General features: G+C 35.6%; 1 protein-coding gene across 2 annotated transcripts; it reads right to left on the reverse strand.

The window, feature by feature from the left end:
• Window positions 1–1,946: 1,946 nt before the first annotated feature.
• LOC115919752 (tensin-1-like) lies at window positions 1,947–45,472 on the reverse strand. 2 transcript variants are annotated; one of them, XM_030973871.1, is made up of 10 exons: window positions 43,487–45,472; window positions 24,907–24,984; window positions 23,919–24,044; window positions 14,303–14,476; window positions 13,442–13,471; window positions 9,204–9,278; window positions 8,111–8,279; window positions 7,495–7,563; window positions 6,884–6,922; window positions 1,947–5,678 (listed from the first exon to the last, which is right to left on the reverse strand). In XM_030973871.1, the coding sequence occupies exons 1-10, from the start codon at window positions 43,959–43,961 to the stop codon at window positions 5,519–5,521; spliced, it is 1,395 nt and encodes a 464-aa protein (XP_030829731.1). In that variant the 5' UTR covers window positions 43,962–45,472; the 3' UTR covers window positions 1,947–5,518. The 2 variants fall into 2 exon arrangements, with proteins under 2 accessions (XP_030829731.1, XP_030829732.1); XM_030973872.1 differs by lacking the exon at window positions 13,442–13,471.
• Window positions 45,473–64,186: the final 18,714 nt, after the last annotated feature.

Consider the following 64,186-nt stretch of genomic DNA (forward strand, 5'->3'; position numbering starts at 1 on the left):
TTTTGGGGGGCAAGGGGAGGGGGCCCGGGCTCCCCCTCGATCCGCCACTGCCCCCAACCAATCATAAGAGAGAAATGATCGTTTTAAATATGAGATCACTAAATCTTTGCCAAACCAGTAGCTGCGCGATCAGATGGAACTCATGTGCACGGTGGCTGCACGGAGCGTATTTCACTTGTCGCCCTCTGTTGTTCAATTTTCCAAATGCCAGTAAAGCCTTCTTCCATCATGCATGCATGCATGTTCCATGCTTTATTTGATGTAAATAGTAACAATTCATTAGTATTATTTAGATGTGAATGTAAAATCATATTCTATATAATAATATTAACATGCAGATTATTTTATGTATTGATTTTGTTATTGTTATTTTTGTTATTGTTTGTGAAAAGCAATGGAGAAAATAAAATATCATTGAAAAAAAAAAAAAAATTAGTTTAGTGGTGGTTATTTTACCAGACTGCTAAGAAAGCATAAGTAAGCAACCAGAGGACCGACGGCTTTAAGTCTTCTCCAAGTGACCTGGTAATGAGGAATACTATCTTACTGGAAGGGAATACTTGTATGATTTAGATAGTAAATATTTACCAGACTTATTTGGCTGCAGTCGCATCCAAAGCGTATTCTATTCGCACTTTAATTGATGCGCAAATTAATTTTGCCATATCGACCTGACAGAAAACAGTGGCAGGTCGGGGAAACTTAGGAGGGGTGATCATTTATTATCATTGTTATTATCTTTTGTTAGTGTTTCTATTATATTATTATTATCATTATTGAATATTTTGTTTGCTCTTTGCGGTTTTACAGCATATTTACAGTCCAGTTATCAGAAGTAGAACCATGCAGTGCTCATCTAAATTAATCCTTAGTCGTGATGTAATACCCAAAGTCAAACATAATTTCATGCCCTTTCTGAGACTGATAAGAAATTTAATGATAGCCTTGCCATAATACTCTTTGATTGGAATACTGGATGATAAATTCTATCAAGGAATGATATGGGACTGGTTTCTTTTTTTTATCACGAGTTTCTATAATTTAACAGAATCTGCAGTATTTATTGATAGACATTTATGGCAAGGGAAATTTATGGATAGAGAACGACACACTATATCACCACGATTACTACCACTACCACAATCATCGTCACTATTATCATCCCCATCATAATCGAGCATCTCCATCACCATCATCATCAGCAGTATAACAATCATCTTTTTCAAGTTATACCACTTATGTATTTGTTAAGGTTGTCTTTGTCATCATCAAGAACATAATCACCAGGATAATTATCAGCAAAGATATGATAGAGAGCATCAGAGTTTTTAATCAAACATCACCACCACCACCACCACCATCACCAGAACTACCACAACCCGACATGTTATCATTATGTACCATCATAATCACCATCATAATTACCGACGTCATCATCATCATCATCATAATAATCATCTTCATCTTGAGATCATCATCACCATCATCCCTGTACCTATCAACATCATTATTGTTATGAATTCACCATCAATATCACCACCACCACCATCATCACCATCGACCAAAATCATCACCATCATAATCATAATCAAAATAATAACCATCACCATCATCATCACTGTACCTACCAACATCAATCTTGATATGATTTCACTTTCAATATCACCACCACCATCATCACCATCAACCTAAATCATCATCATCAACCAAAATCATCATCATCATCACCACCATAAACCTAAATCATCATCATCATCACCATCAACCTAAAATTATCATCATCACCATCAACCAAAACCATCACAATCAACCTAAATCATCATCATCAACCTAATCATCATCATCATCACCATCAACCTAAATCATCATCATCTTAAATGTGATTACTTTCAGAATTATGAAGATCAAGAGAAGTGACACAAAAAAAATCGTAGACACGATTGAACTAAAGTTGAACAACTTTTATTACATTCTTGTACTGTGTGTATAACAAGACTGTCATATTTCCATTCAGACATGCAAAACATGTGATACCTTACATTTCATCAGATGCATACTAATAATTCTCCATGGCAATAGCTATAATGCATTTTATTTGAATGTTATTTAAATATATAAGATTGAGCAGAATAATTTTCCATTCTCAGATTTTGCACAGTAATGCAATATTAAAGTTAACATCATACCAACATTCTTTTGAAGTTATAATTCCAGGTTCTCGTACAGGCCTGTGACAGCTTAGGCCATTATGGTGAAATACCAAATGAAGGTTCATTCATAATAATTGAGAATCATTTATTGCGTACTGTCAAAGTTTATTTTAATTCAATATCGAGTTGGCTAAATTTGGCAATTGATGAATCATAAAAAAAAATTGAGTTTTCAAACAATTGTTTTTCTTCAAATTCGTGTTGTATTTCTCTTTAGTATAGGAGGCATACCTGTAATGCAATTAGCATGGTCTAATCTAAGACTTAATGTCATGAGAATTAGAATAATTACATTTCAAGATCAATTTTCAATATTGTCTGAATTCTGTTTTGTAAGAGTCATGGCATGGTGGGACCTATTATATGCAATGGAAAAAAACAATGATCATGATTCCAAGTTTACAAAGACTCTGACAAGTTCTTCGTACTGTACATCCAAACACACATATATTACAAAATACAAGAATGTACAGACATATATATACCACTACAATACTCATGCAGAAGCAAATAACATATTGAAAAATATTCATATTTATATATAATATATATATACTGTCTCTGTCTCTATATTTATTAACTAAGAAATTGTGTCCTACTCCCATTGTGTATAGTTTAATTGTTTTATTATGAACAATTTGGAGCTCAAAAGGAATTTAATAATTGCAGTTTTGTTCTAGTTATTATGTCGGACAGAATGGCGGCATCTGGCCACTTGAGAACAAGAATTTCATTTATTCTTCCATTTTGTTAAGAACCTGTACTTTCTGAAAGAGATACAATCACTTTAAAAAGCATACTTGTTTTAAGTTTTAAATAGTACAGATTTTGTACATATATCAAGCTCAACCATGACAGCTGATATCACTGATGTCAGACTTTAATATTGCATAACTAGATAAATAGAGAAATATGGCAAAATCCTAATTGATTTCTCTGTGGGTAGCCAACTGCATTGAATTGAGAGAAATCTGCCAATTTGAATTTTAAAAATGATTTAAAAAGCTTTTCACCATTTAAACACCAGTTGAATAATTTAGTAATTTCAATATTACCGTAATGAATACTTCAAAGGTTTTCTGTCAGAGTTAATAATAAGGAACTGTATACCAAAGCATGGCTGAATAGTTTTGTTTGATAATGGAAAATTATGGTAAGAGACAAGTAGGGAGTTTTGTAGCAGTAAAAATATAAATGACATAGACAAATGCATAATGCACTACCATGAATACATATGCAGCTAAAAACTTTGTATTTTTGTACATAAAGTTTTTAATAAATATAAGATATAAGAAGAGAGATAGAGAGAACACGCAGATAAATTATTCACAAATAAATTGCTCAAAAAACTTGGCACTTGGGAGCTCATAAATACAACATACAAAAGAAACATTGATTTTTCCTTCATTTCATTCATAAACCATACAATGAGTTGTAAATATTACATGTTTATACTTGAAGGAAAAAACAAAGCACATAATATAAAATCTATCAATTAATATAAAATTGATAACCAGTAATTTACCTAAAAATATGTGATGCAAACAAATTGCAATTTAATTTTTTTGGTTTTTTGAAAAATAGTTTTTGTTTTATAATTTTCTTGAAAATGCAAAACTAACTGACTAAAAATGAATACACAAACAAAATATTCAGACTTGTGTTTTTGGTATCATTTTGAAATCAATTTTGTTTAGTTTCAAACAATCCATGCATGAAGGTGTTTTAATCAGTGTTGTTTTGTTAAAGTTCATTGACCCCATCTGTGAACTCCCAAATTAGTCTTGCTATGATACTCTTCTATGAATACAAACCATTTCAATGAATCTGATTGTATGACAGTGTTTTCAAGTACATATGAAACATATATATAGTCAAATCATTTTTGTTATGTTTTCTTCAGATATAAGAACAAAATCAAAACAATGCCATGCATATTTTTTTTTAAAGTACAGCAAGAAAACATCCTATAGAAGAACAATCTCATATAAAATTACATTGATATAGAATCATGCAATATTTTTTTTGTGGAGGGGGTTATACTTACAGGTCAAAATTTCTATATGTTTTATGAAATGAAAAAGAAAATCCACTCCTAAAAAACCCACTAGAATATACATAGCCTCTTTAACTGCCTCATACCACTGTAAATCACAGTTGGTTTGCTTGCTTTCTTGGTATTTGTTACTCTTGTTTCAAAATGTTCAACATTTATAGAAAAAGTTGACATGCAAAAACATACAACAGAGTCTATATTAAGCCTGGCTCCACAATCAGGTTTCCCCTGCTAGAGTTGTCGAGATCATACAATTTATGCATCAACAGGGACAATCAAACCTGCTCTAGTGACCACCTGTATAGAAAGACCACATTTTCTGTTTCCCTTGAAAAGAGTTTCTCATTGAAATGTGTACTAAAGGAACTACAAGGTAGTATATAGAGACCACGTTCCTATGAAGACTGCTTTTCTTGTCTCCCTTGAGCGGTCTTTATAGACAGGTTTCACTATACCTGTCTTAAAAAGAGTAAATTCATACTATATGTACTCAAAGGGGCTGTACACTGCAGAGAGAGAGAGATATTGCATGAATCTGTGGGATCAGGCTCTGTAGTTTGTCCAATCTGAGTTTCATACTGTTCAAACACGATTCATTGTCGAAAGGCTAGATAACAACGGCTAACATGAACATCGACAAGTCTATCCACACAAGACATCATCAACATAAGACATATTCCTCTTAAAATTCATCACTCATTTTAATACACAAAAATAATGAAAATTCTCTTCAATTATCCTAGAAAATACCTGCAAATACTATCAATAAATACTAAGATGAATTTTCATCGATTGTAAATTTCATAAAAACTGTACAGATTTGAGAGCATTAAAAAATGTGCTTCAAAATTTATTTCATTTACAGAATCAAGGCAATTGAATTCATTCCATATCACATCTCAAATTCATTAAAATTCATTAAAATTTATTCACTTGGTTGTGCTCCTTTAAAAAGTGCCAAATATTTAAAAAAGCATGATAAAACATCCTTTGCTCATGATGTTGCATGATTATTTCAAAATTTAAACTGCTGAACTTTTTGATCGACTTATTAACTTTTCATTTCATGAAATCGATTGTATAGCTTTTTAAAAATAAAATGATATACAGCATGCTATGAGACCCAATTCATGCATGCATTGCATTGACTGGCTCCCTCTATAGTCCATTATTACAGAAGCAGAGTTTATCAGCACCAATCTCCATGCAGGAAGTCTTCCTCTTTGCGCCGGCCCCTCTCCTCCTCGTCTGCTCAGGGCGTCTTGACCGATGTTTTGGAGGAGGAGCCTAGCATCACCTTGGTAACGAAGCTGACGATGGCAGAGGCGGGTTGTTCGACCTCCCAATCAGCGAAGAGATGGCACTGGTTGTCTGTCAGGCTGCCTGGTTTGCGGGCAACGAATCCAAAGATTCTGAAGAACAAACACAAAGAGAAGGGGGTGGTGATTAAAAACTTGAATACCTCAGACAACTTTTGGGATAAAAATATTCTACAAAAGAACTTCTTCAGAGGAGCATAATAATAAAAAGCAAGCATTAATTCCTACACAACTATAATCTCAAATCATAATTGAGGGTAAAATATTGAGTTCTGGTAATCCTTGGTATAAAGGAAAGTCAATTCTCACAGAACAAAAAAAAAGAGAAAAGAAAAATAAGAGAAGAGAGCTATTTGTCTTGTAGGAGTTGTGGTCTTCAATTACCAGTAAATGTGATTTCCATCACATTTCAATAACTTTAGTTACAATTTAAGTTTATCATTTGCAGAAAACACTGTAATGCCTGGATTACATTTGGCCTGCGATTAGTCTACGTAGCCCGTATCCTGCTCGTATCCCCTTTTCCGTGCGGCCTCTGTGCGGAGGCAGGAGGCGGCCGTGAGATTTTCGTATGGATTCACGGGCTCCGCAGCCTTTACGATTTTGTTTCGCGAGAAGTTAAACAAATTTGAAAAAATCGTAAGCCCGTAGCCCGTATACATGTCGTAGGTGGCATTGCACAATCCCCGCACGGGCATCGCCCAGAGGCCTCGCACTGATTGTGCAGCAAACGTACGATTTTTCGGTGAACATGGGGGCAAAAAAAAATCATACAGAGATTGTAGACTCATGGGGCATTCGCACAGCAATTGCACAGCTATCGCAAGGTTGCTGTACGGTCACCGCGCCTTCTCCGCGCAACCTTTGCACGGAAGCTGCACGGGCTCCTTACGATTTCCGTGCGGAGACTGCACGGCTACTGCATGCTAATTGCACGATTTCCATACAATCTCTGAGCAGTCTCTGTACGGATTTGCCCCGGCCTGCCCCCAAGGGCCAATACAATAAATTGCACGATGCTCGTAGATAATGTAAACACAAACATCGTAGCCCGTAGCCTCCTACGATGTCTACAAAAAAAAATCGTAGATCAATTTATCCTACGGCGCCCGGGGCAAATGTAATCCAGGCATAAGTTAGGTCAGGTTCTCTCAAAAATTTAATTTAATTTCCCAAAATTGGCTCTAAAAGATATACGCTAGGTAGATGTATACAAAGGAAGGCTCTCTGATAACAATTTGTACAAGCACAATGCTAACGAAAATATTGATTTAACATTTTTAATTAAAAAAGCTTACTTTGCTTCAGCAACTTCTTGCCCTTCTCTCCTCGGGTATCTACAAAAAAAACAAAGAATAATTGGAGACGTTAAAATAACTCACAGTAGAAATGACTAAATTGAAAATAATTGGTATTTTACAATAAACAAGCTGGGTGAAAAAAATACAACTGAATTAAAAAAATCAATTGTTAATGCTATTGATAAATGCAAATATAACAATAACAAGACAAGAACAACATGACAAGCCATCGCGACTTAAACCACAAAGTAAGGTGGCAAAAATGTACCACCAAAGATGTAGATGACTGTTAGTGCATACCATCATGAGCAGCACACAATCTACACATTGATAAAGAGAATTCTATCTAGGCAGTTTCCAAATTAAGATACACCTTTAAGAACGCCAGTCTCTCTACAAGTAATGCCATGGAGAATCATTCTGCAGCAGAATTTATCAAGAATTACCTGCAGTAGCATCATAAAAGATGATTCAATAGACAAGCAGTCTATTTCAAAGGAATTACAATTTGGCAAACTGTTTAATTTAAAAACATGAGGGAGAGTGAAATCATTGAGTTTCTAGACCCATTATGTAAATGAAAATTTCAAGAGTTTTGAATGACTTACTTTCTTGCGAGTGGGTCCATTCCACAGAACAGGATAGACTTGACAGGGTAGTGCTTTCTGAAGAATAACCTGGACAACAGAAAAGAAGACAACAAGTTCATTAAAAAACATTCATAGATAAATCGTATTCTCTGTCATTTGTATATTTCCTTTCCTTGCAGAGGTGAATCATGCATTAGGATGACTGGAAGATATATAGAGAATTGAAATAGCGTTAAAATCCCATCTCCATTTATCCATTCAATGTATGTTGACAGCAAAGTAGTATGGGTTTTCTAACCTTTTTAAAAAATAGCAATGCCAAGACATGTTTTTGATACTGTTCAAATATTTTATAAACTAATTGACATAAGTACTGTCTATTTTTCTTGGTGACCTGCAATTTGCTCAAGTAGCTACTGCTCCAAACTTTACTTCATCACAGTTATAGGGTTCGGGTTGCAATTTGGTTTAAAGTTAGATAATTTAGGCTCAGAGTTAGGGTTAAAGTTGGATAATAATAATGTGTTTATCCAGGAATTTGGTTAGTGCAGGATATTGACAGACACTGGAAAAGGTATCGTAGAACTACTTTGTCTATCCTGCAAAGACAAGATAAGATGATCAGAAGACTTACTTTCTCTGCGTATCTGTGAGTGTGATGCCCTTTGAGGACACCTTGAAGTGCACGACGACGGGCTCAGGTTTCTTCTTGGCACTCAACGTCTTAGTCAAGCCTTCCCGTACAGATTCTGATCCAGTCAACGATTCCATGTCCACACTGTCTATGTACAACACTTTGCATGCTGGGAAGGGAAAGGCAAACAATGAATGTGAATATATTGAAGTTTTATGAAGACAGACAAAAGTGTTGATCCAAAGACAAAAGCTGCCTTTGCTGAATTGCAAGGGGTACTTTCATTACTATAGGGGCTCTTTTTTATCCGGGGGGGGGGGGGGGGGGGGGCTCCTGAACCCCACCTTCCTCCTGTTCTACCGTTGGCCAGCATTCCTCTATCTTTTCCATCATCGATCTTTATTAGTTACCCTTATTTTCATCTTTTAACACCCTTTAGGGTCTTATATCATTAATATAGACATTTCAATATCCTATGACCTCAACCGATTGATTAATTTTGTCACCACCATTTCAACGTTTGCTGTTGACGAACCACAAATTCAGCTTCCCGGTACTTAACAAGTTGGCTTAGAATTCCATTAAAGACAGGGAAATCTGCCCAGCTGAAACTTAATTGATTTTCCCCCACATGCTGCATTCTTGATATGCAATAAATCAATAGAGGTCGTAAAGATTGACCTGCTAATGGTTATTTTGTTAAACCTGTATGAAAATTTGTTGATTGTATTATTCTTTGTATTCAGTGGTTGATTCCTTTCAGTTTTAAATGAAAAGTGCAGGGAAAATGAATACGTGTCAATTTCCGGAAAGTTTGACCTCTATATAAAAAAAATACTTCACTACATAAATATAAAACAACAATTAATCAACACAAACTATGCATAGATGTGACAAGACGAATAACATGATCATTGTCAGGTTGCAAAAGTATTATGCTTCAAAGCATTTTGAGCACACATTGCAACCTACTTTTCTTTTCAGTGACTTCAATTAAAAGCAGTATTTTTAACCTGACCAAATATTGATAACAGCAAGTGTTGGCAAGAGTTCAATAAACTTTAGATGTTAGTGAATGTTCCATTTATCATACCTGCTCCCTGATGTAATAACGATGCTGCTGACTTGGGATCCAGAGTGGAGTCAGTGGCATCAGCGCCTGTTGAATCTGTATTCAGAGGGAGTGAGATAAAGAGAAAGAATAGCTTGAATTATATTACTCTGAATAAAGTATTTTTATCTGCTAGTTCCAATCCTAAAGGAAAAACATGTCATGCTTGTGTCTTTGTGTTGGCTCTATTTAATAAATGTAGACTAGCTGAAATATATTGTTTCTTGAAAACTTTGGTTATAAATAAAATGAATAAATGCATGAAAAAAATATTGTAAGGTATATACAAATATACAAAAATATATGTGGCAAGAATTGAAATGATGGATTGTTATATTTAGCGCCAATGAAAGCTCTGCTCCCCCTATAGGTCCGGTGTTTTCATTTGACTTGAATTGCATTAATTGGGTATTGTAGGTTTGCATCATTTTGCATCATAAATAGTCATAAAATATTTCTGTCAATAACAATGCAAAAACAGAGCTTCATCTGCAGAAAATTGATGAGTTTAAATAATTGTTGTGCATGCCCAAAGCACCCAATGTTAATCTTCAAGAATCTTCCTGTATGAAAGAATTAGATTCCCAATCACGTTCCCAATCTTTAGCCTGGTTAATAGGTTTGTTTATGAGAAAGGAATATATCGAAGGAAGGATAAACAAATTAGGAATGATACTGACAGCTAAAAGTTAAAAAACCACCTAACTTTCTAAATTTATACCATGAAAATTCAGCTACCCTCCTAAGGGAAGTTTGCTTATCGGTTACCTAATCTTAATCATAGTTAAACACTTTGAGCAATCTTGGCTTTGGAACAGGTAGAGAAATTGAACGTGAGAGGAAGTATAAGACATCGAGGGACACTTTTGAGGGGGAAGTGCATGAACTTTGCTTATTTTATCAACACAGCTCATAAACTTTATGACGTTATTAAAAAATGTATGGATGAATGCCAAAAAACAATGCAACTTTGACGTGTGAGGGGTATATACTGGTGATGCTACATACATTTTTTTTATAAATATATGGACAACTTGAGTTGAAAAAGATGTACAATTTTGAAATTGACATGGAAAAAAAAGATAAATATTCTTGAATATTTTGCGCTTGTGATAGGCATGTGAATTACATATCCATTTAAAACTTGTAGATGATGATGATTTCAAATAATGCCACTGATCAGATAAACCCCAACATTTATTTGTTATTCCCAGATACCATACCACTTGTTCCTATCAATCCGTATGTATTAACTGATACATCACATGCTGCTGTTAGCTACGTGGCTCATTCTTGGCAGGTTGATGGCAAATTTCAGCTACAAAATTTGTGCAAGTCACGTACATTTTAACGTAATTTTGTTGTACATGTGATTCATCATGTGCTTTGTTGTTCACCAACATAGCAACACTTAAGAGTTGAAATACATCTATATTTAACAATTTTAACAAGATTTGTCTCTATTTTCTTAACAACATTTAACATCTAACAAGTTACATTTTAGTCAAGATACATGTAGTTTAGTACGTGGACAGTTTACACACAGAGTACACCAAGAATAGATCTTAGATACAGGTTTATCAATGCATCTCCACATCAAATGGAAAGATTCACAGCAGCAAAATAAAAAGATTAAAAAGTATTATATACTATTTTTTAAAGGAAGTTTTAAAATTAATCACAATAAAATACTAAATATTGGCTCGGAATGGTGTAAAATTTCCCACGGTTTTGAAAGAGAAATGGTAAATAATTTTGTTTGTCGGATAACAGCACTTGTACAGATAGTCATGCCTGATTTCTTTTTCTAAATATGACTGTTATAAACCAAGTAAACACCACTAAACACTACCAGAAACAAAAGGATGATTTTGACCGCACAGATAGCTACTAGCTCTTTGAAACATTTACGGAACAATTATCATTTATTGGTTATCTATGGCAGGTTGAATCTCTTTGACACACAAGTCTGGAATGTTTGCGTGACTGAAAATTGACAAATATATCACTTTTTAGAGGATTAATCCAATAAGTTCTGCACGATCGCTCATCTTTTCTTTACGATAGGACGAGATCCATTGAGGGCTTTTGAGGCACATCCCCCAAAACATGATCTCAATCAGCCATACTGTTGTATTTGACTGGTGTTATTTCTCAACATTGAATCCATGGTTAAGACCGTAGAAAAACACTGCTTAATGCATGCATAATCAGAATTCACAGTTAATATCACACAAGGGGGGAATATCAAACTTTATTTTCAGCGAAAAACCAGGCACAACTAAGTGCCCTTTGTAGAAAGAAAGTTAAAAAGAGATTAAAGTAAAAACCTACAACATTCCTTACTAATTCCTTACCTCTTGATTTATTTAGATAAAGAGCATAGATGTTATGATTATTTATATTTGACCACTATCTATCTTATTTTGTAGACTTTATTTGCTCAAATCTTGATTTGAAAAAAAAAGAAAACTACAAAATGGCTTTTTTTTGCATCCCCATTGCCCAAAACTAATTTTCATGAGCATGCAGTTTTCATTAGCATCTTACTAAAACCACATTTGACCTTACAAAGTTTTTTCAATTTGACCACTAAATCATTCATTTCCCCTATGAATATAATATTGCTCAGCTTTTAGAAACAGTTCAAACTGTCAAAAAATTATTCCAAGCCAAGTTTGAGCTTAAAAATTATGTTTCCCAAATGAAAAACTGCATGTCAGCACTAGAATATCGAGTTAGTCTCCTCTGTAAAACCAGGATGAACTATGGCAAATTCACCATTCCATTAAAAGCCAATAATCTCTGGCGCCTCAATGTACGATTTACAACTTCATCGTTCACCCTACAAAAATCCTAGGATTATTGCAAAATTGTGATTTATTTCTCATCTGACAGCCAAGCTAAGGGATTGTACAAGATTGAGAGGATTATAATGCACAATGACAATCAAAATATGGAACAATGGAGACAAATATCTGCGGACTTGGGACACGCGAGCTGGAACTAGGCAAATAAAAAGAATTGATGAGAACGGGAAATGTGGTTTTGATAACGTCATGTTCAAGTCAAGTCCTGTTATTCAAGGATTTTCATCATGATATTTCTAAATAATTAGTGAGAAAAAAATTCTTAACAAAAAATACTGTGTTGTTAAACATTGGTGTATCTTGATCTAACATGTCTTTCTTTATAAGAAGGTTATTTTTTTTCTTCCAAAAATAATTAACTGGACAATTAAAGCTTTAATCTGTTCAGCAAATTAGCATCATTTAAAACACTGTTCTCATTCTCTAACTGCACTTAGTATGAAAACAATGCAGTTAAACTAAGATTTCAATAAGTTTTTGCCAATTAGCATCTCAAAGATTTTCAAATATTTACTACCTACTACGACTCTGCAAGTGAAAAAAACACCATTGAACCAGGCCAGTACAGTTTTTATTTGTTTGTTGTAAAGCAGCCAACTTTATGAACTGACATTTCAAATATAACAATGTAAACAGCTTGTGATATGCAGCATGTATAATAATGTTCATGGAAGTTGGAAACCAATGAATGCTTCTGCTACCTCTGATGTATCTTAAAGCATGAATATTGGAAGGATGGATGGTTTTTAATGTTTGAAACAGATAAATGGCGACACACAAGTGCTGTGGATCATCACCATCATGACCACACAAAAAATATCCTGGTTGAAATCAAGGTTTTTTATTCTCCAAAAAAAGTATCAATCGCTACAGTCCATGGTTGAATGCTAAGTCAACTATATAAGTTGGCAGAACAATTCTATAGTTGCTTTCACTTTGCTTATAGTTAATTTCACAATATTTGTTTTAGAACTGCACAATTATTACTCATCCAATAATGGATCCTTTTCAATGCTTGTAGTTCTTGCCACTTATATATATATATATGATATTTTTGCTTGCTCTTCTTAGGTAATATGACTCTTAAATGTAGCTATTTGATGATTTGTTTGTTTTGTTTTCAAATTGCATGTTAGTTTATCCTGCTCACCATAAATAGTTAATGATTATAATAAAAGTTAACAGATGGAGAGTTTCTCATATCAAATGGACTCCACAGGTTAGAGTTACATCACCATCACCACTGTTATCCACAGTTGCGTCAGATCCAAAACAAGAAACCCAGAAAGAAGGATATATATATATGATTGCCAACATTTGAATTTAGTTGATATATAGTCAATTACTTACAATCAAGAGATGCCGAAGAGTTTTTATCACCTAGAATGTAGCAATAGGCAAATAATATGTCAAATTGATTATGATCACTGGTAGTGAAAGAATCATCTATGTTTTTCCATAAATTTCTCTTAAATAACAAATTTTGATATAAGATATTTCCAAGTAAAACAACTTAAAGAGAAAAGGTAGAATTAAATTGTTTAAATGGTGAAATGGGGGTTAAAGTAATCTCATTCTAAATTAATAATAAATTGTCTCTTTTCCATAATGGCAACTCAGAATGATGCAAAGGTCAATCAGAACTCTTGTGTTCACTTAAAGTTTAAAAAAAGTTAATGTTACTATTAAATTATGGCTGGGATATGAACCCTGCCTATTTGAGCCCTGTTTGAGCCATAGTCTCGGGCTTCGTCTGTTGCCATTGATTCAATATTGATCTCAACTTGCTAGCACTCCAGATCAATAGGCCATTTTCTTAATGTAACCAAATTTATTGCATACTTCTTTGTAAAGTGCCTCTCATACAAATTATTTAATTCACCTGTTGCATATATACATCGGTTGTTGCTTGATAGGACAAACATTATGGCTTGCCCTACCTAGCACCAACTAATGTATGTAATTTGCATTCTGACTTTTGAGATACAATTCTTAATAACAGGTGAATGAAATCATTTATATCACACTTCAGTTGGCATATTACAAAAAAGACTATTGCAACTGTTTATAAGAAGTGCCCTGGTGTACGTCTAAAGAAGTTGCTGCTTATCCACAAGACCATGTCGTCTCTACACCAGACTTAAGTGTGTGTGTGGGTGTGGAGGGGGAGGGGGTGTGGGAGGGGGGTTGAGAGAAGAAGAAACAACTTACCCATATCTGGTAGGACGAGCTTGATGGGTAAGGCCAACTGAGTCAGGGTGTGCTGGTAGATGAGTGCCGATAAGCTACTGAAGACGGGCTCATTGACGCACCCCTTCAGCCGCACCCCTCTGGCGTTGGGCTCGATCAAGAAATGCCTCACCAATTCACTCTGTGGGTCACCACCTATGGAAACAGAGAGAGAAATGGAGGAGGAAATAAAAGAAATTATTAATAATCATCAGATATGATTATACATTCTCTTCATGTACAGACAATGGAGTATTACCCGCAGCTCGTATCTACCGTAGATGCAGTTCATAGGTGTAACTAAAAATAGAGACAACTAGATGGAACTTCGACTGCGCGCAGTCGAAAATGATGCCTCCATCATAGAGCAATTTTACAAACCAAAACAGAAGAAATTTTTCAAATTCAAGTTCAATTGTAATCCATTAAGAGGTTCTCAGAATATCGTGATTACAAGCAATTTCTCATATACATATATGACCCTTTGATCTTTGACCTGATGACCCTAAAATCTACTCAGTTCATTGGCTCTGCAAGATGTCCTGAGTTAAATAGTAATCCATCTGTCAGTTCTAATGAGAATGCGTTCACAAGTTATTTTTGGATACATAATGAGCCCATGACCTTTGACCTCATGACCCATGAATCTACTCAGTTCATTGGCTCTGCAAGATACATACATGATCGAAATTTGGCAGGAATCCATCAATCTGTTCTAATGAGAATGCGATCACAAGCTATTTTTGCATACATAATGAGCCCTGTGACCTTTGACCTTTGACCTTGTGACCCCAAAATCTATTCAGTTCATCGGCTCTGCAAGATACATGCAAGACCAAAGTTTGGCAGGAATCCATCAATCGGTTCTTCAGATAACACGATCACGAGCTGTTTTTGCATACATAATGAGCCCTGTGACCTTTGACCTTTGACCTCGTGACCCCAAAATCTAATCAGTTCATCGGCTCTGCAAGTAACATACATGACCAAAGTTTGGCAGGAATCCATCAATCGGTTCTTCAGATAACGCGATCACGAGAACGGGACGTACGGACGGACGGACGGACGTACGGACGTTCGGACGTACGGACGGACGGACGGACGGACAACCCGAAAACATAATGCCTCCGGCTACTTCGTAACGGAGGCATAAAAATAAAGTCATAAGACCACCATGCTTGTCAGCTGCAATCCAGAAAAGCATCAATTCTGATCCTTCAAAATAGAGCTAACCCTTTTAAAACTAAGCCTAGGATAACTTGGGCTAGGCTCTATGAAAAATGTGTGTAAGATGGAGAAGCAGAAAAACACACACATAACAAAGTGTATCTAATAGGTTATTATCCTTCTGGCTTTTGGCAAAAAAAGATGTTTATTCTTCAACAAACAAACAATAATCAATTTAGAATTTAAAAAAACATAAGATGAGTAACTGCTGTAAGACATTAAGCAAGAAAGAACAATGAAAAAAGGAAAGAAATAGAAAGAGAGAGAAAGAGAGAGACCGAGAGAGAGAGAGAGAGAGAGAGAGAGAGAGAGAGAGAGAGAGAATGAACACTCGATCTTCCTATATCACAATCAAGCCTCCCAGCTAGCATCCCAGGGACTGATGGAGAGTGCAGAATCAACATCATGTTGAGGTTTACCAGGATGGCGCAAAAACTAACTCCTAGGTGCGAGCTGGACCAATTTCCTGTCTGAATGTTGGAGGGTGTATGTGAGCATGGTAATGGTTAACCACACCAATATGAGCTAGGGGAGCAGGTGGTAGAGGGCTTGTTCATACATGTAGGTCGTGCTGGTGCGATCTAGACCGATCAATTTCGGGCTGATACGTTCTGCGAAACGATACTGACTGATATAACCATACCGTAGGGTACTATGAAGAATGGATCTGGATTAAACAAGAGATCTTATTCATGGGCAAAAGAGGAAAAAAAGAATCAAAGAAATATGCAGAGAAAGATGACAAGAAGGACACTTCAAAAAAGGGGAATACACAACTCGAAACGCCCTACATAAGCGTGTCTTTTTTTCCTTTATTCAGCCAGCAATAATGCCACAACAATCCCCAAGCAGCACGACTGTTACAGAATCTAGAATACATATCATAAAGCCAAATGGCCATGTGAATGTTCTCCATAGTTGGGGAATTCATCCAAAAATAATTATTACAAAAAAAAAGAAAAAAAAAAAAGAAAAAAAAGGGGGGGGGGGGGAGGGTTGGTGGGAGGGTTGGTGGGAGAACAGGAGTGCAATCACCTGCCATACATGACAAAACTGATTGGAAAGGGATTATAGAACTAAGCTCAAATCTGCCAATTTATGATCCAATTCATATGGGATCAGCGATGGATGAGAACATGCACAAATATTTTAATGAAATTTGATATTACATTGTCTGGAATTGATTATCCATGCACCAAGTGGCATATTTAGGGAGAAGATCCTGCCCATGCACCCCCTTTGGAAACTTAAATGGCATACTTAAAGTTCACAACTCTAAGGATGTGCCACCCCACCCTTCTGAGATGATGACCTTTCTATTTTGCTTGTCAGAAAATTTTAGAAATATTGTGCCCCCTCTTTTATACAAAATCCTCAATTCTCCCCTTTACACCTAATACATAATTGGGTTTGAAAGCAAGCCAATATAACAGGTAAAGCTCATATTAAGCTGGCTTCCTCTGTGAAATAATGGGAAATGGACATATTTCCTTTATTACATAATCTAATATCTTGTTCATGCATGCAGACGTACATGTATATATTATCCTTCTAATATCAAATTAGGCCTACGACCTTTAAACATATCCCGCTACGCTGTGGAGCAAGCAACAATATCCAAATTGAATTTTGCTCATAATGAAAGGCTCGATCAATTAAGGTCTATAACTGATGCAGTAATGAATGGGGAATGCTCATTAATGTAACAGCAAGGCTGAAGTCAACGCATCTTCAATCATACACTTGGGGAATGTCCTGGACAACCTTAACCCTTTCCTTGCCATGGGCAGCGTATTTTGCATGAGGACACGACTGTTGAATTATGTGTAGGGACTGCCTAGGGTAGCTTATCCAGGGCCCATGAGTACCTAACAAAAGAGGGTCAATTTTTAACTTCATTAGTACCCAAGTTTTAAAGTATAAAAATTACATTCCTTCATTATTTACTATTAGGAATTCAGCCAATTATTATCGGAAAGTTGTCTTTGTGTGGTCCCATTAATGTCTGCTCATGTTGTCTGTTGAGAAACCCAGGTGTTACAATATGGCATGTGCCAAGCTAGGGCATAACATTAATGAGAAAAACACCCAAAAGTGCATTAAACTATGACTCTGATGACACCATCATTATCAAGGGTGCAGAGTCCATGTATCATCTGTTCTTTGTAATAGTCAGAAGGGAGTTAACTCTGTGTGAGAGTATATGAGTTAATGCCCTTCTGGCACTCAACGGATGATAAATCCTTACAGATCGAGAAGGAATTAATGTCCTTTCCCCTAATACACACAATATAAGCCTACAATGAATTGAAAGAATTGCAAACTTTATGCATAATTTAAAATTTGCGATTCAATACCTTTAGCTACCAAAAAAAAATTACTCATAATCTTTTTGAGCATTTGATCCCATAAGCTATCAAAGAATTAGAATAGAATTAAACCCATCCATTGTACATTTATGATAAAATCTACTATTGAATCAGGCAAAATAAGAGAAATTAGTTGTTAATTGGTAAATCTTAAAGAAAGTCAACCAAAAACCTGTGAATCCTAGAAAATACAGGCACTCCCGGGGAAAGTTATCCAAAGATTAGGAAATAGAGTGAAAGTATTTTTTGACCCCTTCTAGTTTTACAACACTAGGTAACAGATTAAGTCAAATCATTGAGTCACCAAGTCCGCTCAGACAGTCACGTTACTCGACCTATTGTGCAAACATGCCACTTTTTTTTTTACAAAAAGTCATCTACAATGGGTCTCGTCCAATTAATTTAGCTGACACTTTGTGAAAACCATACAGCAAATCTACAAAAAGTTGTGTCCTTGCGTCATACGACCTCCCCCCAACCGGACGATGCAAAGACCTGATGATTCGAGGTAAGCCCTATATATGCAACACCCTTAACAAGGCATCATGTCTGATGACAACACAATTCAACCTTTAACATGTTGACAGCTGTCTGTCTGAATAGCATCTCACAGTCAGAGTTTAAAGGTACAGTCCCAAGTTTCCTTAATTATTTCCAATATTTGGAATGCAGCATGGTGTGATAGACCTCTATAACTTGTAAATCAATTGCTTTGCATTCGATACAAAACTGTACAGGAGACAAAGGCAGAATTTGTTCATTTTTGGGAAAAACACCTGTTTTCCTATTAAAATGCAAGGTTTTGGTTTAAAGAAAGGTGTTTAGAAGGACAATTCAGAGATGAATTTCACTGAAGAACGGACAGGGTGGGGCTAAACTATGAAACAGTATGTAGAGTGACTAAACTTTTTCTCCAGCAACATTTTTCCCAGTGTTTATTTCTTTAAAGATGCAGGTTAGGGTTAGGTGTACTGTTGAAGGAAGGATTTTGGCTGGAGTAGGATATTGATGACAGAGCAACTGTTGCTGGAGTACGTGTTGTAGAACCATGCAGAGAAATGGGTTCAACAAAATTAGACATCGAGTCTCCCTTTTTTTTCTTCCTAAGAGAGGTTTAAAAAAAATTAAAACACCATTCCGTCAACTGCCGGAAGTAAGAAAGCTATTAAAAGAACTTTTCAAGCTTACGGAGGCTTAATCCCTTTTTTTAGACCTGCAGTAGGGGGACAGACCAGGAAGGATGTATAGTTTAATGTTCTTTATCGATGAGAATGCATTATGTATGTTTAATATTATGTCTCTTATAGAGGAAGAGAGGGGGAAGAAAAAAACAAAAGATAGATAGAAAGAGGGAACGAGAGAGAGAGGATGATTAAAAATAAATATATGAATGATAATAAAAAACATAGTCTCATTGTCTCTTTAATCATCTACACCGTTTTTTTCTGAAGGTGCTGAATGTAGTTGAGTCAGATGAAGTCATTTGCGGAACAGACAAGCCTGGGATAACGGATCTCTTTCTGATTTTTAATGACAGTTTGCACACGGTTTCCTCTCTGTCTCATCACTGATCTGCTCTAGATTCTACCAAGGTTATCTATCATTCACCCTCCCCTCTATAGCTGCACTCCGGTGTTTCGTCGGAACTTGCTAAGCAGGTACCCATAAACATGACAAACAACCAAAATTAAAAAAAACCCACCTATGAAGTAAAAAATGTAACATGTAATACACATGTATCTGAACATTTGGAACATTAGCTTTCAAATGGAGAGTTGAAGACAGCTAACAATGCCCTAGCAATTATCAGCCAATTAGCATACACAGAACTCGTACAAATGCTGATGAAAATATGACCAGGCAACTTATCAGGACAAAATAATTTCAGGTCACTCTTCCCTACCACAATGATGTCATTTAGCATGTATTGAGAGCACCTGCTTACAAATTCTATTCTACTAAAGTAAGCCTGCGAAAAGTTAGGACTCAGAATATATCATCCTGATATCAATTAAACGTTACATGTCACCCTTGATTAAACAGTATTCCATGACATTTCATATATTTCAAAACAAAACATCTGCACATGCTTGTTTCAATTATGGTTAATTTGAAGCTACCCGTATTGCTTGAGAATATACACAACACGGACCAATTAATTGGCTCATATTACCAAATTTTGCCTCATTTTGTGACCAATTTGGCAATTTGGTGCGATTAATCCCCAACCATCTACTCGATTAGTTTGGCTTTTGATCCTCCGGTCTGTTGACATTTCAAATATTTTCTGCTCCAATTCAGGCTTACCAGAAACATGTTCCTGAAATGTTTTCACAAACATGATTCATGTTGCATATCATTAGTTGGCTTGACTGACTGGGATCCATATAAGCTCTTTAATTATCATTTCTGTAACAAAAGTCTCTTTCAGGGATTGCTCTTATGCTATTATTGCTTCCAAAATGATTTCATACTCAATGTGATTCAATACAATCCTCGATGGAATGTATATGTTTGCTCTTAACTTTGAAAATGTTTACTTAAGTACTTAAGCAATTGACCTTGCTAAATGCAGAGCAGTGGACATATTAATTAGATTGCTTGAGTATGACTGTATAACTTTTGACATTGATCAATAATTAGTTTGATAAACACTGCATTAACGTCCCTGATGCCACTACAAAGGCTGCTTGTGGCTGCTTACATGCATAGTGGGGGAAGGGGGAGGGGGCACAACTGGTCATATCTCCATTAAAAAAACAACCTAATCAGACATACCTCATGTACACGAGAAACAACGTGCCCCTCATTATAATCTAGTGCCCCCTTCAAATTTTAAACTCAAAGGGCACCTACAAATTTGAAAAACATTCTTTTTGTTGTTGGTTTGTCAAATACTTTTAAAAGTGCTTTAGCCTCAAAATGTAATAACCCTTTTTAATTGCTTGACAGATATTGTGCTCGTAATTGTGCTATACTAACAATATAAAATGTTATGCTACCCTCCCCTTTATAAAATTCCAGATCCGCTCATGGCTTACATGATCGTTATATGACATTTAAGAAGAAGAAACAGTATTACAGTGTAAATTTTATAACAACATTCATAAGAAAAAACTCAGAACTACATCAACATTCAACAATACCCCGTAACAGGATGGTTCTCACTTCACAAATTGATGTGATTTTAAAATAGTCATATCCTTTCGTTATGATAAGGATTTCTTTGCCAAAAATGTATGACTAAACTTTGCATAACTAATCCATAACTTATGGATAAATGCTTGTTTCCTTTATGAACTTAAAAATAATCATAATCAGGTTTATATACAGGATAAAGCCTGGAGAACAGACAGATAACATACACGCCAACAGCCGGGGGAAACATAACACATGGGGCTTAGCAAAGGGAAACATTAGATGTTTAGCTTTTGAATTTTCATTTTCATACACTGAGAGGATATATATGTCAGTTTGATTTAGGTGAAGCTTTAGAACTGTAAGTTAATTTCTTTTACATGTAATGGGTGTGATTACGTATGTTTGGGAAGGGAAGAAAACGGGCATATAAAGTCTGTTGTCACAGGATGCATTTCATCACGGTGCAATAAATCAGATTGGAGATGATTTTTTTTTTGCGGAGGAGTCGTTTGAAATGAAATTTTTGAAAGGTTTTCGGTCGGAGGCTGCATCTCGCGGAAAGGGTTGGATAAGAGGGAAAGAATGTAGTAATCTCTTTGAGACAGACGAATACATTAGTACAACAAACCTACAGTGAAAGATGGAGGTGACAGAGAAAATAAAACATACATGAACAGAGAATGAGTGAAAATGTGGAGAGAGCGCAAGAGGGGAAAAGAGCAAGACGGAGAAAGAGAAAGAGAAAGAGAAAGAGAAAGAAAAAGAAAGAAAGAGAGAGAGAGAGAGAGAGAGAGAGAGAGATTGAGGGAGACAGACAGAGAGGGCAAAGTGAGAGGGGTGTGGTGAAAAACGATGGAGAAAGAGGGAGACAAAGAGAAAGGGAGAGAGAGAGAGAGAGAGAGAGAGAGCAAGGGTTATGGATAGAAAAAAGCAAGGAAAAGAGGGGAAATGAGAAATATTGAAAGTGAGAGAAAGAGAAAGATAAATACAGAGAGTGAAAGAGAGAAGGAGGGAAAGGAAAGAGAGAAAGAGAGAGAGAGAGAGAGAGAGAGAGAGAGAGAGAGAATGAGAAAGGGAAGAGAGCCTGATAGAGAAGAACGGCACTGCCTGCAACACATCCAAAGATAAGAAAGAGGAAAATGTGATAAAATATTTTATGAAAGGATAACTTGAGGTCTCAAATCAAGATTAAGATCAAGTCAGGAAGGGGATATGATGCAATGCCATCAGATAGACATACATCTCAGATGCACTCCAGATGTTTTCAAAGGAAGATCTACTCTGGTTAATGACAAGTGTTTGAGTTGTGATCGTATGATAATATTTAGAGGCGTACTCAATTACTCATGATGTCATGATGGGACATTAAACTATCAAGATGCAACTGAATACAGTTCAAAATCCTGGCTTGAAACCGTAGATCTGCATACATTTTGTGTGCAGAACACCATTGCTGCCCTTCCATCAAATAATATTCAATCCCTTAATACACTGCCTGGTTAATGAAACAATTGAGTCATTAAACGATTCAGGTCAAGCAATTTAATATCTGTCCAAGATGCCAAATTTTGTAATGAAGCCTCAATAACCAGCCCATTTTTCTACCTAGGTCAACATTTGAAGCTATGAAAATTGATTGTATCTAAATTCTATAATTATTGCATACAACTGATTTGATTCAACAATCATTTATAGATGTATAAATCAAAAGGACATAGTATTCCTTCAGAAGACGGCATATATGCAAATGTTGATGGCATTACCAGAGCCTAAAGCACTAGGCCAAGATTTGAACACACAACTTTCATTCTGTGAGCCAGGAGGCCAAGCAACTGTGCCCCTCGATGTAAGCCTGATTAGTAACTCTATGGTAACAAATCCTTACAAATGCAATAGCAAACTATCAAATGGTCCTGACTTGGCTTCATGCAGCCCAAGTACTTAACGAAAAGTTGAGCAAAGCTAGGGATGATCTAACTAAAGTTATGCAACTTCTTCTTTTCTTTCCTTTCCTTTCCTTAAAGTAAATACTTAGTAGAGGATAAGGATTAACAAACATTTGTCTTACTATTTACATAGTGTGGTAAATGAGAGTAGAAGTTGGACTTTCAAAAAGATCAGAGTGAACTTAATGAAAGTGATGAAGAAAAGGTCAATCATTGTGATGTTTGAAACATATCCACGTTGTTAGACTCTTGGAAGAGAATCTGAGATATTATAACAAATCTGCTTAGCTTCCCAATTGATTGAACGATTGCTTGATCGATCGCAGGATCGATAGATTTTACATCATGATCAATTGGAATTGCAAAAAAGCAATTAATTGATAACTTACCTTTAAGTTACGGGGCCAAGGTCATAAATTGCTTTAAGCCTTGAAGCTTTTAATCAGTATAAATCTTCAGATCTTTCTGTCTACCTTAATTATCACTTCATCAGTGTACTTATTCTTATGGCCTAGACATGTCATATTCAATATCCTAATCAAAAAGTAAAGCCAACTACATATAGCATTATTAGACTATAAAAAGTATCATCATGAAGTACATGTATGAATGACTCGTTTGTAATTTCGAATTTCTATTATCTTTAGTCTATTAAGTACTACCGGTTTTGCAATTTAACACATCACACAGGACCAAAACAGTTAACTTTGAACAGAACCTCAAAGTCTGTATGGCACATAAATTCAAGTAAGGACCCTCTCGCTGCTCTTAGTTATCACATTAAGCTCATATATAGTTTGTAACTTCAAATTAATTAAAGTGTTGTAACCACGAGTTTTTTCGCACGGTCCCCAATTACAACATAACTTTGAAAGTTACAACTACGACAACTGAACTACAAAGTTGTTTTCTTACCTTTTCTTGGTGTCGTGTTCGCTGGTACCTGTGCTACTTTCAGTGCTAAACCAAACGCCCCTGGGAAGGAATTGCTGTCTCTTACGATAAACGTTCCAGGAGGTCTGTCCTTCAAAATATTGATTGCTAAAATAAAGAGAAGGTGAGGGAGAAAGTAGAAATTAAAGTCATAAAATCAGAATGTATTAATTATTGGCCAAATTTGTTATCATTTTGACGACTTCAGAACCATGCAGTACCCACCAATACTGATATGCTATATGATCAACCTTTTTTGATCCATTCCACACTGTTTCTTTCACAATGTTTCTTTCACAATGCAATCGCATGACCAGAATTCAACTTTATCTTTAACCCTAGGCTGTGAACATTTTATATACCTCTAACCCATAGATACCCTCCAACAATTCCTTCCCTTATTCCCTAATCAATTTCCATCCTCTCTACATCCTTTCCTCTTCCTTCTTGCATCACTTCTGTCTCCAGAGAGGGCTGCAGCTTGTCTCTCTTTAGTACCCCCGTTCTTGTCTATCTTCTATCCCCATCTCTTCTCCTCTCTGAACCTTCTCTTCCTTTACATCCCCATCTCCCCATCTTTCTCTCTCAACCCCCCCCCCCCAACATTGGTTTCTTGTATTCTTGTATTCTATACTCTCTATCTCTTACCCTCTCTCCTGATGCTCTTGCTTCGCTCTCGCTCATTCTCTCTCTGTCTATCTATCCATCTCTATCCCATCACTTTCTGCCTTTCCCTCTCTAACCATTCTCTCTATCCTTCTTCCTATCCTCCTGTCTGTCTCCCTTTCCCCACCACCCCCCCCCTCTCTCTCTCTCTCTCTCTCTCTCACCCTTCCTCATATTTTCCTTCATTCCCCTTCTTTCCTTTTCTCTCCCTCTCTCTTTCAAAAGCTGTACCTCTCCCAATCACTATCTTTCTTTCTTTCTCCCTCCCTCTTTCATTCTTCCTCCCTACGGGAGAGTATCTTACCATCGTCCCTTGTTATGCTAGGCTTGTACCACCAGGCTGACAGATCCTTGACAAAGCGAACATGTTCTACGCTGGGATCTGAAAGAGTAACATGAAAGAATAGTTAGAAACAATCATTGTAAATAAATGTATCTTAATAAATTGTTCATTTTTATAATTTATTACAGGTTTTTTTTGCTGAAAAAAGAGACTAGTTGTGATAATCAACTTGACTAAAAGAATTTTGATTATAATATAGTTAATTAAGTCGGAAGACATCTATTGAGCTTTATAGAATATTTTAAGATTAAGATTTGAAAAAATAACCCCAAAAATATATATATTGAAACCAAGATTTTCCTCCACCTTATGTGTGGATGAAATCTGAAGATTTGCGATGAGTGTCATCACCATCCTCATCATGAGGATGACCAACACAATTGACCATTAAAATGTCATCGTTCTCTTCTCTTCATCAGTCATCATCATAATCACTATAATCCTCATCATCATCATCACCATCATCACCACCATCACCAATTTATCTTATGCCTTTTACATGTAACTGTGGAGCTATCATTTATGAGTAGTTTTTATGAAAAAACATAGCAGTTTTTTTTTTAATACTGGGATTTAATGACTTCATAGGAATTATTTGTTGGCCCGCCCTGTGAATGTTGGAGCTCAGATAAAAATCATCCAAGCATGTATAATAATCATCCATACCCAGACAGCCTACCACCTACGCTATCACCCAAAATAATTCCATTACTCCTATTACTTCCGTGTTAACAACTCCGGAATCGATGGCAGTTTACGGAGCGCCTCACTCTTTAAAAGAATTCACCCCGGAAAGGAAGAGCAGAGATCGCCAATGAATGTCTTGGCGTGTAATATTGGACTCAATAAATCTTGCCCGTTTTGGGTTCGATGATCGTAAACCGACAGAGAGAACCAATAACGAGAAGGGGCTGCATAGGGTGCTGTTATTACTTATCAATCAAACTGTTTATTCGTAGCTAGGAAGGGCAAAAATGCTCTACATTTTAGGGGTTTGTTTTGAAAAGAAGGTTGATACCCGGTAGTTATTCTTCATGTTAATTTTGAGCTGCAGTTGATGAAGAAATATATAATATCTTTTGATTCAGCTGCTTGAAAACAATTTTCATGACTTGAGTTTTATGCTGTCTTCACATAAAAATGTACAACTACTCCCTGCATATTGATTTAGTGGGAAGCTTTAATAGGTTGAACGGGGCATCAAATGTGTTTTAGGAGAATTCATTAATGTCATGGACTCCTACATGCATGATGTCAAGCTCTAACAAACACCAATCTAATAACTCAAACCTCCTTCACACTTAATTTGTTATCTGACAAAAACCTTCTTTACTACAAGAAATATGAGTTTTAATACAAAGAGATAAACTTAAGTGATTTTAACTGTTTGATACAGACCTACTTTGTATTTCTGAACACTACACATTGCTATATTCTTGTCATGTTAAATATCATAGTTATTATGATTCTGATGACGGTGATGATAATCTTTGATGTTTATATTGTTGCTGTGATAATCATCACCGTCATTCTAATCACCATCACTATTTACACTTTTAACTTCTGTACTCGATTGTTTATAACAAAGAAAGTCCCCATCTAAATCTGCCTGAATACTCTTCACACAACTATCGATGATTCTTGAGAAAAATACCTAATTAGGGCACAGGCAAATAATGGATCTTAATTACAATTTACACCAGCTAAATAAATTAGATGCATAGAGTACAAGGGAACCTTGTTATTAAACACCTCATATCGAGCTCTCATGGATATGGGCATACAAAAATTATAATATAGATTAATTTTCAACTCAGTAAGCCATTAACTTCTCCCCCAATACATTTTCATTTGCTCAATTCTAACTGCTGCATTCCAGTAATGAACTTGAATCCAATTTACATGTAGGTACAGTAATGAGAAATCACTCCTCTTAAATGACTTTTATCCTCCATGTAATAATTGTAATTAAATGAAATGTTTATTTAAATATATAATAATTCCTCTTAATATCTCCTTATGGTTACCATATTTTCCAATAAAACTTAACAGCCGCAAAGACTAAGAAAGTAATCTTAGAAGTGAAAATAATATGGAGCCTTGATCATGAACTGAATTTTCAAATGACCAGAATCAAACTTTGAATAAGCGTCAAGTTCTGACTATCCCTCGCTTGCGGAGAGTGTGAAGATTCCACACGAAGAGTTGCAGTGATTTTTGTTGGTATTTGTGAGGAAGTTTGTGGGTCAGTGTGTCAATACAATGAATCTCTGATCCTAAACAAACCAAGTCATATTAAAGGGTAGGTCAATATTGACTGAAGCCAGAGAACGTGTTTACTCACTTCTTGAAAGCTAATTATCATTCATTACTTAGTCTCAAGCTAAGACCTTCACTCATGGTCAGCACAAATCAAACAAAATGGCACCAACATTGGGGTACAATTGTCTAAATGTCTGTACTGGTGTGTGGATATGTTCATTAGTTCTATAATTTCAATTTCACATCAAAATTTCTGATATAACTGTTTTCAAACATCATACTCATGAACTGAATTTATGTTTTGAAGTTTTAAATCCTCTCTTTATAAAGCAATACTCCCTTTACAAATACCTGCCTGGATATGGATTTATCAACTTGTACAATATAAAGCTAATGAAATGTCATGCCAAGTCTGTTTGGCTTATAACATTTTAAGTGTTTAAATAGATGTTCATAGAAAGAACATACATGTAGTTAGCACAAGCCTTAAAGGTAAAGACCAGTTATGGTCATGCGATTGCATTGTGAAAGAAACGTTGTGGAATCGATCAGAAAAGGTTGATCATCTAGCATCTAGCATCTGCAAGGTTCTGGAATCATCAAAATGATAAGAAATTTGGCCCATTCTTCGTAAAGTTACAAGCACTATACACAGAAAGATGTATATGGGACTACCCTATATCTCTCACAGACCATGAGAGAAACAAATTTACCAAATATATGAATTAGTAGGCGGTTTCCCGGCAAATTTTTTATCATCATGTATTAGTCAAAACATATTCTTTCACATGATTGGTAATGAGAGCTTCCATTTCATTTTTTTTTAAATTGGGGCGTTTCCAATACTGGTCTTTACCTTTAATAATATTTTTCACTTTTCAATAATCAAATATCTACATGGTCTAGAAAGGCAAGACCACAACCATGAAGATATAACAGACTTAAAAAGTAGGTCAACCAAAGGTTTGTTTGTTTTATTTTTATGATTTGTTTCCATGGAGATGGATAAAAATTGGTTATAATTGTATTTGGATTGTGGTCATAATGAATTTTCTATGAGATAAGACACAATACATCATGAAACGGCTCATATTTGACAGCTATTCCGACTCAAAAGCTCAAAAGCTAAAAAATTTGGAATCATTTTCTGATTCTAGTGTTTCAAGTAACAAAACAAAAAAGTTGAAACAACAGAAAATGACCTGATAAAATCTCGTCTGGAGATGAGAAACCAGAGACAAATTTCTAATCCACTTTTTCAATAAAAGAATGCATGAAAATGCAGACAGCTGAAATACAGTAGAGTAATTCAATACAGAGTTTAATACAAAGAATTATGATGCCCTTTTGATTGTGCTCCTACTATAATGCACTTCAAGGAAATGGCAATTTTATAAAATATAAAATTATTCTTTTAAATCCTCTTTGATGGCAATAATTTTGCTCTCTGAAACCCAATTTTACATAGGCCTGATCCTATAAGTTCATGTTGTGTAGTTTAAATAGCCATGATACTTTTGTAAACTCATGTCATAAGAGGTTATAATCCAATCAAATTTCTTTAAAATTACCCTCAACCGACATTGATATTGACAAGTTTTAGATCTACTTATAGTACCAAAAGTAACCAAAACAATCTTGAGCAGAATATTTACAATTACATTTAGTAAGATTTTTTTGTTCACTTATCGGTAATAAAAAAAGAGATTTTGATTGCAACTGTAAAATCTCAGACGAATCTCACAAAATGCTACATGTACATGTGTGAAAAGCCTTACAGTCCCAGATATATCACAGAATAAAGATATACGTAATGCACAATCAGACATTTTGCAGGTTTCTTTAGTATGAGGGTAGGATTAACTAGGATTAAAGAGGGCAAGCTATTCAGTGAAATAGACCACCTAAATCTCTTTTCTCATTCAAGACAAGGATAAATCCCTGAACCCAAACCACAGGAAAGAGGGGCTGCCTGGTGAGTCATTTCATTTCAAAGATTAAAAAGAAAGAAAAAAATTGGCAAAACACCTGAGAAAAAGAATGATAAAGAGAAAGATGGAGAGAGAAACGGAGAGAGAGAGAGACACACACACACACACACACACTAAAATAAAAAGAAAAAAAGAAAAGAGTGTGTGGGGGGAGGGGGGTTGTAAAAAGATTCAGAAAGAAAAAAGAAAAGTCGGGGAAAAATACATTTTCTATGTTTATCTGTGATTTGTTCTCTTTTGTAAGTTGTTTTTAACATTTAGACCTAACTTGCCTCTAATTACAACATAATCACCCCTATTGTAACATTCTACACTTCTAAGATATCCAAAGTCCCTGAAGTACAATTGAAAAATTAGACTATTCATAGGGCCACTCCACAACGGACCATAGTCTAACACCATCTCATGTTTAAGTAATACAAGTCATGTAACTTGATGTAAGTAAGTGGGGTCTCTTTGAAGAAAAAAAGTAATTTTCCACACAAACAAACGATAGAGAAAAGAATGTTGCACAATGATGTGAATGTCTGGAAGGTATCCAAAAGCTTGGAGTGGTGACTCACACACAAAACCTGGAAGGACAGGTCACTGAACTAATATATATATCCAGTGCATAATTACATTAATATTTTAACCATTCTTTCTGGCATCAAATTAGAAGCTGAATTTTATTCAACACTTTTTTTTCTTGCCCCCCCCCCCCCGTATATATATTCAAAATATTAAACAGTTCTCGAAAAGCTTTGCCAAAATGCTATGACAAAGAAAAATGCTTCTTGAATAAATTACAATTCTGCAACTTCAAGAATGTGTACAAGTCATCATAATATCGTTAACTTAGAAACTGAAATATGAGGTAATAATTTTACTTAGACTTCGAAAGTAATACAAGTACTATTAGCTCAAATTGAAATTTTTAAGTCCATGGTCCATCGTACCCCTATTGATTCAAGAATAAAAAACTATTTTAATAGTTTCATTAAAATAATTCACGCGCCTCGGAATAGAATTTCTAGATAGACAGTGCTATAGAAATGCCTATAATTATTATCATTATTATTAATGGCCCACAGCCTAACGGCAAACAAGCCTTTCATCTCCAACACCTAGCTCATTCATGAAGTAAACCGATTAACTACAAGCATTCTCAGTTCTTGGTAGGTGCCGCATCACTCACTTTACATTCCAAGAACCCCAGCCCATCATCATCTTCATCTCGTGAAAAACAAGGTGCTAGGAGCACTCTCTTCATCATTTCACAGAATTCTGAAAACTTGTTAAATGCATTGTAAAATGTATAGATCGTCTTAGCGAGACTGAGGGAGCAATATAACCCATTGTATCACTATGAATATGAAGGACAAAGGAAGCGGACAAAATATACAGTTCCTCAGGTAGACAAAGAAACATTCCTTCACTGCTATTATGTAAAAAGGTGAATATGCATGTGACACCTGTTCTACACATTTTTACATAATAGCAGTGAAGGGATGTTCCTTTGTCTACCTGAGGAACTGTATATTTTGTCCGCTTTCTTTGTCAGTCATATTCATAGTGTATATTTGTCAAATAGTGTACATAAATGTCTCAACATCGACTGTATACATGTGATGGTAAGGTGCTTCTGCACTATTAATATTTTTTTCTGTTTTTGAGCCAGACAGGGGGCGTTAACTCTGTGTTTAAAGTGTAGGAGTCAACGTCCCTCTGGCCCTCAACAGACAGACAATAGTAATAACAAATATTGTTAGGCTCATAAAGAAAATTTAGGAGGAAAGACAGACAGACAGACAGAGAGACAGACAGACAGACAGAGAGACAGTCAATCCCTAATCCTTAAACTTGTCAAGATATTGCTTGTAATCCTGTCTTAATCCAATATTAGGAATAAACAAGATGAATTCTAGTTATTCCAGGACCCATTGTAATTGGATTTGGCTTGTAAGGATTTGCGGAAGCAGCAACACAGCTTACAGGCTGAAAGCATTCTGCAGTAAAACCCAATGTAATAGCATTGACAAGAATCAAAGCCAACAAATTTGTAATACCTGTAAGGACATCTGAAGACAAATTGTGATAACAATATGTCTCATATTGGAATATAAATTGTTTTGTGAAACAATGTTAGATTCTTGATATTGGAGTGCCAATACAGAGATAAATTGTGTGCAAAATATTTAATCTGAAATAAAAGATAAAGCAAAGAACTTTCTTCTTTTGGTTTAAAAATGTGCAAGCTTATGCTCTACATAGAAAGTGTTTAGGTCATCTAGTTAGTGCTAGAAGGGTGTTAACTCTAAGTACCTAGTTAATGCCCTTCTGGCTCTCAACAGGCAATACAGTCTGATAACTTCTATGCAGTAGAAACATGGCATCTACATATCACTGAGTGTCTGTGTGTGGCCTTCAACTTTGATAAGAATACAAACAAATGATAAGCAATCTTAAACATTTTTTTTAAAACAGTTACTCATCCAACAACCATATTTCATCTCCTACTTGATAAGCACTTAACTTCAAATTTTATCTTATACTGATGTTTATGTACACTACAGCCGGGTGACAGTAGAGACGCATACATTACTTGTAGTAGCTGTATAATTTAATGTGTTATAATATGCTCTTGTCTATTTAATCAGCAGAATTATATGTATAATGTGATCAGTGAACTATATAGATGTTAATCTATCAAATTATGAAAATTTCTCAGAGATACAGTGAAAATGGGTTTTAGACGTTTCACTCAAATGAATGATAAAGGCATAAGAACGCTTTAAATCAAAAGTTTTCTCTTTTCCGCCTAAACAATCAGATAACAATGATGCAGGTTGTAAATTACAAGAAGATGGGTCCATGCAAGCTTGATTTTGAAAGGCCTTCAGAGACCTGGCAAGCTGATCCGTGTATTTAACGGCTTTATCTCCTAGCCTCCATAATAATAGGAGGAATTAAAGAAACAGGGCTTTACAGAGTGACTCATGTGGCATTGTGGTCAAATAAAAGTACCTACAACTGATCTGATTCTCATGACCTTTGCTACAGATTTCAAAAGTTCTGAGTTTCTAGTTATTTTTCTTCGAGGCATGGATGGGTGATGATGATGGATCAATCTTTCTAATTCTAAGAACTTAAAAGGAAGAAATTACTTCTGGCTTAGTTGCTTGATAGGATTACATAAGTGAATGAACTATAAGAGATCTTAAATATTTGATTGACTGTAATTGGGACATGGTTAAGTGATTGAAGGTGAATTGTGAGCCAAAATGTCCTAAAACTAATCAAAGTAAAGCCCTTTTGAAGTAATTTTTCCCCCAAGACCATGGCCTTGTCTTATAAAGAGGTGTGTGATTGATCTAATTGATACACACCCTCCAATCAATGACAATGTTTTATGAACATCTGCATATTTACAATTGATATCATTCTCAAGTTAGGTTACATCGAATTTGGATCTACATGTATCACTATTTGGACTATAAGACACGACCTCGGGGTCCTAACACCAAAACCAAGAAGAAATATTTTGGTTACATTCATTAAGTATTGTAAAACACAAAACTGATCCCGCTACATCAAAGTTTTACAAAAATAGAGGGGGAAAAAATGTTATCTCCGGGCAAACTATGAGAATGAAAACCACAACAAATGTTGAACCAGGTAAGTGAATTTTGTGCACTGAAATGATAAATGAGAGAAGGTCGGGGGGGGGGGGGGGGGACAAAAGACACAAACTCAGGTGTGCTGCAGCACTCCTTGTTGTTACCAGGGGCACAGCACCCTTGATAGACAGTCCAATATACTGGGGTGCTGTCAGCTACTTTTGCAGAGAAAAGGGACCAAAAATATTATTAAAAAGTTTGGAGTGAAAGACATAACCTTTAATAAATATGTTATAAGCCTATAGACATGCATGGTGTTTTTGTGGTCTACCTTTTGTCAAGTTTAGGCAGGTGATAAATATTGTTGACATGGTAGAATGAAAAAAGACACTCAATCATTTCTATTTTCAGTCAGCTACCTTTTGGTATTCTTGTGACTTGATTGAGCACAATGCAATGCCTGAAATATGCTGTCACAGTCTCGGAATGTTGTCCGCGGGTATGTGTCTTGATAATGGAATATTTTGAGGTTTACCAAAACCTAACCTACAAGAGGTGTCAGCCTGAATAAAAACATGCTTCGCAATCTATCAGCTTTGGCATGATGATGGATAGCACTAGGCTATACTCCAGAATATACTTGAACAGGTACAGAACCATTTATATGATAGCAGGTTTCATCATTATTATTACAGTGCGGAATGAAGCTGGTAGCAGAGAATGTTTGAGAAACTCCTGTAGCAATATATGCATGTACTGCACTGCTAAAAATATAAAAATTAATGTCTTCAGTGATATGCAGTTTCTTTGAGTAATACCAAACTTATCGGCTCTTGTTAAACTAAACAATTTGATGTGTACCAATCACAACAATAACAACAACAATTCTTTATGTTAGGGAAACTATGTCACTATAATATATTAAAAATATGAGCTTCACATATTGTTCTTAAAAAGAGATGGTGCACATTAAATACCCTCTCAATTAACTAAAAGCGGCATATGTGGGTAGACAACAGCTTGTGCACACTTGTACACATTCAAGTTTGCCACTACGGAATCCAGGTCGGACTTGGACGACTTGGGAAGGGTTTTATGTCATTCTTTACTCTCTTCATACCTAAAATAATTGAGGTTCATTTTAAACATTAAATTATATACAAATCTTTTTACTGTGATCAGTACACATTAAATCTAACTAAATGTTTTGGTTTGGTCAAAGGAAAGTCTAACAAAGCAACAACTTAGAGCCAGGTCTACTTTATGATGCTCAACACGATGTTCTCCTGGCATGTGGGGGTTAAATCAAATCAAATTGTTTGGATTACTTGCCAATTTAGGCCAGGAGTTTAGGAAAAGCCCTACCAAATTCTAGTATTTGTTTTCACTCTATCAAATTCAAGACAAATTGAAAGACAAGACGATATAATAAATCTATATTTTGATTCGACTTTGTCCATAGTTTGAATTGCTTGTTCTAAACTAAAAATGTAATACATGTGTATAAACTGAGAAAACAAAAAAGAACTTGAACCTTTTTTTTAGATTTAGTGCATTTACTCCATTTAGTTGTCATGCACTTTCCATTACTATAAGAGGAAAAGGGTATGTTCAATAAGTCTGAGGAAATGGAAAGAAATCGAAAATGGGACCCTAAAAACAATTCAATTCCCTCCAAATAGAAACACATAACAAAATGGAAATAGCCTCCATTCTCTTTTATGTAGTGTCCCATTGCAACTAAATGATCTAATCACACACAAGACAATATGATTCAAAACATTTCAAATGGCAATACAGCAAATGTCATGGGTCGTAATCAATGTTTTCCATGTGAAACAATTATGTTACAAAACATTTGTTTATTTTAAATTGTTGACATTTAATAAAAACTTTTGGGTCAAAAGCAGATTGAGCGAAAGAATTTCTCAGAGATCACACAGAAACCAAACCTCTTTCTTCTGATGAAAAAGAAAGTGACCTATTTTGGTGTAAATCTGGATGTATTCTTTCACAAATTAAATTGTATTTCTGAATGCATCCCTTTAACTTGTTTTCATCACCCTCTCCAGTCTCCACATACATACGCAACCCCAGCACACTTCTGATCCATATTTGGACATCTAAATCATAACAAATCTACCATATGCTATTGGATACATCTGTGAAATCAATTTTTGTATATCCATCCTATTGTGTCTGTGGTAATGGTGGGTGTCGTGCTATGGAAACATCTAATTACAAAGAAAGGGTCGCTGTAGCAATGGCATTGTTACATGTATGTGTTGAAAGATACTCATGACGTTTGTACGAGCAGCACTTGACCTAGATAAACCTATACTTTCAAAAAGGAAATTCACTGCACCCTCATTTTATTGTTTCGCCCCTTAGTAACCATGATAAAATATGTAGCATGTTTTATGAATTAACAATTCTCATTTAAAATAATACAACAAATTTGTGACATTGAATTCATCAAATTTTCTTTACAAAATTTATAAAGCCCAATTATTCAAAACAAGTCAAACTGGCAATTTATGCACTCCTTCATCATGTTCATAACAGCAATCTAAAAAACCAATGACCTTTACACCAAAACGTACAAAATATTTGTGACAGTGCAATTCATCAAATTTTCTTTACAAAATTTATAAAGCTCAATTATTCAAAACAAGTCAAAGTACAAAATATATGTGAATGTGTAATTCATCAAATTTTCTTTACAAAATGTATAAAGCCCAATTATTCAAAACAAGTCAAACTGGCACTGAAAAATACTTTATGACACACCTTCGTGGCATTCTTATGGCTTTCTTGCTGCCCTAACCTTTTATGCTCAATTACCTCTGCCTGAAATGCCAAGCCACCTCTCGTATAATAGTTACACCAGCTATTGACCAACGTTCCCCTTGACAGGGGAACTCCTTAAAACCCTAAAATGGAGCTATTGTGTACTTGACATTGTTGGGGGCATGTTAATCCTATTACAGGGATCAAAAGGGGTGTCAATTGTTCCCCCTGGTGTGAATGTCAACACAGGTGTAACTTTAATCCTATTTATTGCCATTGAGGATAAGTAACAAGCTATATGGGCATGTTCACACGTGTAGAAAATCATAATAAGTTAAGTGGCTTAAGTGTGATATCATAAAAACTATCATGAATAATGGTATGTTAAGAAATGCAAAGTGCTCAAAGTGAATCCTGGTAAACAAGGGTATCCTGTACTGAAATTGATTTTATACAAAAATCTTTATAAGAAAACACTGTATGCAACATGGAAATCAAGATTGTTAAGAATTTAAATGCTTGTCAATTTTAAATGAACACCTAGAATATCTAGGATATCAAACAAAGCATTGTTAAAACTTTAAATGCTATGATGCAGAAAGCCAGAAGCTAAAACGATTGCCAAGTTGGAGAGATATTTGACATTGGGTATGTCAATATCTTGATTAGAAATGCATTGCCAATAGGAAATATAATTATGTTGTGGTGAAAACCTCAAAATGCAATCCCCTTTCCACCAATTTCAAACTACCCTGGTTAATTATCCGAAGAATTTTCATCCATTTCTGATGCTGGCGCTAGCTCGAGTGTCACAAATATGTGCGAATTCACATTTAGAATACTGTACCAAATTATGGTAAAAAAAACTTTAAAAATACCTCAATTTTATTTAAAAAAAAGATAATGTAGGACACATGCATGTAGATGCAAAGTGGAAATAGGACTTACTTCCTATTTGCTGGAATTTGAAATATGGTAGGCTTGAAATGAGTAATATTGGTTGGTTTTCGGAATAGCTAACTAGATCAATGGTGTTCTTTTTCATAACATCTCGTGTTGAGAGCTAGAAGGGAATTAAATCTGTGCTAAATGATACCATTTAAAACCCTTTCCCCCTTGAGTATAATTATGATGTAATACCTTTTGGTATCACTTGAAATAAAATCATTCCTAGTATGAACACACAAACACATGCACTAATGTATAAATAGGCTTGGTGTGGGGTGAAACAGTGCCTTTGAATTGGTGTTGAAAACCGATCGGTTCATTGTATTCAAGAAAGTGTCAAGGATCTATTCTTTTCCACCTTGTCCAAGAAGATTGATCGACGAGAGGGATCGCACAAGACTGCGCCTGCATGTGTTTCTAAACAATTTCGTCTGTTGGTCGATTGCCAGTGCCATCTCGCAGAATCAATTTGGAAGTCGTTTCTCGGTTCAGAGCTAAATTGAGAAGAAACCATCATAGTGCCTTGCGTGCAGACATGCCAGGGAATTTGTTGATGCAATAAATACAGAACCGGTAGATACTGCAGCTCCATCCCATGAACTTTGCTGCACGCCATCATCCTTAAGGTCATGATTTTCCTTTTCTTGTATAGTGAATGAATATACCGGTAAACTACACTTTGTAACGGAGACGACAAGACAAATATATTCCTGGAAATCTCAAGATGATTTCAAATTTCAGGAAAATGGAGGCACTTTTAGTAATTCTATATTCTTTTGCTCAGCAATGGAAATTTGTTTTGTCAAAGAACAGCTGTTGTTACATTTTGATTAATCAAATATTATCAACCATATCTTATCAAAAATGAAGTCCTAACATTTACAGAGTAAACCTCAGCATTAAAAAAATGTCATTGGCATAGATAAAAGTTGTCCAACTCCTCATAAAGCCAGCATCAGGTCCGGTCCGATGCAGCTATGACGCAAGTGTTTTTTATGGAGAGACAGCTGATGGGTTCGTGTAGGTGGTATAAAGCTGAGCATGGGGATAGCTCTTCCGCTCAACTTCACATCCAAAATGAAAATTATCATCATGCTTCGTAAACTACAACAATGGGAGTTTGGCCAGAAATGTAAGCGGATTTGAGGGCCCCTCGACACCTCCCCAATGCCCGAGTTTGACACCTTCCACAGCTCTATACTGCAGATATAAAAAATTTGTGTGTCCTTTTCTTTCATGTGTGTTTAAACAGTGGAAGGCAATTTAAATTTGTAATAGCAGCCAGTGCATGCAGTTGGTCTCTAAAATAAATGCAAGTGCATAAACTGTTTTTTTTTTTTAACTCAAGTCGTTGCTAAGATTATTTTAAAGATATGAATGTATTAGCAAAGAAAATAATACTAAGCTGGAAGAATTGTTGAATATACTTTAATTTTTAGCCTATGTTATGTTTCACTCAATCATTGAGTTATTAATGTAAATATGTATTGCTATTATGGAAAATTGAAACCTCGCTTGAGGATAAGAGAAAAAAAATAAACTGTTCTGTTTAATACTACATGTAGGCCTTAGCACATTTTTATGTTGGATCCATGTATATAGCACAACCATTAAATCACTTCAAGATAATAATGTATGAGGCATTTTTTATTTCTATAATGAATTACGATTGAATTTGGTTTGAAATGGCAATTCTTTAAGAAATCATTGATTTATAAAATGGCAAATTTTGTTGGAGGTAAATTTGTATTCCTTTCATCACTAATCAAAGTAATATGAACTTTCACTTTGAAACAGTGGAATCTAATTAACATTATTGAATTTCTCTCTCCACCATCATGCATTAACCCACGTATATCCTTCCTAAAGTCACATTCGTCCCACCAACATGTAATCCAATGACGTAAATGGGTTATACACACAGATTATCAGTGTGATTTAGTTGGCTATAGACAGATATCTCAAGTGTTATGATCATGATTTTGGATATGATGAACATGACGATTGTGACTCTCCAACTCTCTTGATGGCTTGGCAGATGGTTTCATTCGTATGTGATTTAATGAGGTGGAATTTGTATTCAGGTTAAAAATACCCCTGTGATATATCTTCAGGATTGATTATTTGATTGCACTTTTTTTCTATATAGCTGCAAGTTGGATGATGTATAACTGGAATGGTTTTATGTACAACTTAAAGACAGTTCTACAGGCATACAGTATATCGCCATTTTGCTTGAAATGTTTATTTAATATTGTATTGAACTGAATTTAATTTAAATTGCTAATATCTTATCTTAACTTTACTGGTGAATTCTGAATTGGATAGAACTTACACAAATAATAAAACCAGGCAATTTGAAAAAAAAAATTTGATTTGATTGTCTTGAAACTTATTTTCTAAAATCCTAATAAAAATATCCTTGTCACCAGCTTCAATCTATATCCTCTTCAATAAGGATAAATGGGTCAAGTAATGTACATCAAGTCATAAGGCCTATTTTCATTTGACTGAAGTTGCAAAATAACCTGCTATCTTAACTAGCCCGTTCCCAAATTAGCCAGCTAATTTGCGTCTTCATCAGTCCGCAGTTGCAATGCAATTAGCGGGTTATTTGATCAAGAAAATATCCGGAGAAAGCTTGGTCTTAATTGTTTCCAAAAAACCCTGCTATTTGGGAAATTGCGGGCTAATTTGCACCCGTCTTCATCTAGTTTGTGATGAGCCTATCAATTTTGAGCTTCGGGAAAATACGGTAGCAGGTTATTTTGCAGCTTCGGTCTGATGAAGCAATCTTTATATTGTCTACTAACATGACTGAGTGCCAGAAGGGAGTAAGTGCATACATGTGCATGTACCTTCAAAGACTTAAAGCCTTATAGCTGTTCTGGCTGATAAAACTTGTACCAGTAATTAGAAGGCAAACAATGCTCATGTTACCTTGCAAACAAACTTGACGATGTCATGTCTACTCTTTTGTTTGTGTGTGTGTGTGTGGGTGTGGTTAATGTCTCCAGCAGATCAACATGGCAGAAATCAATCTCAAATATAGATCTGTTCTTTCTCAGACCACTCTCTGACAATTAATCTGTAATCAGTACTGAAAATAGATAAGATAATTCCTGGACTACTGCACTGCTTTGACAAGTCATTAGAGGATATATTTCAAGCAGGTCTGCTGGAAAAGTTCAAGAAGAAATATGATTCCTCATTACACTCCTCATTATCTCTCACATTACAGAAGATAAAAGCTGACTTATCTAACTCTATGAACATATTTTGTGCCTCATGTTTTTCAAAGTTCTATTTGATACTGTTATGATGTTTGATGCAAAAAAAAATAATGTAGAAATTGAAGAATAGCTTTTTAAAAGACTGTATATTCCTGGGATTTGGGTCATTATAAGTTTCCAAGTTTCATTTATTTTTTCTAAAACAATATTAAAAAGTGTCTTACTGTCTGTAAAGTTCTTGACACTAATGGTTTGTTGTAATAACATAAATATATATGCATGAATACAATCTATATTCATCATAGTATTCCAGTTAAGTGCTTAGAAACATTACTTTGTACTGAGCGCTACATGTACATAACGTTACTTTGTATTTTTGTTAAGTGTTTAGAAAGATTGTATTAAGCGCTTTATAAATGTAATATATTATTATTATTATTACATAAATCCATATTTATAGGTCTACATGCATGCAAGAATGCTAAACTGGATCTACAGGCGAACATGAATGCAGATACTTCAAGACAGAAAATGTTGAACAAGAATTTAAAAAAAATAGCAAGTAACTGTGAAACTGTGTCAGTTCAAACGTTTGCTTGTCAAGCTTCAACCGGTCAAAAGCTTGTTACACCAAGGGATTTAACCCTGAGCATATTGGTCAACAACTCAGCCTTGTAACTGTGGTAAAGAACTTGAGCAAATTTGTAGAAGGAGATTCGACATGACGTCCTGAGTAACAACAGGAACTTGCTAAACTTTGAAAATCAAAACCGGCTAATTTGATTGGTGCAAGCTTTCAGGGGTTGAATTGTATCAAAGTGTTGTGAAGTTCATAAGAATGAAACTTGAACAGATTGACACCTAATTTTTCTTGTATGCCCGAGAGATTGCTACTTTTGATGACCTGTTTGTTGCTTTAGGGGGAAATGAAAGAGAAATAACTTCTGAGAACTATTATAGGACTAATGGGCAATTTGAGAATTCACTTAATCTCTATAAAATGAAGGTCTTCTAGCTAAACTTCCACCTTTTTCTTCTTCTGGGGGGGGGGGGGGGGTGGGGGGTGGTAAGAGATGAGTAGGCAGAAGATAAGGTGAAGGGCTACTGAAAACATGCGACCCCACTTCTACTAACCAGAATTACACCCCCCCCCCCTCCAATTCCCTTTAGCCCTTCTGCCTGTCTTCCCAAAACCTCACTTTGTATCTCAAAACTATCAATTATGCTTTTCACTTCCAAGTATTGTTTTCCCCCTAAGGAGCCGTTCCTGAAATTCGGTAGTTGATCTTGACACTCAAGAATAGCCTATTTCTTACAATTCTAATTGATTTTCCAGATGGGCTTTGAAAGGAGTGGACAGGGCCATCATTCATCTTCTTACATGTCATCAAGTAATGGAGGAAATTGCCGAGATGTTTTGAGGAGGAGGAGGAATTTGAAGATGGATCCGAATATATTTACTCCCAAGGTATTACGTGTAGATTTGTGGAGCGACTGGAGTCCCTAACTTGATATACATGTACATCGGGATTCTGTACTACCATCAGCAAAACGTATGTCTAAACCATGGAAATGCTGTTAGTCCTTTATTTTAGAAGAAAGCTGCCCCTCCCCCAAACTTTTAAGGCATTTAATCTCATATTGTTATGTTACATGCATAGTTTCCCATACTGTCAGTATTCCCTTCATTTATCTGTTTATTCATAGGTCTTACTGCAAACATTGACGATAATTAAATCAGCTTATGTATATTCCATCCCCAATGATTACTTTCAAACAACTTCTGCAAATTATCTGATAAGTTCAGATCGGGCTCATCTGTTTGTTGATATACGGCTTGAACTCAATCACGACATGTATTTCATTCAATCATATCATATAATCTGAATACATACCATGCAATTCATATCACAATGTCAATCAAAACTCAACCCATGTTCTCAACTTTTCATCACGCATAAAGTCATGGTCGATCAAACCAACATAAACAGAAACGGATGTATAGATATCAATCACAAAATCCATCAATATTACAATACTGTCTATTACAAACATTGAATACAGAGATCAAGAGATCATTGAGTGATCCCCTTTCTATTTGTCATCCATTTAACAAGTCAATGACCTATGCCCTCAATCCATTAACCCTTGTAAAGCATCTATTCTTCGTTTCTATTATCTTCTATACTACAACACAGCTGAACAGTTTTTACAATTCATGAACAAGCAAGGAATTTATCTGCATGTAGTGTATAGAGCTCTTTGGTTTGGTAAAATCAATAATTTCAACTTGTGGACCATGTAGCAGTATATTGTCTGTATACAGAGCCAGATGTGCATTAACTCTATGTAAAATTACACTAGTTAACACCCTTCTGGCTATTAAAAGATGCTATTATCACTTATTGCCCATCTGAATATCATCAGAAGTAATATTAAAAAACAAATTATCAATCCCCTCAAATGTTTATGCCAAGACAAAAAAATGTATCAACAATTGTAAAAAGCTTGCAACTGAAATTGTAGCATGCTGCTTGTTTTTGTGAATCCTGTGAGAGGTATCGTTTGTTTAAACGACTCCATCCCACAAATGGATGATCATGGTCATGCAAGTACATGGACATCGAGCTCAACAACGATTAGAGTCCATCAAAGCCAGAATCCTACATACACGTGACCTTGATATACATCTAATAGATCACGCTTAGTCCGTTACCCTTGAAACATATCTCTTTCATTAGAACGAGGTAGGAGCAGACAAACTCGGAATCGACAAATGTGGTACAATTTGGGAATGGATCTACAAATTAGCTTGACAAAATTGATTAACTGTTTCACGAGATGCGGCAGTCGCAATTTCAATTTTCAACCCCTCGATCGACCGCTTTCCCAAATAAAACCCACAGAAAGAAGGCTACCAATGGGGAAGGGACGTGTTTGAAAACAAAATGGACAATTTTCACATCTATATTCTACGATTTTGGGGAGAGCATTAGCGTTTGAGGAAATTGAATTTCACGGCTAATGGGGCTGGGCGATGTGGCCGAACTGATTTTGTGTGGCACGTTTTCACATTGAACTTCGCATTAAGAAAATGTCAATCCATTGATGATTTAATCACTATGGATTACAGTTTGAATAGAGTAGAGCCATTACAAAAAGAATTGGATATAGTGAATCAACTATATTCACTGCTTCAAGTGAGTAAAAAAAATATATAGCTTGTAAAATTTCATTGAAATTATATCACATTGTGATTGCTGCTCAGCAGGGCAATCTTGTTTTTTGAAATATATGCAACAATTTATTTATCGCTGTTATATAAATCTTACATGATATAGCTACTACATGTACCTGTCACCCCAATTGCAGACATATAATACTTTACTAGAAATATGATCATAACAATAAGGCCTAAAAAAAGATGTTGCTTTGCCCTTTAGGTGCCATAACATGGGTCAGTTGGTCAGAAATCTTTTTTTCCTCCCTCTTTGGGCTGATATTTCTCAGTTTTGAATGATTTAATACATATTTTTTTAATTCATTAAACCTTTTTTTTCTCTAAAAAATGGTTTAAATTTTTTTTTTTTAAAGCCGACTGTAGATTACAAGATTTTTTGGTCGGTCGCAAAAGGCATTACAACTTTTTTTTTTAAATGCCTAATTGTGATTGCAGTTTTAAGGATAAAATTGATTTTAAAAAATGAAAGTGACTTACCAGCTAATGAACTTGAGCTGCCATAGGGTGATAACTTCTGTGTGTAGTAGAAATTTGAGGGTGTGCTTCTCCCGCTGAGTGTTGGCGGCGTTACGCTGCCGTTGAGGCCGCCCTTTCCTGATAATCCGCCCGGGCTCGGCAATTGTCCCTCACTGTAAATAGAAGAATACCCACTATCTTTATCATGTTCATCTTCCACAATCAAAGGTGAAAGTTCACCTTCCACAACCACAGGTGAAAGTTCAAAGGTCAACTCGGCCAGTCGACTCTCGACCTCTTCAAATTCGTCCAGGAACTCATAGTCCTGGTCTGTTTCGTCGATCTGCGGCGACTTCTTCTCCGGGATGATGTCCAGGGAAGGGCTGAATGACGACGTGATGTCATAATTCGTTAACCTTTTGACCCACATTTCCAGTTCTGCAAACGGATCGGGATCGTTGTCCGTCGTACATGCGTTTGAATTTTTGTTTGCCATGTTGAAATGTACTACCAGCCTTTACCTCTACAACTCTTCAAATTCAAAAAGTTTTCCTTCAAACTGAATTTGTGTAAACTTGGGTATTCAGTGAAACCTCACATGCTAATGCTCTAAAAATTAAGCTCTGTCTAGTTGCTCACTTGCTCTTGCTCTCTGACGTCACATCCGGATAACCGCCGAGAAACAGCAAGTGCACAATCTTACAATTCCTTTCCAAATCAATACAATTATCTTCACCTTGAGACAAGGAACGCAATCCATCAGAACGCAATTAATCAAACTGTTTCAGACCATGCGATCAAATCAAATCTTGACAATTTTCCAATAAAACTCTAGTTATGCAGAGAGCAACAACGACAGGCGTTGCTTCAAGTTATAAGCACAAATAACAAAATGACAGATGTGTATCCTTCGTACTTCCTGTAGATATTACACCCCAGAAATATCACTGTGGATCTAGGCGCTGTCAGATACTTATAGAGGATCACACAGATTTAGACATTTTCTGGGTGAAAATGAGTGGAATCAAGAATTATGTGACAAATCGTTGAAACGAAAAGAGCATGCTCAATAAATCAAAAACTTCAAGCAAATGATTGTCAATATTCCTATTTCCAAAAGATAAAATCCTTAGTGGGTTGATGAGACGCTATTGCTTGAGAAGCTCAACTTTCTGAGAATAGCAACTAATTAGCTTTTCGCTGGAGGCTAGATATGTAATGGCTATGCTTAAAGCAAATAGGCACGTACTTGTAGCAACAAGGAAATGTCCCCAGAGGTTATGTCTTGCTGATTTTAATGAGGTTACTAAGTAAGTATAGCCACAAAAAGTTCAACGACAGCCGAAGTTCACTGGTGTCGAAATCTCGCCTTGAACAAAGAACTTTCTCCTAGGCCAGAAGCGACAGAGCGAAGACAAGCCTTCAAATCAGAACCCACTGTTTAAAGTAACCAAAGGAAGATATGACTAAAGAATAAAGTTAGCTGATGTGTTCTTGAAAAATTGAAGTAAAGATAGGGTTTGTAAAAATTGTAATGTGAAGTTGATGAAAACTGAAGTCTTTCTTGAATGATGCTTCCTAGTTTAAGATTAGAGACCTGTCAACGCAGATTTTAAAGTCGATTTCCTGAACCTGAGACTCCGATATCATAAAAGCCTCTGTAAATACCATATCCTCCTATAAATGATAGGAAATGAAGAGAGATTTTAATCTGTGATTCCGTCGGCTTCTGTGTGAGATGGTGACATGGATCGTGAGATCGCTATGGTGATACACTGCCTCCCGTTAAACGGTGTCTCGTTGGACTTCGGGGGAAGCGACGACAAATCTTGAAGATACGGAATATTGTGGCGCACTTTCGAGGGAAGCCAGGCGAAAATTATGAGGCTTGTCCCAAATGAAAGCACAGATATGAGACATGGAAAGAGGGGAGCTCTCTTGAGGTTAGACGTCGTTTATAGGCTTGTGTGTCATGAAGCACATAATACAGCTCCACGCTGAATCCATAGAAAAACCACAGTGATTTAGGCGTCACCTCATGAGCCTTCAAGCAGAAAAATTTGATCAGGGCATGAAGGAACTACCGAAGACTAATGCTACTTAGTTCAGATCCAATGAATTTGGTAGCTCAAACCAGGGTCAGGGATATATATCTCCCTGCTCAAACTATAGCTGTACTCTTCCTCTAATGAGCCCCGGCCGTATCCAGCTGAAAAATCAGAAACCTATGATCTTCAAAGATATTTTACAAGGTCTCATGTTAGTACTTTGAATTGTGTACAAAGACAAAGTCCAAAGCAAAGCGTTTCCGGTCAACCTTCAAGGCATGTAGTACACAAATCTCAACTGGATGCTGCTATCGATGTAGATAGAGAATAAACAAGTCCATGCGAAGGTAATAAACAGCTATGCAAATATGATTCTCAGTTCAAGTTGAATATCCTAGCTGGGACGGATCTAAAATCTGGCAGCATCACAAGAAAAATTCCATTAAATTCCAAGAATTAACTGTGGGTTTTCACCAAAAATGAGTTTTCTGGCTGCCCAGCTATAGCCAGCCATGTGTTCATGCACCAACACCATACAGTAGAATGGTTTACAATAGCTGGGTGACAGTTTGATAAAGAGCCAGAACAAAAATATAAAAGAAGAGAAGAATTATCTTCCAAGGATAACCGATCCCAAAACCACACGCTCTATGGACCAAGTGTAAATGGTGGGGAATTCCAATTCAATGCCAAACTGTGCAGTGTGTGTGTGTGAGTACTCTGTTCTGCTGGGGGAGTGCATGCATGCATAGTGTATACACACAGAGCTTGACTGTGAGTGGGCGGGTACTGTATTCTGACGCCTCATTGGTGGAAACTTTCCAAGCATGACAGCCAACCACAGTAAGGCCTTGCTAGACTGTACTGATGATGATGATGATGATGATGGGCAAATGGCATCTATGCTTAAAGTCTATACTTCTCAAAAATGTGAAATATGGCCTCTACTCTAGCAATGGAAACTCAGTGCAGAGCTAATGTGTATGAATGTTGAGAGAATGATTTTGGTTCTAGTAAACAACAGCCAGTTAAACAGTAAGTTATGAACAAGAACAGATAACTTTCATAAAAAGAGAAAAGATATGGATTTTTTTCAGAATAAAATCTCAAAAGAAAGAGAGATGTATTTACAACACAATTGGGTCAACATTTTGAAGACATTTTATCAAAATGTGTTAAAGAAACAATCTACATTTCTATCATACAAAAAAGGATTAGCACAAAGAAAAATAATCCTATAAAGAGAAAAAAAAGGAAAAGAAACATATTGCCACAGAAAAGGGGGAAACTGTAGATACAAGAGGTCTTTGATTAGGGGAGGAGTACCTATCATATAGGCTTAATATGATACCCATAGTAATCTTTCTCAAGATAGGAGCAAGCTATAAATCTTTACCCCTCAATATCCCCCTCTCAGTATGGTGAGCATGAAGGAAACTGACTCATGATTCAAGTTAACCTCTTGCTCTTATGGAACATGGTTTTCCCCCTTTTTTTCTTCTTGTAATTATGTTATCCCACTCATCTTAAAGGCATAAAGAAGAACAGAAATAGAGATAGTGAAGATAGAGTCTTGTTTTTGTGCTTAATGAGCCAGACTTATCAGAGATATTATGAAACTATATTGTATACAAATTTGAATATCATTGGTAAAGGGGGAGGGAGTGGACCAAATGGCCCATGCCCCTTTTTGAAGCAATAGTTCTCATGTTGCTGAAGTATACAACAACATTTTGTCGCAACATTTTTGTATTTTCACAGAATTTCTTCCTTCATTATAAAAGATTTCTGGATTTGTCACTACTTAATAAACCATCTAACATTAAAACTACTTTAAATGCATCTAGGTGTACTATTATAGATAATTAGCTAAATATTTTCTCCTCCTCCCTCATCTAAAGTAATGCATTTGTAATCTGAGCAATCAGATTACTGCAAACCTTTGATGTACAAAACTCATACAATTGCTTTGAAATCCTGTCTTTTCTTCCATTCTATGACATGAACAGGAAAGGGATAGCCAACCCTAATACAACATCCTTCTCATTAATGTAAAATACATGGATACAATAGCTATTGTCATCAAACCACGACCCATAATAAGGTAAATGTTCTCAAGAGGGAACATGTGGTGTTGACAATGGCCTAGTTATTCAAGGGTTTTTGACAAATTCAACATGACATCTACTCTAAGCAAACAGAATCATCAAACTTTTGAAATGAAACCAGAATCCTTGTAAAAATTGGGTTAGAAGAAAACCAACAGGAACCATAAATAACAAGTGCATCACTGAAACAATACCTGATGGATCGAGTAAAACATTTAGTAAAACCTCAGGATATATTCAGCTTTCCAAATTCATTCAAACATACCCACTTCCTCCAAGCCAAGCCTATGAAATTATTATAATAATAAAGGCTCGTCTCTGCTCAGGTATGTCAGCTACCTTTCATTTTCAGCCAGAGACATAAAAATCAATGACCAACATTTTTATATGACCACGAAACCACGTACGATAAAGGCCGGATCACACAAGGTTGCGTATACCTAATGAAGCAAACTTCCACTTGGCATAATTGACATTGTAGGAGTAGTGCCCCAAGGGTTGCTTGTGCGGCGGCGTCCGTCCGTCGTTTGTATGTTCTATGGTCTGCAACTCTGCATGTTATCCGTCAAGAAGGCAAAGCCATCGTATTGGGATGCTTGTAAAACAATATTGTTTGATAAAATCTTTTTAATTCAAAATCTATTTAATATATTGTGTTTTGAATATAAGTCCTTTTTCATATTTATAATTGAAATTATCTGCAAGAGATGTATTGAATTAAAATCTAAATTTTTGTGAAAATGTAATTTCTTGGTTTATCGGAAGAAAAAATGCAGCAAAGCAAGGAAATTGCCCTTTAAAGATAACTTCAGACAATAAATTCTATTTGATTAATCACACCTTGATGCTAATAACATTACTTATGGAATTTCATCTCACTTCAATATCAATTACCATATACAAAAAGATGCTCCTTGTTTTTCATATTCATACAGGCTATCGCAAAAATGTTATACAAATTTAAAAACAGGACAGGTTCAAATCAAGTGTCATACACATAAACAAGTCCAATGACAGTTGAATTCAGTCTTATCATGAAAACAGAAGTCAAAATTACTCTACCATTGAAACACCATTAGCTAAGAATAGAACGCGCCTTTTTCAACTGACAATATTGGACTGCAGTCGTCTGCAAACCAAGGCTGCGATCTTGGTGAGAAAAAGAACAAAAGGAAAACTTCAACATTGTTTGAAATTTCTCCCTTTCTCACACCAACACATATCTAGCTTCTCACCAGGTTTCATTCATGTTTGCGTCTGACCGATCTGGGCGGTACGATATTTCTAGCCTTTTGACAAAACATTTACGAGTTGATTATGCCGGCAAGAATCAATTTCATGCAATTCTGAATACCTCTATTTCTTATCCAAACAGAAGTTAAATACTCCCGTCGATCGGTATTGTTGTCTATTGTCCTCAATCAAAACCACAATTTGTGAGACTCATGTCACACCACAGAAATGGAACATAAACTTGAACAATTGCTTGCTTAGCTCTTATTTCACATGACCTTCGCTTATAACGGTGCAAGCATCAATCATATATCTGTCAGTTTGAGAGCGTTGGTCTTGAGCAAAAAAAAAATGTGATTGTGCTCTGGTATAATTTACTGTATCACCTCTCATTGAAAAATTTATGAAGAAAAATGTATTCCTCATTTGAAGAAAGCAAGTTACACACAAATAGCAAGTTGTGTAGTTTTGTTGTCATTGTATGTAATAAATCATATATATGTCAATTTAACAGTGTTATATTGAGAGAAAGGAATTGTTTCTCTTGAACAATCTAACACAATTAGCCAAAGAAGGGTGCAAATGTAAACATAGCAAGTTTGTAGGTTTTTTTTTTTTTTATTGCATACCGGTAAACAATTCTTCCTCATGAATATAGAAATAAAAGAGTAATTATTTTACTCAAAATATTATCTACCTCCATTAAAAATGCAATCATGGGTATTCTCTAAATAAAAAAAGAAAGAAATCCAAAAAAAAAAGGAGTTAAAAAAAGAAAGAAAACCTGGATGCACATGTAGGCCCCTACACCTTTATGACAAGAACAGATATTATAGCAGAGCTAAAACATACAATAAGGAATAGGGATAATTGGTATTTTTTGTTGACTTACATGTCGCATTCATCATATTTTTTTCACTTTGTATTTATCGCTTTTGCATTTATCTAATGAACTAATTATTATACAATGTGCATTCAAACAACACTGAGATACCTTTAAACTACAAATGGCCTTCATGATGTCACTCATGTACTAGAATAACAAAGGGGTACAAACAATGTGACACACGAAGCTTGATATTACAACGTAACTAGAGCGTAAACAGGGTGAACAGAGCCATAGGCGAGACACAAAAATCAATGGAGAAACAGAAGGGGGGTTCATACCCGGCAAAAAACGGGGGTTGGATCATTGTTCTCTGGGTTAATCAGCCCCCCTTTATAGAACCAGGACATGAAAGACATAAAGAGCCTGGAGATAAGACTCAATGAGGCAGAAAGGTGACATTCATAAGAAGGTTGGGGGTATTGTATGAGAGGAGGGGGTGACCCTGTTTGTGAAGATGTTGGAAGGATACGTGGAAAGGGGGGATTGACCTGTAGAGTTTTGTGCATAGTGGAATATGGATCGACAGCACCAATTATCCCTTGTAAATATTGTTAGTGAATCAGCAAGACCAGTCTAAGGAATTTTTATATCTTGGTCTTAATTATTCCTGACCCAAACCTACTGGTATTCCAAACTTAGAGTATAATGCTAAAAAAAAGTTTTCCACCTAGTCCTTGGCTCATAACCACAGGTCTCTACAACATGTACAACACATATGTCTTGTGACATACAAACTGAGCTCTCCTCCTGACTACCAGCTATGTACATTGCCTCTAAATCAGGGACCTGTTTCATAAAACTATTATCAATAACAAAATTTGGTAATTGTTATAAGCTACTGAAATCCATCCACTCGATTGGCTACTGATGAGCAGATTTGTCATAGATCTGTGGCACTTTTTTAATATATTTTTTTTTATTGATAACAAGTTTGATGAAACGGGCCCAGATTGGCTTGGCCATTGCAATACCATGAAGTAGACTTGTTCTAAATGAACACTATTCGATCACTGCTTTTATTTAAACACCATGATGAACATCAAATTCTTTTCTTTTCAATCTCATTCAAAGAAATCTTTTGTTTTAATTTAAATGATTTATCTCCATTCCAATATCATAAGATACAATCACAAGAATATAAGGAGAATAATGTAAAAGAAATTTTGATTTAACAATGACTGACATACCACATGACGATGAGTGTCAAGCACAGAAAGATACAGGAATTATACAAGAATCCATCATCTTCATCTTCTTATCAATATTGCTGGATATGTCATATTAAGTTTCTGAAGAGCAAAACTGGGATAGTAACCCACTGCATAAGATTTGATTTGATTTGATTTGATTTCGGTGTAAACATTGCATTTTGCATAGATTGCAGCTCAAGTTATCAAGTTGGTGCTGATATTCAACAAGTTAACAAAGTATACTTTTATCAATGCAATCTTTTAAGACCCCGTTCTCATTCACTTCGTTGGAGCGGTCTAACTAAGACCCGTTCCTCAGGAGCAGTTCTTAGGTGAGTGAGAACAGTCAAAGTGGTCCAGGAAGTGGACTTCTGGACCGCTCCAGAAGACCACCTCGGGAGGTGGTCTTGAGGAACGGGTCTTATTAAGAGCGGTTTGGACGGCTCTAACGTGCAATGTGAATGGAAGCGTACTTTGACCGGAAGTGAGCTAGTGATGTTCCGTGCGAAACATGTAGTACGGTACATACGGTTTGTATTCCGCGCATGAAAAATTGACCTGCTGACCTGAGCTGCCATAGCAACAAGACCACTTTGACTCGTGGAGCGGTTTGAGCCATAAAAAACTGCTCGGAGTGTGAACGCTCGCAAACCGTTCCTCAAGACCCGTTCCTCTGGAGCGGTCTAACTAAGACCACTTTCAAAGTGAGTGAGAACGGGGTCTAAGTCTCCAAATTTTGCCCACAACTTTAAACAAAGTTGTCAGTTAGAATGGTTGACAAGTACAAGACATGCCTAAATACACCTAAAAGGGCCTTATGACTAAGCCTTCCCATTGTGGTTTGAGGATGAAGCTAAGATGAAACTTCCGGACCTGATCAATATTTTACCTACCACCCCTCTCACTATACACAGCCTACAAAATAGAAAGTGGATTCTGAAGAGGTTTTAAGGAAGTCGAATAGGAAACAGGAGAAAGGATTCTTTCAGAATATTCAGTGAGTTTGAAGAATTATGCTCTCTATTTAATCCATCCCAGAAGCACCTGTAAGATGAGCATTCTATTGATTTTCTAAGGTTACGTTATGACTCAAAGATGCACACCCCCCCCCCTGTGTTGTACCGCCATCTCTGTCTTACCTTTTAGAGGTATGATAACTTTTTGACATGGTAGTTTTGTAATTTGGTTTAGACTATAGCAGTACAATAATACATCCCTGACAGTTTATAGGAAACATGCATACTAACATTATAACAAGAAGGGAAAACTGATACTATTTTGAGCAAGAATAACAGGAATTATACACCTACTTGTACCATCATGCAAGTAACCCTTAGTATCTGTCTATTATACACAAAGACAAACAAAAAACCTATTAACATTGCGCTTCTTCTTAGATTGCCTTGTAGCCATCATTTTATATTAAAATGCATTTCTTGTCATCTGAGTATCACCATTTAACCTGAACCTGAAGAGCAATGATTGATTCTTGGTAATCTACTTGACATAGGTCATGTTATATAAACCTAATCAGATAGTGAATGGATTTATCATTTGACTTCACTATTAGATACTGCCAAATGTCAATGCTCTCCAATGAGTGATATCGGTAATCTCAAAACCTTTTATCTTGCTTACAAAACAAGCATTTAACTGTCTGATTATCAAAACTTTTCTCCCTAGGTGAGTGAAATTGGAGCCAGAAGTCATAAATGGCATTATCAAATTACATCAAAATAAATCTTTTCTTACTTATCTCAAATATCAGGTGCGTAGGGTTGTTAAATCTGTTAGTCCTACATATAGGCCTATATGGTATGAGCAATATGCCATCAAATTTATAACATGATCATTTGATTTTTTGCACTGCAAGGGCAATAAAATATTGCAAAATCAATTTGAGTAAACAAGATTTTATAGCTAAGACCACTTTGTAGATGTTAGCAGTGGTGACAAGTATAGTATGTTGCTTATATTTCATCGCTACATCACGATTCAACAATATTTAGTCATGCCGTTATCATGTGACTGTCCTGCACAAATCCCAAATCCTGAAGATATCATCAAATCTTTGTATTTGCGAAAGGATTGAGGGGGGCATTTCCTTGAAATAAGGGTAGCCTGTATGTTTGAGTAAAATGTGGGGTTTTCCCTTGAACAATGTGGCAACTTCCAAGGGATGAAACAACCTGGAGAAAAGCCAACCCACTTGATCAAATGTTGGTTAAAATTTGAGAAAGAGTAGCAGATGTCAAACTTTCAATACCCATCTAAAGCAAATGGCCTTGAACTGAAGAGATCATTATGAAAAGTACAAGATTCTTTAGTCCCTAGAATTTTGTGTGTTGCAATGGAGTGTTCAATGTTTAAAATATGAAATGAAAGTCATTATGCGATGTAATATCCTGTTTACAATATTTTGATAAGCTTAAATATGCTTTGCTGAAAAAAAAACACTGTATGACACTCTGATCTGCCAATGACTAGATAGGAGGTGTCCTACCCTTGACTAGTCAGTATAGGCTTATACCATTCAGATCTTCAGATCTAATAACAAGACCTAGAGCATGTTGGAATAGCAACTGGCTTGGAACACTGAACCCAATCCTCGAGTCCCTGGGCAGCCCAATGGTGCCTTACTGATTATTCCATTCTGGTAACTATTACCTGGATACTAAAAGGTAAAGACCAGTTTTGGAAACACCCCCCTCTCAAAAAATGAAATGGAAGCTCTTACCGTATTACCAATCATGTGAAAGAATATGTTTTGAATAATACGTAATGATACAAATTTTGCTGAGAAACCGCCTACTAATTGATATATTTGGTAAAATATTATATCTATTTGGACCTGATAGATATCGCGCACGTGTCGCGTTGTCCCATATACATCTTTCTGTGTACAGTGCTTGTAACTTTACCAAGACATGGGCCAAATTTCTTCTCATTTTGATGATTCCAGAACCTTGCAGTACACACCAATACTTATATGCTAGATGATCAACCTAATACCTTTTCTGATCGATTCCACAACGTTTCTTTCACAATGCAATCGCATGACCATAATGGGTCTTTATCTTTAAGGACCTGGTCTATAATCTTGTAACAACCAGAGTACTGACTACCTTGTAGGTCTGATAACAAGCTGAAGACAGGCGAGCTAGGACCTTTTTAATCTCCCAACAATAGACTAAGGAGAAAAGGATCGACACACATAACTATTATGAAAGGAATTACAGGTACTTGGACTTGACATGTACATCAAGAGGGACTCCCTACTGTGTTCTGAATAAAAGGGGACAGAGGAAGTACCCAACTTAAGGATAGAGGCACTATTCAGGCTAATTTCAGGATAGGGCTTAAAATAAATAAGAGGATTATGAGTATTAAGGTAAGAGGGTTGTCAGAACCAGAAAATGACCTAAATTGGGCAACCAGTAGTTTGAAACCATATACTTGTATCTTATTACGTGATATGCATGTACAGATACTGTTACAGCTAATAAGCCCCTTCTAAATGCAGGTCACACTTGAAACAGCTACGCTAGGGTCAGGTCATATTAGGAGCAGACAAGGATTTAATCAAAACCAGAACATTTTGTACTACTAAATTGTTTGTGAAGTTTGTGAGTGTTCTAGATTTGCAAGTTTGATGCTACGATAACTGAATCACTTTTAATACAACACAGAGGTTTCTCAATTTCTTGCAATGGATATTGCGCTCACTTAAAAATCACAAAAGCTTAATGTCACAGCGTCTCTGGTTTGAACACGTAAGTCCAGACTCAATCCTTTTGAAACTGATTATGAAAATGGTATTACACTTGTAAATGAAGTAATCCAGATCTATTGTCATTCAAATTTTCTACTAAAAGCAGACCCCCCCCCCCACCCCCATACTTCCACAAGGAGCTAATTCAAAAGGTCTATTTCCAAGACTCAATTACAAGTTCTAAAGATGGTCAGGATCAAAGTTCTCTCTTTGGTACTGGATTATATCATTATTATCATTATCACTGAAGATGAATACATTATTAGACATGCACCCTGATCTTAAAAACTTTTCATATTTTCAAAAGTAGTTTCCCTAATGAGGAGCCGACTCAAAAGATCTACAAGTTCCAGGACTAAAAAAGTAATTAGTTCTAAAGAAGATCCAGGATCTGGGCAGAAGCTTTTTTGTCCGAAGGAGGAACAAAATAAGAACTTAATTGAAAGGTGAGGATTGGACTGCTCTTGCAATTAAAGTCATTGATAATCTCAGATTGGGATAGTAGTCTTAAAACAGGGATTAAGAACTTATGAAGAGACACCTAGATGAGGTGAGAATAGGTGGGTTGATAAACAGCTGGCCAAAGAACTTCAATAGATGGGGATTACTCATTGAATGAGTCATAGAGGGGGAGCCGGGGCACAGGGGGGGGGGGGGGGCTGTTTCTGTATTATTAACCTTACATATAACACATAAAATTGAGCTAAGGTAAAAGAAAATCAAACAGCAAATGGAACAGTTTGGGGATGCATTTCTGTGATTTGTTATGTGATTAATTGGTTTAATATAAAGAGATTATTCCTTAAGTCAAACACAGAGGGGAAAGGTTGCTTCATTTAAGTTTTTACAGCTTTTTACATAAAACTTGAGGCAACAAAACAAATAAGGTACATGAAACATTATGACATATTTTGTAGACCAAATCACTAAACAGTTATACTTCCAAACAGAAATACACTTTTGTAAGAAGCTACTACAAAAAAAAAATAGGTCAGGGAAAATCTAGTTGTAGTGTGAATATTATACTACTCATCATAAATTGAAAGTCATTTAATGCTGTGAAAGTGACAAATTTATGAAGAGAGTACGTAATTTAAAAGCGAGTCAAAAGTTCCTCATTTTCATCTGCATAAATTCGTCCCTATTTTCACGAAGTGACGGTAGTGAGAAAAATCGTCACGCAAAGTGAATGCAATTTTTTTTCACTACCGTCACTTCGTGAAAACAGCGACGAATTTGGGAAGAGAGATACAAATTGGAAAGAATGCTAATGAAAAGAGTAAAAACAGATACACCCCAATAACTTCTTGATTGTCATATTCTATTCCACCTAAATTTACAAATTTTCCAGACTCGGGGCCCGATTTAGCTCAGGTTTTTAACAGGTAGCAGAAAATATGTATTACAATAACGTAAATATGATTTGGTTTTTGAACAGTGAGGTGGGAGTATTTTGACAAATCAACATGATATCCCATTTCAACCCTAACCATCCAAAACAACCGCTAATAATACGAAAAATCCTTAATTTGGCAAAAAGAAGAGAAAAAGGGTGATTTAATATGTCCTTTGTTTACAGGGCAAGGAAAATAAGTGCAATGCCATTACAAGTCAATGTTAATCAGTCAGCCTGAACAGTGTGGTTTTCAGGCAAGTATTTGTTACAAAATTGGTATGGATTTGGGGGGCGTTTTGTCACATAAAGACTGGCAATGGATTCTAACTATTGTTCCCCACAATACTAATGGAACGTGGGGACTTACGATATATCCGGCCAAGCCTACACACATTGTTCTGGTTCAAAATTAGGTTAAATGTAGGAGGAAAACAATTTCACAACTGCACGTGAAGGACCAACTATTTCAAATAATTATTCTTTCTTTGTCATTGGTACTATGATAGTATGGTGAGCGTCACATCTGGGTTATGTAGATAGGTCATACAAGATTACTTGGGATGAATAAGAAAAGAATGCCAATTAGGTAATTTTGTCCTTGTAATTCCTATCCCACTTATTTCACTTCACAAAAACCAAGTAATGACAATAATTATAATACAAAGTTTATAAAAACAAATAAAATGTACCCCAACTAATTTAATATACACCTTATTGAAAGGGGTATTTGGGAATGTAAAGAATGTTCAAAATAAATGTCCATGGGCACCATAGCTGTACAGTTATGCTATTTTTTTTATAGTTTTGTTTTACTCTTAATGATAATAATGATAAATATAACAATACAAAAGTTAACAAATCCCCCAAATATGCCCAACTTATTTAATATTACAATAGTATAATATAGCATTGGTATATATTAGCAATAAAGAATATGTTTCACTTATTCTTAAGTTTTCTTTGACAATATTTATAAAGCTAACAATTGGTGTTTTATTAATATTTCAAATTAAATTGCTCTAACTTAAAAACAAGCAGCATGCAAGTTCAATTCTTTTAATATGATTATAAAAAAAAAAGTATAACAATCATTCCCTTTACAATATCAGAAAATCTTATACTTCATTCACAAATACCGGTAGAATGAAAGTAAACGCACAGAGAGTATTAAAAGGGAATCAGAAAAAGTATTTTCTGAACCACTGACTGCAATTTCTGAGTTGGTACACGTTCAATGACCAATTAATTCATTCACTATAATACCAAACCACTTGTTTTCCGAGCTAAACTGAATTATGGATTCAACTCATAAAAAGGTCAACAATTTCAGTGATATCACAATACATCTGCTGTCGATCGTCTGCTTGATATTAGAGACCAACAGGAAATGGCAAATTTGACCAAATGTCATAAAAAGAGGTTTCAAGTACTAGTATTACTGAATCTAACTTTTCGAGGGGATTAATTAGAGCAGTATTGTGATCTGCAATACAAGCATCTCAATCTGACAAACAGTCGGAGTGGCTGCTTGCAGCTGCTAGCTAGTCTTAATACCACAGCTCCTTTGTCTGGTGATATATGTAATGAGGCAAGTTATCGGGGGATTTTCTGTCCTTACATATATCACCAAGAGTGCAGATAAATAAATGTTATCATCATAAGCATTATTTTCCATGTTATTTGATTTGATCCGAGCTTTTGTAAGAAGGACATCTTGGTAGAATCATTGGGTTATTAGCCTACTAAAAACTTTGATGTCTATATATTAGACAAAATACATTGGATGTCCCAAATTACAAGTCTGTTGATATTATAGGGAACCCTGTGATTTTGGTTGGTGAATGAGCTGAAATAAATGTTTATAGGTCTAGAGTTAGGACCTTAAATATATAAACCTACAGTAATGCAGGAAACTATAAAGACAAATTAAAAGTCTTTTACAATATCTTCAAAACATAATCATAACGATGGTAAAATTAGACATGTTCCAAAACACTATCACATAATAAGTTAACAAATTAGGGTCGAATATACCTGTGACTTTTCCCTATTTTATTTTCATCAAATAGAACATTGAACAGTCAGTAATCTCACTTGTCTCTTTCAGTATTGTTAAAATAAGATGCAATCTAGAATATATTTTGCATCCATGCTTAAATGGTACTTTGTGACACCATGCTCAGCATAAGAGGTATCTAAATAATTATATAATCACTCTTAAATATTTCATCGTGCTATTGAGGATAAGTTGGGAGTAATATCTGTGCCTGACATACAAGAATAGATAAATAGAGTGCTCTTTTTAATTACATCTTATTTTTCTTGGTATAATTTCAAAGAATCAATTAAATAGGGGAAGTAACACAATTGACTTTATTGCCCTTGCACTTAATTAATATTTGGAGACTTTGGCCAACGGCACAATGCCTTAGGATAAATTTATCTGCAATAAAATAATGATGGTTTAAAGCATAATTAAAATTAAATTCTAGGTCAGAAAAATGCACAGAAGTTATTTATAGCATACATGTATAAGGCGACCATGTAGAGCAATAGGATTGCAAATTAAAATAAGTAACAATAGGATAACAATGAAGAATGAAATATTGACTTCCAGGAAAATTAGATTTTACTGTCATTTGTTGATCCTTTTTACATGACTGCTACAAAAGAAAGCATAATAAACAAATATTATATCTTGGGCTTTGAGTTTTATCCAGGCTGGACTTTTTACAGTACTGGAGGGAAAATGCCTTAACAAAGGGCACTAGTGCATCTACTTGGTTTTGAACCCAGAACTACTTGGATTAAGTAGTAAGTCTTATGTTTCTATTAAAAAAGAAAGAGAAATAAACTCAATGAATTCCTCAAAGTGTCGAAGTTAGATCTTGTCAGTTTGTCAAATGATTCTGTTGTAAATGAAAAACTAATATAATCATCATATTTGACTGCAATGTGCAATTCTGCTGACAACTTCCTAAGCAAATTCTTAACTATCATGGAAAAGAAACATCACTCCTCAAAAATTTCCCCATCAGAAATCTTTATCTATATTGCACAACTATTTCCTCCACGGGAACCACTAATGGAAGAGTTACAACTGTGCTATAATAATAGAAAATGCTTTTTGGACAGATGTCATCTTGTTTTTACCCGGCGATCAGACTATGAGAATTCATGGTATAGCTTTATGCTGAGAATCGTATACCTATACCAGAATCGTACTGCTATATCATAAGTAATTACCCTTTTGCTTGTCAGAACATTGTACGAAGAAATGTTGTATGACGAAACGTATGTTTGAGCATCATTTTGAACAAAACTCGAAATAGAATCAAGGTCCAGTCTAATCTGAACACATAAACAAATCGTAAAAGTGGGCAGGGCTTATTATGAGCAAGCACTGATGATTGCATGGCCAGCTTTTATGTCAGTTGACTTCTTTGAAATTAATTATGCTATACGCTTCTTTATACGATGGTATTTTCTAGTCTGAATGCTCTTTTCGCTGTTAAAGATTATTTATACAAAGTTTTGTATAACTTTTTTGTAGTCTGAACTGGCTCTCAGTCTCTTTTGCTTGGTTGATTTCATCATATGTCCAGGAAACGTTGATCATGTGATGCAATTTTCTGCAAGGTCATATTCTGACTTATCATGATTGCAAATCCATCATAATTCAAGAGATGAAAACTGAGTGACTCAAAGATTTGGTGCATAAGAATGATTACCGGTATCCCATGTTTTTAAAAGATTTTCCATGTCTGGTCTACATAACAAAACCAAGAGATGTAATGACAAAATAAATATATATATGTTTACCATCTTCATGCTATATCATTGGGGAATGAATCACTGTGGAGTGATTTTAAATAAGGGCATCAAACAAGAGAAGTGTTGGTATACTTCAAAATCAATATATACCGTAAGTTCTTCTCTAATTAATGCTTTTATTAAACTGGCAAAACCTGCCACAAAAGTGATGATACACATGAGTTAAAAACAATTTTTTCCCTCTTAGAAACAGGTGTATGCATTTTTTTAGTTTGTTCCCATAGAATATATACATGCCAAATCACTTTTGTTTTCAAATGCAAAATTTGAGTAAAATGTTTGAGGAAAACAAATGCTTATAAGCTACATGTGAGTTACACGGAAAAGGGTTACCGGTAATGAACTATCACAATTGCATGGGCTTTAAGAAATAGCTGCTCAAGTAAAAGGTGCCAGAAAACATGTTATATTGTCAAACAAAAAACAATGCTGAATACAAGAATGTTCACAAAGATTAAACTAATTTTCTGGCACACTTAGAAAATATTGGCATGCATTGTAACAAATGCTTGGATAATGTTGAATGGATCAATGCAAATTTGCGTTCATCTTTTTGTCATGTCATGAAGAAGCAATCAAGGAGAGGGTAAGGTTACATGACACATGGGTGTGGTGACAATTGCTGTGATGAATTTTCTACACAAGCCAAATTCATTACCTCAACCCCTTAAACTCAGACTAAACTTAAAGTCTACCGATTACCAAAAAGCGTTTAGCTGAAGTATGTTTGGGGTTCTATATGGCTATATTTATTAAAATCAAAATGTGAGCTTCAAATATTGATGTTGCAAGTTCAGATACACTCTCAATTCACTGATATCAGTGATTTGAGAGGGGACTAGTCGATGCACTGTACGCACGCACATAGAATATTGCTTACACAGAACCCAAATCTGACTTGAGTTCCATAGTAAGTTTTCCTTTTATTTCTTGATATTCTTTTACCACTAGCCCATATATTGCCAGGTAAAGTTTTTTTGAGGTTCATTTCATATATGCTAATTGTCTGTAGACAATAGGGTAGATTCACAATTAACAGCGCCCCACCAGCAATCCGTGACATTGAGGCCAAGTTTTCAACGTGTGGATTGACATCCTTCAACCAGTGCAGCGCAGCAAAATGCTGGCCACCGATCGAAATGACCAAAATGGTCCGGATTGTGTAAATTCATTCAATGAGATTGATTGTTCTGATATCAACGCACATTTTTATATTGAATTTGGATGTCAAAACCCATCCATCCATTGAATCTGACTGAAATATTGGGCCTGATTTTGGACAAAAAATCAATACAAGTGGTCATTTTTTGGCCCCAAAAGTGACCAAATGACCATATTGTTGTTTAAGGGGGTTAATTTGACCAATTTTTCTAGCATCAGGGCACATTTTTACATAAAATAGGCCCATCAAATCTCCTTTGCTGATAATGACGGTTGGAAGAGCACCCCTGACCAAAAGTGATCGTAATGGTCAGTTTTAGCCAAAAAGTGGCCGAGATGACCAAAGCATGAGTATGTTCATTTTTTTTTTGGAATCAGCGCAAAATGTTACCCTGAAAAAACTTTTCACACATTCCCCACCAAAACTTCTGATTTTATCACTATGCAGAAGCTGATATTTTGTTGACAGTTTTCCATATTGCATCACTTGGAATCGACTAAACACTAGCTGATGTCACTAGATGGCGTGGAGTATTGTGAATCCACCGTATTACCTCTTTTTATATGATTGCTACACTTATATCATAACCATGATCCTATCCTAAAACTTAATTGCATCCATAACTCTAATCTTACATCTATGAAAAAATAAATCCAAGACAAAATGTAGCCAAAGCAAGTGTTGGAACATCATATGAAGCGGCAGGATAAGATTGCGTCAAGTGATTAACGGGTGCCCAATTCAAGTTTTATGTCCGCTAATTGGGAAGCGATAGACCCACGTAAAAAAACAATAGACGACTTGACATTCAAGATAGACAGTGACCTTTTGAGCGATCAATGTACAGTATTCCTAAACACGAAGCCAGCGACTGCGTTCATGTATCTGCACACAGGTTGATTTATCAGCCAAGACTCCTGGCTAAATCAGAGCTTTCACCAATTCAATTAAAAGCCCTCTTACAGTGGGTAGTGATATATCTGCACTTGACAGGTATATTGAGGCCAAGTCTGCATTCACATAGCACATTTAATCTCATTTTTTTTTGAGGGGGAGGGGGGATTCAAAGCTTAAGGGGCATGTTCATATTATTCCCGTCTTGCAGAACTATAGTGCCAAAGGGCTTACAATATTTTTCATTTTGATAACTATCCCTGAATTCAACAAGAATGTATTCCCCTTTTACACCAAAGCACATTTCCTTAAATCGTATACTATTAAAAAAGGTACAAGTTTTCAGGGAGAGCTGCACACTTCTCTTAACATCGATAATGCAACTGAGCCCCCACCCCCTCTCATAATATGTCATAATAAAATTATGTCACTGAAAAAAATATACTGGGGCATAATTTTGGTTTCAAACAGACACTTAATTGGTAGAACCATCATGTCTGAATAATCAGACCTGATGTACTCTCCAGTCTTCATTCAACTATTTCATGTTTTAAGTTTTTACCTCTTTTTTTTTGGTCCACATATGATCCTTGACAACTCACCTGTAATTACTTTGCTACATTTATAACTGTTGGACTTTGCTCAACACCATATAATTACATTTAGTGTCCACTGTACAAACTGACCTGATGTTCTTTACTTCAAAGAGCCTGTGCAGCAAATATTATTGGGGGTAGGGTGATGAATTACAGAGGAAACAAAAAACATTGAGCCCCCCCCCAAAAAAAAAAAACACAACATAATAATACTACTACTAATAATAACAAAAATATTTATTTTATGAAAAACTAGATCAAAGGAAATTTGAAGGAAAAAGTTGAATATTTTAAGAAAAAATTACAAATTAGAGGATGATCAAGAATTCAAGAAGGAAAAGAAGAAAATTTATCTTGAGGATCAACATTGGAAATTAGGATATCATGAGGAAGGTGAACAAAAGAAAAAGCATGAATCACAAAAGCGAGAAAAGTAAAGAGATCGAAATATCATCGGATGATTGAGTGCCAGAAGGGCTTTACATAGAGTTGCTGCACTAATGTCTTTTTAAGATAAAGACGGCCAAACAGCAGGAGAAAATTTGATCAGATTTATCATGCTGCATAAGGCGAAACAAAACAAACATATGGGGCACGTAGAGAAAATGGAGAAGGAAACGAAAAAGCGGGTCTGATGAATTTCTCCTTGATGTATTACAAGATGGAGAGTGTATTACATAATTCAAACAAATCCTCCTTCAAAGATACCATAAATAACTCTAACTCTACCTACAATTGCGAGGTTAATCATTGAATACACTCCTTATTAAAAGAGGGACCAATTCTCAAATATTGACTTTGAGCATGTGACAGAGAGCGAGGAAACAAAATCTGAAATTCGACCGGCAAAATGTCAAGTGTTGGCGCAGATGATCTGATCAGTGGGCCGGGTTTTTTGTGTCAAGGTGATTAATTGAAGGGTTAATATTTGAGTTAGCATGGATGTTGGTGTAGCTTGAATTAATATCACAAGGAAGAGACCCGAGGCCTTATTTAGGGTATGAAATAAAGATCGTTGTCTCTAATATATATATTTGAAACCATCAATGGTATTCATCTAATTTAGGAACACACTTATTTAGGAATAGCCCAAGCGCTTTTCATACTTCTTAATTTCAGCTCACTAGGCTATATTCATGAACTAACTACAATACTGTATTTCAGGTTAGAATTGGACCAAGTAAATTCAAGGGAAACTATGATTTCAGTAATATGGAGTGAAACAAAATCCCATTAACTGTTTCAATAAAGATGCATCAAGCCTCTACTTTAAGCGAATACATGATTTCGAATAAAGTATTCAGCACACCAGTCAGAGAAGCCAGAAAACTAAACCGATGTGGACAGTAAAGTATCAAAAAATATTTCTCCACTCTACACAATAACCTTATACAGGAAATCATATTAAATAAAGGCTAACATTGTGATGTGTATATTATGCTAATAAAGTTATGTTTATAAGAGGCAAATGTTAATTTCCACTATGACAATAATTAAATTGCTATCAGATCATCAAATGTTTGCTGTTGTCATAGCAACAAAATGTGATGGATATAAAGATAAGGAGAAATTGAGTGGAAAGAATGAGAGAGAGAGAGA

The sequence above is a fragment of the Strongylocentrotus purpuratus genome, unplaced genomic scaffold, assembly GCF_000002235.5.
Source record: "Strongylocentrotus purpuratus isolate Spur 01 unplaced genomic scaffold, Spur_5.0 spur5_scaffold_7, whole genome shotgun sequence".
Taxonomy (NCBI): Eukaryota; Metazoa; Echinodermata; class Echinoidea; order Camarodonta; family Strongylocentrotidae; genus Strongylocentrotus; species Strongylocentrotus purpuratus.

Excerpts from the sequence above, each read along its gene's own strand:
- LOC115919752 (XM_030973871.1), bottom strand. The coding sequence starts at position 43,961 with ATGGCAAACAAAAATTCAAACGCATGTACGACGGACAACGATCCCGAT. Across the intron at positions 9,279-13,441 it reads CTCTTCGGCATCTCTTGATT|ATTCAACAGGCGCTGATGCC; the intron begins GTAAGTAATTGA and ends CTCTGAATACAG. Across the intron at positions 6,923-7,494 it reads ATGGACCCACTCGCAAGAAA|ATACCCGAGGAGAGAAGGGC; the intron begins GTAAGTCATTCA and ends TTTTTTTTGTAG.